Below are 71452 nucleotides of genomic sequence, written 5' to 3' on the forward strand. Positions count from 1 at the left end.
TTAATTCAAATTGAATATTCATCATTGGAAAGTTAATTCCTGTTTCACCTTAATTTTAGTTAACTAAACACCAGCGTTCTAAGTTAACCCTTACCCCATAAATTAACCCAATACCAGCGATTAGATTTAAATCCACGGTAGCATTCAAATGAGTAAAACTGACGAATCTAGACAACACATGCACCAGCGGATGTATTTAATCTAGTCAATAGTTGTTCCTACGATTTAATAAATTCAACAGCAGAAAATATTAATCATAGTTGCTTCACAAATTATATGATTCAAACAATTACAAATTTGAATTCTAATTTAACAATAGATTGTATAGCAAAATCCTAAGGTGATCAATCCTAAAATCTCATATACAATCATGACAATCAATCCAAAACAACTCTTGATACGCAATTTGGAATTAAACAATGAAAAATTCGAATCTCACAAATAAAATAACTCAAGGGTTCGTCTTCCACAACCAAGTACTAAAACTTAGCCAACAATATTCATGAAAAACTAAAGAAAAATTAAAAGAAGAGAAGAAAACTTGAGAGAAAACTCGAATCACCAAACCCTAGCCTCCAAGAAAATTGTAAAAGTCTGATAATTCCCTCTAAAAATCGGAATAAAAACCTAATAAAAGCTAGAGCCCAAAATAACAAAGTTTCCAAAATTACAAAATATTTTCCGAGCATACCAGCGCTCACTCGATCGGAAACATTTAACCGATCGAGAAAGTGAAAATATACTCAGCTACTGTCTTCAAAATACGGCAGCCGCTCGATCGGCAACATCCTGCAGATCGATCGAGCGTCTTTCTTCAAAATAACTCTAGCCTTTCCATTGCTCCATAATTCCATCCATCTATCTGCAACAATGCACAACCTAACCACAAAACCAGAAAACAACTCACGCAGACACGAAATATGCAATACAAACAAAATACATAATTAAAACACATAAACAAATGCAAAATGACAACAAAATGACATTAAAAAATATGACACAAACACAACTATCAGCAAGAAGAAGAGAGAGGGTCGATGTGAGCACTACGGAAGGAAGCACCCGTCTGACCAGTGTCGTCTTGCTACAGGAGATTGTTTTTGTAAGGCCCAGGATTATTTGATTTAATCCAAGATTATTTAATTTTAATCCGAGTATATTTAATTTGGAAATATTTAGAGTTTCGATTTAAATTCTAATATTCTTAAATTATTTAGGATTGAAATTGAATTAAAAAGAGGATCGAGGACTGAATTGCAATTTTTGAAGTACGAGGGATTAAATTGCAATTATTCTATAACTTATCCGATTTAATATATATATTTTCGGCATGATACGTGTATGAAATAGAATTTCTTCAGCAAAGTTTGAACAGAGAGCCGAGTTCCTTCGTTTTTGTTTTGATATTCGATTTTCAATTTGGCGTAACTTTTGCTCGGGTTATCCGATTTCGATTCCGTTAATTGTTCTGGAATCCTTAAAACGAGGGCTTCGATCTCGTGTAAGTTTCGTGATGTTTTTGAGATATTCCAAAATGAATATATGGGCAGAGATCAGTTTTTCATGTCTTATATTTGTTCTTCAACGATTATATGATTTGGTATCGAAACCGGACTGATGTGTTCGTGTTATTGTATCCAATCTTGATTCCAGCATGCAAATAAATTATTATAGTTGTTGAGATGAGGATTTGAATGATATTTCATCTGGTTATTGAGTTGAGATGCACGAATGAATGATATTGGAGTTAGAAATGATTTCGATATTTCGTCGGTTATCGATTTTCAATCGCTACGCCGTCGAATCGTGTTTTGAAGTCATTCTGATAGTCTATGTCTGAGCTGAAGTATTTATCTAGATGTTATGAATGTTATAGCATTTTTATTCTTTAGTTTCAGTTGAGTTTGGAAGGCCAACGACTCAAGACGTCGACTTTGAGCCGAAGAAGTTGCTTGAGGTTTGGAAGGCGATTGATTGACGATTTGTTGATGGTTTTGATTCGTTTCTGAAATGATTGAGTTGAATGAAGTTTGATATATATGTTTTGATTGTTATATTGCAGATTGAAGTGTTCAGAACAGAGATATTCGAAGGTATAATGACGGCATCGCGAGTAAGGGATTTGAAACTCAAGAACGACTATTCTTGAGTTGTCCCGCCAAAATCACATACTTGTTTATGTTTCGATTTGATTTTGATATTGTCTATCCATCTCAGGTAGTGGATCTTTGAGTTTGAGTCGATATGATTACGATATGATATGATATTGAATTGATTCTATGCCAAGGTCTGAGGCGGCCTTATTTTCGAGTCAAGAATGACTACGATAGATGGATATCCATGTCAAGATCGGTTACGAATCTTGATGGCAACGACGTTATATGAATCAATTCTTAATCGATATATGCGTTAATTACTCTATTGTTGAGTCGATTATGAATTGAGTTGATATGATTTATTTAACGCTTTATATATGTTGATTATACTGGGAATGACTTCTCACCGGAGTTTATCCGGTTGTTGCTTTGTTTTGTATGTGTGCATGGCAATAGAGGGGGCAGGAGCTAGTCAACGAAGACATTGATAGGTTGGGAAAGAGTTTAGCACGTGAGAACTCGGGTTTTAGTTGTAATAATATACCTTAGTTAGCATCAAAACTTGTTATGGAACTTTAGACTTGAAATACTGTAACGCCCCATTTTTATCTTAAATGAGTTTATTTGAGTTAATCGGAGATTGCAGATTTCACGAGCCGACTTGATTTTGATCAGGGTCCTTTTTGCAAAATTTGGATTTTTCAGGGACTAAAACACAAATATTGGATTTTATATATTATCTACTCTTGTGTTGACTTATCTACCACTTCTTCTTCCTCCTCCAAACCGTGAGCTCCATTGAAGATGCCCCTTTGAGCTTTTGAGCTTCCAGATTTCCTTCCGAGCTCGATCCGGCTGTTGGAATTTATTTCTGAAGGCAGATTATCGATCACTGCAGCGAAAGCTCCGTTATATCGTAAGTTCTTCTATGATCAGTTGCATTCTAGTTTTTGTATGTTGTTAGAATCGCTTGAGATTCAAGTATGTTGTTCTTGACGGAGTTCTGATCGTTTATTATCTGTCGGTTTTGAATTAGAGCGACATTCGGATTTGTTATGATTTTTGGAAGCCATTTTCAAAAACTTGGATTTTGAGATTGTTGGGTTTGCCTTGTTATTATTTTTTTGGGCATTGATATGAGAGTATATCGTTATTGAACTGCTGTCTGCATTTCCGGTTTGTTCAGTTTATAGCCGTTATGCCGTCGGTTTGAGTTCTGGGTTTTCGAATCGTTTTTTAATTGTTGAAACTTTGGCCTGTGAGTGATCGTTGGAGTTGATCATCTCTTGTCTTCGTATAGATTTGTGGAAGTTTGTCGAGCCCTGTGTTAGCAGCATTGGTCGTCGATTTTTGGACGAAAAACGGTAAAGAGATTTCCTTGAACCGTTGATTGTTGTTTAGGTTGTATAGTTGTTGATACAATCTTTTGTTGTAGCTTATCCGGAGTTGGATCTTCGGCACTGAAAAGGTAAAAGCAGTCATCGTTAGCAGGATAGCATACTCGGCACTGTTGGTTCTTGAGTTTTCCCTTGAAATCACATATTGCGTCTACACTTGTTCTAGCTTGAGGAACTTGTGTCTTGTTGATTGATTTTGCTTTTGATTATGTGGCTTATGTTTATGTTTCTGTTATGCATTCATCTTGAGCCTACTTTGATTTCAGCGGGCAGAACCGCCTTTTTCGTTTAGATGTTTGGGAACTATGATTGAGTGGCCTGGGTCGTAGTCGTTTCACCTGGTGCTAGCATACTCATTATAGTTTTTCAAAGTCTAGGAGAGTGGGATACGTGACACCACCTCGATTGGGAGAGTCGGTGAGTCGTTACGTGATCTCATCCTCGGGATCCCAAAAGCACAGCAGCAATCCCTCGTTTATCAGAATTGATATTCCATTTTAAAGACATGCATTTTACTACGTTGATATCGATAATGTGTTGTCTTGCTAGCATGTTGTTTATATATTACTTGTTATGTTGCTTTTACTGAGAATGTCATTCTCACCGGTTTATCCGGCTGTTGCTTTGTTTTGTATGTGTACTTGGCAGCAGGTGGGGCAGGAACAAATCAGAAGAGACATGGTTAGCTTCGAGGGAAAGATGTAGAAGTGAGACTCGATTTAGAAGTCGTGTCAGCATGTCTACCTAGTATATGTTAGAACATGTTTAGATATCGAACTTCGTTATTATGTTGTATTGATTATGCGAGCCTTGTTTAAACGTTGTCGTTGCATATTTTATAACTTTGAGCGGTTAAGCAGCCCTAGAACTTTATGTATTAATTGGAGAAAGTATGATTGTAATGCATGGCTTTGAATGGATTGTTTGGAGTTGAGTTTCAGCTAGTTTCTGCTGTTTTTGCTCTGTTTCTGTCATCGCTCAATCGGCAGGATTTTACTGATCGAGCGAGGGCAATTTTAGCCTTTCTCTGTTTTTGCATTTTGTTGGCCGCTCGATCGGCAAGATCTTGCCGATCGAGTGGCGCTGGTTTTACTCGGGCAGAGAACGAGAGATTTTTTGCTCGCTCGATCGGTAAGATCTTACCGATCGAGCGGAGCACTGTTTATTTTAAAAAAAAATTCTTTATCTTGCTTGGCTTTTAAATCTTGGATCTTGTATGCTTAATTGTTATTTAATCCGAGATTAGTTGTTTAAAATCGAGGTCTCACAAATACACATGTTGATCCTATGTGTAGCTTGTGGTTGAAGTCTTTGAAAGGTTTCGTTTGATGTAAGAAAGGCATGGATTTATGCTTAATGTTTGGTACTATTCTTATATGCATGTTCCTTATTTTATTCCATTATGTTTGTATGGATTTGAGATGATTTAGATGGGATGTGCATGCCTTGACAGCAAAATGAAATCTGCAGATTGTTCTGGGCAGAGAAGCCGCTCGATCGGTAGGAATTAACCGATCGAGCGAGGCCTTAAAAATGCGAAACAGAAAAGCTAAGTTTTTGGAGCCGATCGATCGGTTACTTTTAACCGATCGAGCGAGGGAAAGTTTTCTCAAACCCGAGAATTGGATTTTCTTGCCCGATCGATCGGTAGGATTTGACCGATCGATCGGGGTGCCCTTCTTAAAAAAAAAAATTTCTTTTGGTTTGAGGATTAAATTACCTGATTAATTGTTTATTAATCATTATATGCCTAAGATGAAAATAATAACCCGAGGTCCCCACAACAGGTGGTATCAGAGCTTAAGTTTCTCGGACTGAGAATAGATGAGTGGGGTAAATTGAGTCTTCTATTCTGATTTATTTATTCTTGAAGCATGTTGATTATCTGAACTGATTTACAGCTTTAAGAATTGCATGCTATCTGTTATTTTAATTGATTGAAAGCATGTTGGACTGAGACTGAATCAGATTTGATCTTTTGAGAAGGCATGATGGTGCTAATCAGAGGGAGACTGAAACAGACTTATAGTCTATGATGTATATTGATGAACTGTACACTAATCTGTTTGATTATCATATATGCCTCCCCGACCTGCACCGAGAATTAGACAGACATTGGCAGTAAATCAGCCTGAACAGACTAATGCTGCACAGATACCAGTAACAGCAATTGAACCTGGACAGAGTAATACTTCTATTGATGTGTTTGGTGATGCTAATCCGATGGAGAAACTTTTGAAACGGTTCCAGTCATTCAAACCACCGACATTGCAAGGGACTGAGAATTCTGTTGACTGTGAGAATTGGCTGAAAGATATAGAACAGTTATTTGAATCTCTTGATTATACTGATGAACGACGTGTGAAATTAATACTTCATCAACTTCATGGTCTTGCGAAGAGTTGGTGGATAGCAGCAAAGAAATCATTTGAACATCGAGGTACTGTTATTACTTGAGATGTTTTTAAAACTGCTTTCTATCAGAGAATCTTGCCTGTTTCTTATCGCAAGGACAAGGGAGCAGAATTTGCAAGTTTGCAACAGGGTCAGATGAATATTGAAGATTATGTTGCAAAGTTCATGAGTTTGATGAAGTTTGCTCCGTATGTTGCTGCCAGTGATGAAGCTCAAGCCGATCACTTTATCAATGGCTTGAATCCTGAAGTGTTTACTTTTGTGAATGTGGGAAGACCAAGTACTTTTGCCGATGCTTTGAATCGTGCAAAGGGAGCTGAAGCATGTATTTTGAAACAACGAGAAGCACAGTTTGTGTCGCAGTCAATGAAACAACAGTGAGAGCAGCCACAAATGCCACCACCACCACCTCGATTTGAAGCTGGAGGTAGTAGTAGTGGAAAGAAGAATTTCTTCAAGGGAAAGAGCAAACAGTTTAAGAGGTCTGGTAGTACTTCCTCGAGTTCCAGTGGGTCTAGACAGTTTAGAGGTGGACAGAAATCCGGTACTTATGATGTGTATTGTACTAAATGTGGAGGGCATCATATGAATGAACAGTGTAGAGGAGTGTTTGGTACTTGCCATATATGCCAACAACCGGGTCATTTTGCGAGAGTATACCCACAGAGAGGTTATGTAGGTGCACAGGGGGCGGGATCATCTCGATCCGTGACACAATCTGAAAGGAAAGCATACTCAGTGCATTCATTTCAACCTCAGCCATCAACACAGAGCCGTGTTGGAGGAAGTCAAGCTGGGAGTCAGCAGCAGAGGCAACAAGCTCGAGTGTTTGCATTGACTGAAGAGCAAGCACAAGCTGCACCAGATGATATGATTGCAGGTAACTGTTTTATTTTTAGTTATCCTGTCTATGTCTTATTTGATACTTGTGCATCACATACCTTTATTTTCGAGCAATTTGTTGTGTTACATGAATTACCTGTGGAACCATTAGCCACTGTAGTGTCTATTTCATCTCCTTTGGGAAGAGGTATTATATCAGTGAAATCTGTCAAAAATTGTACATTGCAGTTTGAAGGTCATGAGATTGAAATTGATTGTATTGTACTTGGGTTATCTGATTTTGATTGTATAATCGGTATCGATATGCTAACCAAGTACAGAGCCACAGTTGATTGCTTTCAGAAGATTGTGAGATTCATGTTGGAATACTGTTGTTCTCTGGATCGAAAAGAAAGTGATACCCGATGCAGCGGAAGTTTTAAAATTTTTATATGGAACGATTTCATATCATGAGTATCAAATTCATACGATTAAAATTAAAACATAAAATTTAAATCATATAAATTTTACCTTAAAATCTCGAAGCGAGATTATGGACACCAACATATTAATCTGCTCTTGTTGTATATCCCAGGAACTGATGAACGAACAATTCTTCAATCAGGTCCACGAACAGAAGTTTAATCCCTCTGATAGACTGCACTAGAAAGTCTATCAGAAGTTTCTACGATGAGATAGAACAGATATGATCTGTTAAATCAAACTGCAAATTCAGAAATTTGCAGACTGAATTTCGAACACTGTGAGGGAAGGGGGCGGCCGAATTCTAGAGAGGAGGCTCTCTAAGTTTCAAAATTTTGTGACCTGTTACGTGTAATTTCTGCACTGCAATAACTTATTTATAATGTGGGCTGCTAACAGCTTAGGGCCCATTAGTCATAAGTTCAAGCTTGACAAGCAAAGCCCGCATGTTCAGAAATTAATATAAAATTCATCGTGACTCAGATTGATAAACCAATTTCACCAATGTGCACAGAAACCATTTCTACATCTTTTAAAGTCAAGATAAATTTTCTGAATCCAAATTCAGTGATTTCCAAAAATGTCCATCACTATGTCATTTTAGGAAATCTTACTCCCTCTATTCTTAAATAAGAAGTCCCACTTCTTTATTCACTAAATTTAACTCTTTAAATTTAATTATCTCAACGGGGATTAGAAATCCATTACTTGTGTGACCCTCAATGGTTCAGGGATACAGCTAGCCGTGGGCTCACAACTCCTTGTGACTCGGAACAATAATTTCCGACTTACCCAACGAATCATGGTAAGAGCGCCTAGCAACATTGCCCCATGATTTCCTAGGTTCACTGATAGTGCCTGCAAGAACCAATAGATTTTGGTTAGCGTACAGTACGGTCCCTTCATCCATATATCCCGATCGAATTAACAACCATTGGTAAATCGAGAGTCGTTCGAGATTCGATAACTATGCAATTCATCTTGAAGATCAAATAGTGACATCGCATGTGCTACTAAAAAACCATTTCTTAAAGCACATCATGTACTCTGACCAGAGATTTGTCACACTAATATCTTTTCAGATCGCATAGGATATCCACGCTCGCAAGCATGTGGTGAATCCTTGACAACAAAGCATCGACTCCTATATGTATCGTAACTGCACCCAATCCGACACCTTATGACACCAATAAAGTCGGTAAACGAGTCAAAGTACAGTACTAGCATATAGAGTCTCAATGATGTTTCAAGTAGTAAGGACTAATGGTGTACAACCAAAACCGCGGACTATATCCACTCGATAAGTGATAACCACTTGGAAAGTTCGAATAGGGTAGTTCGATCATTCATCATATGAATATCCATTTGCATGCTTCGAACATCTCTATGTTCCATACCAATGAAACGTGGTACTCGGCATCGCAAATGCTAGTCTCAATCTCGAGCGATCCTTATCCTTATTTGTGGACGGCTCAATTGACTAGGAACTGTTTAAAATATATAGTGAACATAAGATGTGTTTTATGACAGTGATCTCTCTATATTCACTATCTCATCTTAATTTAGTATATTCAAGGTCTTTATCAAAATAACAATAGTATATCATTATATAATAATAAGATAAATTGAACGCCATTTAAAGAACGTATATTATATTAAACAAAGATTGTTTACAAAAAGAGACTCTCAAATCCCTTAGCCACAAGTTGGCTAGCGGGGCATCAACTCTTTCAATTCAGACCGGAGATGGCTTACGAGTGGAAATTTTTCGGTAAGGGTTCACGAGCTAGAATTCCTTTGATATCTGTTCTTGCTATGACTGATTTGTTGCAGAAAGGAGTAGAAGGATTTCTAATTTATGAAGTTGATACGATGAAATTTAGTCCGAAATTGGCCGATTTGCCAGTGGTTAATGAATTTACTGATGTTTTCCATGACGAGATTCCAGGATTGCCTCTGTTTCGAGAGGTAGACTTCAGTATTGAATTGATGCCAGGTACGCAACCGATATCAAAAGCACCTTACCGTATGGCACCGATTGAATTGAAAGAACTGAAAGACCAGCTTGAAGATTTATTATCCAAATGATACATTAGACCAAGTGTTTCCCCTTGGGGTGCTCCGGTATTATTTGTGAGGAAGAAAGACGGAACGATGAGATTATGTATTGACTATCGGCAATTGAACAAGGCAACGGTAAAGAATCAATATCATTTACCTCGTATAGATGATTTATTTGATCAATTGCAGGGTTCGTCAGTATATTCAAAGATTGATTTACGATCTGGTTATCACCGGCTGAGGGTAAGAGATGAGGATATCCCTAAGACTGCATTTCGAACCAGGTATGGCCATTACGAATTTATAGTCATGCCTTTTGGTTTAACGAATGCACCAGTAGTGTTTATGGGATTGATGAATAGAGTATTTCAAAAGTATTTAGATGACTTTGTGATCATATTTATTGATGATATTTTGATATACTCTAAGAATTTGTGTGATCATGCTGATCACTTGAGAACAGTTTTGAAGACGTTGAGAAAAGAGAAATTGTATGCTAAGTTATCCAAATGTGAGTTTTGGTTGAAACAGGTGGTATTTTTGGGTCATATTATATCAGGAGATGGTATTTCAGTTGATCCGAGTAAAGTTGAAGCTGTGATCAGTTGGCAGAGACCGACATCTGTACCAGAAATCAGAAGTTTTATGGGCTTGTCAGGATATTATCGTCGATTTATCTGAGACTTTTCGTCTATTGCAAAGCCTATTACACAGCTTACACAGAAGAATGCACCGTTTGTGTGGTCTGAAGCATGTGAAACTAGTTTTCTTGAACTGAAGAAGAGGTTGACTACAGCACCAGTCTTGACAATCTCTTCAGGTACTGGTGATTTTGTTGTTTATTGCGATGCTTCTCATCAAGGTTTGGGATGTGTTTTGATGCAGAAAGGACATGTTGTCGCTTATGCTTCTCGACAACTGAAACCTCATGAAGTCAGATATCCAATTCATGATCTTGAATTGGCAGCCATTGTCTTTGCACTGAAGATTTGGCGATATTATCTCTATGGCAAAAAGTTTGAAATCTTTTCTGATCACAAGAGTTTGAAGTATCTGTTTTCACAGTCTGAACTGAATATGAGACAACGAAGATGGCTTGATTTATTGAAAGATTTCTACTGTGAAATCAAATATTATCCAAGAAAGTCGAATGCAGCAGCTGATGCCTTAAGTAAGAAGGTATGTGCTTTATCCTTATCTACTATTGGTGTATCTAATTTGATTGAAGATTGCTGTATTTATGGATATATATTTGAGACAGATAGAAGACCGATGAGAATTTGTGCTATCAGTGCTGAGCCAGAACTGTTGATCCGAATTAAAGAAGCGCAGAAATCTGATTTGAATATTCAGAGATCAATTGAAATGATCAGATCAGGACATCAGTCTGAGTACAAGGTTAGTAATGATGAGGTGTTGTATATGAATAACCGAATTGTTGTTCCAGATGTTTTTGATTTGAAACAGCAGATACTGAAAGAAGCTCATAGTAGTAGATTCAGTATTCACCCTGGAGGCAGAAAAATGTACAATGATTTGAAAAATCATTACTGGTGGAAATAAATGAAGTCTGATGTGACTGAATTTGTATCAAAATGTTTGAACTGTCAACAGGTGAAGGCTGGGAGAAAGAAACCAGGTGGCTTATTACAAAGTTTATCTATTCCCAAATGGAAATGGGATCACATTTCCATGGAATTTGTGACGAAATTACCACGATCTTCTCGAGGTTGCGATGCTATTTGGGTGATCATTGACCGGTTGACAAAATCTGCATGTTTTATTCCCTACCAAATGACTTATCGTCATGATCAAATGGCAGATCTTTATATTCGAGAAGTGGTAAGATTGCATGGTGTGCCAAAGTCGATTGTATCTGATCGAGATCCTAGATTTACTTCGCATTTTTGGCATAGTTTACAGGAAGCTCTAGGTACGCGTTTACATCTGAGTACCGCTTATCATCCTCAAACTGACGGTCAATCTGAACGAACTATTCAGACTCTTGAGGATATGCTTAGAGCTGTAGTACTGGATTTTGGTACTACATGGCAAGATTCTATACCACTTGTGGAATTTTCTTATAACAATAGTTATCAAACGAGTATAGAGATCACCATTTGAAGCGTTATATGGGAAGAAATGTTGATTGCCATTATATTGGGATGATGTTTCTGAAGTGCCTGAGTTAGGGCCAGATATGATCAGACAGATGACTGAAAAGGTGAAGTTGATTCAGCAAAGAATGAGAACAGCGCAGCATAGACAGACCAGATATGCGAATATACGACGACGGCCGTTATCTTTTGATCAGGGGGATAGAGTGTTTTTGAAAATTTCACCGTTCAGGGGCACAGTAAGATTTGGCAAGCGAGGAAAGTTGTCTCCACGATTCATTGGGCCGTATGAGATACTCGAGAAGATAGGCAATCTTGCGTATCAACTCGCATTACCTATGTCTTTATCTGAAATACATGATGTATTTCATGTCTCGATGCTTCGCAAATATCAACCTGACGATTCTCATATTTTTCAACCTGATGAAGCTGAGTTAGATGAAACTCTTAGCTATTTTGAACAGCCGATTCAGATACTCGATAGAAAGGATAAGCAACTCCGAACAAAGACCATTCCATTGGTGAAGATTCAATGGAGTCGGCACGGAGTTGAAGAGGCGACATGGGAAGTTGAAGATGACATGAGACAGAGATTTCCTTATTTATTCCACTGATGTGAGTTCTTATTCAGTTTTCTATTATTCTTTATTCTTATGAGTATACAGACTGCATATCTATACTGTTTATGAATTCGAGGACGAACTCATGTCTTAGTGGGGGAGAAATGTAAGGCCCGGGATTATTTGATTTAATCCGAGATTATTTAATTTTAATCCGAGTATATTTAATTTGGGAATATTTAGAGTTTCGATTTAAATTCTAATATTCTTAAATTATTTAGGATTGAAATTGAATTAAAAAGAGGACCGAGGACTGAATTGCAATTTTTGAAGTACGAGGGATTAAATTGCAATTATTCTATAACTTATCCAATTTAATATATATATTTTCGGCATGATACGTGTATGAAACAGAATTTCTTCAGCAAAGTTTGAACAGAGAGCCGAGTTCCTTCGTTTTTGTTTTGATATTCGATTTTCAATTTGACGTAACTTTTGATCGGGTTATCCGATTTTGATTCCGTTAATTGTTCTGGAATCCTTACGACGAGGGCTTCGATCTCGTGTAAGTTTCGTGATGTTTTTGAGATATTCCAAAATGAATATATGGGCAGAGATCAGTTTTTCATGTCTTATATTTGTTCTTCAACGATTATATGATTTGGTATCGAAACCGGATTGATGTGTTCGTGTTAATTGTATCCAATCTTGATTCCAGCATGCAAATCAGTGTTTTCATAATCGGACCGGTGATCGAACCGGTTTACCTGGAAAAAACGGTCCAACCGGTCGGACCGTTTTAACCGGGCGGTCGAACCGGAAAACCGTTTATATAATTTAATATAATAAATAATATATTTTAAATTTTAAAAACTCAAAAATTATATAAATATACAAACAAATATATATTTAACATATTTTGAAAACTAAATAAACATTTAAATATATTCAAAATAACAATTATAATTATAAATTATTTAAATAATAAATTATTTAATTTTTAAAAAACAATAATTATTAAAATAATTTTTTAAATAAAGTAAAAATTCTAAATAATAATGTATATATATATATAAATAATAAATTTAAAGTTTTAAAAATAAAAAAAAATCTTAAATTTTAAAAAAATAAATAAAAAAAATTCGGAAAACCGGTTCAATCGGTTTTCCGGTTCTTGACCGGTCCAACCGGTTCTTGACTGGTTTTGACCGGTTGGACCGGTTTTCCGGTTTTTGGAGTTGGTCAGGACCGAAGAACCGACCGGTTACCGGTCGAACCGGCCGGTCCGGTCCGGTTCCAAAAACATTGATGCAAATCAATTATTATAGCTGTTGAGATGAGTATTTGAATGATATTTCAGCTGGTTATTGAGTTGAGATGCACGAATGAATGATATTGGAGTTAGAAATGATTTCGATATTTCGTCGGTTGCCGATTTTCAATCGCTACGCCGTCGAATCGTGTTTTGAAGTCATTTTGATAGTCTATGTCTGAGCTGAAGTCCTTATCTAGATGTTATGAATGTTATAGCATTTTTATTCTTCAGTTTCAGTTGAGTTTGGAAGGCCAACGACTCAAGACGTCGACTTTGAGCCGAAGAAGTTGCTTGAGGTTTGAAAGGCGATTGATTGACGATTTGTTGATAGTTTTGATTCGTTTCTGAAATGATTGAGTTATATGAAATTTGATATATATGTTCTGATTGTTATATTGCAGATTGAAGTGTTCAGAACAGAGATATTCGAAGGTATAATGATGACATCGCGAGTAAGGGATTTGAAACTCAAGAACGACTATTCTTGAGTTGTCCTGCCAAAATCACATACTTGTTTATGTTTCGATTTGATTTTGATGTTTTCGATCCATCTCAGGTAGTGGATCTTTGAGTTTGAGTCGATATGATTACGATATGATATGATATTGAATTGATTTTATGCCAAGGTCTGAGGCGGCCTTATTTTCGAGTCAAGAATGACTACGATAGATGGATATCCATGTTAAGATCGGTTACGAATCTTGATGGCAATGACGTTATATGAATCAATTCTTAATCGATATATGCGTTAATTACTCTATTGTTGAGTCGATTATGAATTGAGTTGATATGATTTATTTAACGCTTTATATATGTCGATTATACTGGGAATGACTTCTCATCGGAGTTTATCCGGTTGTTGCTTTGTTTTGTATGTGTGCATGGAAACAGAGGGGGCAGGAGCTAGTCAACGAAGACATTGACAGCTTGGAAAAGAGTTTAGCACGTGAGGACTCGGGTTTTAGTTGTAATAATGTACCTTAGTTAGCATCAAAACTTGTTATGGAACTTTAGACTTGAAATACACATGTTGATCCTATGTGTAGCTTGTGGTTGAAGTCTTTGAAAGGTTTCGTTTGATGTAAGAAAGGCATGGATTTATGCTTAATGTTTTGTACTATTCTTATATGCATGTTCCTTATTTTATTCCATTATGTTTGTATGGATTTGAGATGATTTAGATGGGATGTGCATGCCTTGACAGCAAAATGAAATCTGCAGATTGTTCTGGGCAGAGAGGCCGCTCGATCGGTAGGAATTAACCGATCGAGCGAGGCCTTAAAAATGCGAAACAGAAAAGCTAAGTTTTTGGAGCCGATCGATCGGTTACTTTTAACCGATCGAGCGAGGGCAAGTTTTCTCAAACCCGAGAATTGGATTTTCTTGCCCGATCGATCGGTAGGATTTGACCGATCGATCGGGGTGTCCTTAAAAAAAAATCTTTTGGTTTGAGGATTAAATTACCTGATTAATTGTTTATTAATCATTATATGCCTAAGATGAGAATAATAACCCGAGGTCCCCATAGTTTTCATTGAGGATAATTAGATCATATGAAGAAGGATTGTCCTAGCCGCATTGGTTCTCAGGCTACAGTGCAGTAGCGTCCACAGGCTTCATCCCTTGGTCTGTCCAATTTGCGTCCATATGTTCAAGGGCAAGTTTTGCACTCATCGGGAGCAGGCTCATGTGGATAGCAAGTGCATGATTTCAGGTACTTTTACTTTGTGTATCATGCCTACTTATGTGTTGATTGATACTGGTGTGTCGCCTTTTTTTATTTCAACTCGATTTGATAAGAGATATAAATTGCCTTATATACCCTTAGATGTTCTTTTCGATATTTCAATTATAATGGGTCACAAAGTTCTAGCTAAACGTTTAGAAGTAGAATGTACCTTGGAGTTTGAGGGACGGCAGTTCTATACTAATCTGATGGTTCAGGCGATGGATGACTTTGTTTGCATCATCGAGATTGACCTTTTATCCACATATCAGGCTACAGTGGATTGCTATCATAGGTTTATTCAGTTTCGCCCTGAGGATGGTGATGCATGGTATTTATATTGTGAGGGAGCGCGACCCTAATGCCGATTGTATCTGCTCTGAAAGTATGTCGTGCTTTAGAGTCTGGCGCAGAGGGTTACCTTATCTACGATATTGATGCATCCCTAGAGGGTTCGGATATTCAAGATATACCAGTGGTCTGAGATTTTCCCCATTTATTTCCTGATGAGATTCCGGGGTTACCTCTTGTTCTCGAGGTAGAATTTGGGATAGATATGTTACCAAGGAACACCGATTTTCAGAGCACCATATCGTCTGGCACAGTTAGAGATGAGGGAGTTGCAGCAGCAATTGCAAAATATTTTTAATAAAGGATATATATATCTAAGTATTTCGCCTTGGGGAGCTCCAGTCTTGTTTCTCAAGAAGAAAAACGATTTGATGTGTCTTTGCATTGATTACATGCAATTAAATCAAGTAACCATCAAAAATAAGTATCATTTACTGCACGTAGATGTTTGTTTGATTGGCTTCAAAGGACTTCCGTGTATTCAAACATTTATCTAAGATCTGTATATCATAAGTTGCGGGTTAGAGATGAGGATATCCCTAAGACAGCTTTTCATACGAGGTATGGTCACCATGAGTTTTTAGTTAAGCCTTTCGGTCTTACGAATGCGCCTGCTGTCTTTATGGATCTGATTAATAGAGGTTTCGAGACTTCTTGAATAAGTTTGTGGCGGTGTTCATCTATGATATTCTTGTGTATTCTCACGGTGTGGAGGAGCCTGGTTGTCAACTTCGTATAGTTTTGCAAACTCTGAGAGATGAACGTTTGTATGTGAAGCTCATCAAGTGTGATTTCTGGATTAACCGAGTTGTTTTCCTTGGTCATGTAATCTCTCACAATAAAGTGGCGGTTGACCCTAGCAAGACATAAGCAATATTAAATTGGTCACGTCCGAGAAAAGTTGCAGAGATCTGTAGTTTTTTGGGCTTAGCAGGATACTATCATCGTTTAATTGAGAATTTCTCTCATATAGCAAGAATATTGACCCACTTTGATGTTGTATTTATCTGTGCATAATACATGTTTTACCGTTTTTCATACATTATGTTGCATGCAGAGTACACGTAGCTTGAATCATTTTGAGATAAGCCATGATTTAGAGAGTCGCTCAACCATACTTCCTTAGTTATCTATCACCGAGAGACGCCGTGACGACGGAGATTGACTCTACGATGTTAGGGCGAATGTGTGGATGTACCCCGCGGAATTGACCCTAGATAATAATGCATACTCATAAGCGCTTAAACTAAGTAGATATTCAGAGATATCCAGTATCCTGACACTTGCATGCATTATTTTAGTCTGTATACTTGTTCTTATCATACTAAGTGTAGTCGCTCACGTTTTCTATTTTATTATTGAACATCCTATTCGACGAAACATTTCTAAAATTAGACGACGCAAATGGCTAGCGACAGGGTTGAGATCCAGAGCTTCGAGTTGTGAGTTTCCCTTAGCATTAGAAGTTTGATACACTGAATTTGATATGGTTGTATCTCTCTTTTATTTCTGTCTCTTGAGTTGTACAAATAATTTAAATTTTTACTGGTTTATTTTAATATTTTTTATTAATTTTTAATCAAGTTTAGTATGGGTCACTACAACACCTCAAGTCCTCAACAATGATTTATTCATTTTAAATTTATCTATGATTACACCTAATTGGTGCCCCATAAGATCGATCAAAATTCATTGATGAAAAAATTGAAAATATATATTTTTATCAACTCCTGAAAATATAGTTTGTACATTTATACAATCGTAACTAATTCAATTATCAACTTTTATATTTTTCTCTAGCATTTATTCACCCAAAATTTTGATATGGCATAACTTTTTTGAAAAGAAACTTTTCCGTTGAATTCAAGTTATTATGCTCTGATGTTTGATGTGACCCAAAATACGTTAGTCACACAAATATAAACACGAGATATTTCTATATACTATTTTGAAAATTTTAAGGCCTAACATGTCGAGCGCAGCATTCAGCCAAACAATTTAGAAAGAATATCTGGTTGTAGCTGCTTAAGAACAAAAGAAACCTGACCCAGTTGTCGGGTTAAATCTCCCACGACCCGATCCATATATAGCATGTACAGTGCATTTCTGCCCTCCAACAGCTCCAACGCTTTTCGGGCATGGAAAATGGATGCAACCCAATCTTCTAAAATCCCTATACCAACATCACGCTAAGTCATTTTGGGAATATATATCGTTTCAAACCATCTAACGGATGTTCCGTAGCAAATGATGCATTCATATGTTATTCCATGTATCCACATATATTGCGATTATAATTGATTCAAGAGATCACTTACTTAAATCAAATTCTTGACTGGTTGACCAGGAAATTAAGCGGTCCGAAATCAAAAACTCAATGAGCTGGATCCTGTCATCGCCATAATTTTTCAATAATGACACATGAGAAATTTCATTGGGAAATAGAAAACCATAAGTTGTCTACGTCATGAAAAATGGTAAGCTACAAAAACATCAAATTCAAATGCTCTACTTTTGCAGTATAGAAAGCCAGGAGAAAGAAGTGTAGAAATTGATTCTAAGAAATTACTGTTCGAGTTCCAAATGCAACTAAATCGTCCAAGTACCTTGGGGCCCTCTGAAATTTTTTTGCTTAAGATATGGTCTGTACTCTACAAAGTTACAAACTATTATACAACAATAAAACAAAAATGATGTGTACAAGTAATATTAAGTGACTATTATGTTGCATGCCACCTGAATATACAATTCCATCATTTGAAGCATGTGGTATACTAAAAGTTAAGCATTGGCTTATGCGTAGATGCAGCAGTTGCACCTCGTTATGCTTTGAGACTAGGCGTGTGCCTAGTGCACTTTAAATAACAATGTTTCTAATGGAACAACATGGTTTCTTGCTGCCAAAAAACAGCATGTACTAAATAGAGGAAAACAGATTCTGGTACTATAGCAGCCATACGAGTTACCTATGCGGATACTCGTAAATATAATGTGAATTCTAGCACTTACATTGTGTACATACAATTATGCATTTTGGGGAAGGCACGATCAAATGGATCCATGAAGAGTAAAGTTTCTGCAACTAGAGAAATTCTCTGAGAAACTGAAAGGATCACGAGCTGGCCAACATAAGGATTGGTTCCAAGCTTACGCAATAAATGCTGAATATAAAACTGGATATTATTGTGACAATGACGGGACTCTGAAAAGGAAAAGAAAAAACAATTTATAACTGAAAATTAAGTCGAACTAACTCGCTAATAAAGATACGAACACAAATTTGGGCTTTACTGCTTTCTTTTTAATTTCTTTTAGGAATACACAGCATCAAAGGCATGCTCAGAAGCCAAAGCCTAGTTCATTATGTTACTACCCGAGGTTGGCCAATGTTAAATAACTGCAGATTAAAGCATCCTGATTAATTAAAGTAGATCTTGAAATACTATTCCTACAAATCCTTCTAAATTTTCTGAGATTAAAGATGGATGGATGTCCCTATCATCCAAATCTTAATTCTTGAGTTTTGCTTCATCTATTTTGTCTAGAACAGGCCTTTAGACTTGAAGCTTTTGTTTAATACAACTAACTTGCTTGTCCCTTGTTCAAGATTCAGATGCTTTGACTGTCATAGCATCCACGGACATCATATAATATATTAGCTTGGCTAACTTCAGGCACATACAGCTGGATTCTTCTGAAGAAGAACGGTATCTCAAGTAGTTGTCAGCCCCTTGCCAATTAAGACAGAATGATCCATGTTGTTTCAAGCTCATCGAGTCTATAACTTGAACTAAGAAGCAGTAAAGCACATCTCTTGCCATAAAATACAGTAATTTTGGGCATAGACATGGTCTTGGAACTCTTTCTATCTAGTGAATCAAATAAGGCCGAAGTCACAAAACATAAGTAGTATGTACATCAGGAGTTTTGAGGAAAAAGTCTGCAGGCAAGTCATTCCAAGATATTTCATGGCGGAGTAAATATGTAAAAGTATCGTGTACCAGACATGTTGTGTGAAAGAGAATTGAGTAAAGTTCGAAACATCAATGGAAAATACATCCAACATATGGCCTACTTGTTTTTGAAACCCAAATCCACCAGTAAACTTAAAGAAAAAATAAAATCAAATCAAAAGGTTATCATTGACACAACTCAATCCAAGAAAGCAAAATATTTGCATAAATAATAACAATGAGACAACATAGCAACGAAGGCAAGAAAAACTTCAAACAGATACATGATCAGCCATTACCATCTCCTTGTGACCCATCGCACATCCTTCGTGTCAAACGCAGGATTAAGCTACTAACAATGCTTTCAACAGTCTCGTCAATATTTCCTTTTGATGATAGAGCTTTTAGTGTGGCTTCACAAAACCAGAAAATAACATTAGACAAATTACAGGTAATAACAAATATTTTTCAACCGTTCTATTGAAGAAAAATGATATTACAAGATCACATGCCATGAAAACTATTCTCACATAAGTTAGAAATGCCATTGAGCAAGCTGTTCCTCTCTAGGCAAGCAATGGCATCAGATTAACCTAGACAAATAGTTCTTTAGTCTTTCCACTGACATATTAATGGCTTGGTTTGAATTGGCAGTTAATGTTGGAATAGAGTGAAGACATTAAATTTAGATATTTTCCCAGAAATGCAGTATGAGTATCAAAAAAAGTGGTGAAAATTAATATACTTCAAATCACTGTGGTTTTGAACAGGGATAGTTTATACTAACTAGAAAATGAAAAGTTTGTGGATGTTCCAAAATGAAAATTGGATTATTCTTTCTTAGAAAACTGTACCATGGATTTCTACATTCCTGTTAACTATCACATTTTCAAGATTTGGAAGAAAATATGATGAACTTCTCTATGGTTTCTCAAGGATTGTTAATTTTATAAAACAAGAAGACATAAGTAAATAAAATGAAGTGGAATGTGATAATCTCCTCTAAAACTGATATGCGACCTTCTCATCCCTAGAAACTACCTAATGCACACAAAGAAACAGGTGTGACTATTGACCATGTCCACTTCACATCCTTGGCACATGGAATGCCCTTTTCTTTTGACAAATATAGGAAGGTCATTCACCAGCACTGGTGGTATTTGAAGTATAGCTTTGGCATGCTTAATAAAAAATTGTACCAAGAATAAAGTCAACAGCTTGGTGAGACCAGTTCTTAAAATTTCCCTCCTCTACCTGCAAAACATATGGAAGCCTGAATAAAAAGTCCGAAGTGATGAACTATGAGTAGTGAAATAATAAATTTTATCGACTTTAATTTGATGAAACCCTGGTGGGAAGATTGGATAAAGCAACACACTCTGGCCACTGAGGAATTCTCACAAAGCTCCACAAGAAAATCTACTGAAGCTTTCAGTAGCTCCATTTCATTTTCACTAAAAAAATCTGCCAAGGACGATAAGCAAGCAATAAGGCACAATAAACTCAAACTAAGAAACTAAATTTCACCAGTGTCAAAGAAGAAAAACATCAACCAACTTGCACTTGTGTTAAGATGATAACCATGTTTTCCTTTTAATTCTTCCACACGCACAGATGTCAAAGATATTTTACATGCATGGCGACATGATTTAAACATATTTCTGAGAGCCAACTTAAATCACAAAATTTATGGACGTGAAATGTTTGGCCTGTTTACTGATGCTGATACATGGATATTCAAGTATTGTTCATGCTGTATTTGGAAGCAACAGGATAACATAGTTCCAGTACTTGAATAAATTTACGATGAAGCTTCACCTGAGATGCATGATCTCTCTGATGAGCAATCATCTTTTTTCCTCTTCCGTTCACTCAATCTCACTGCAATTAGAACCCAAAACGAACAGTTTTTATAACTCTGTCAACAAACAGTGAGAAGAAATAAAATCACTACCTGGTTAAAAAACAAGAATAAAGACAAAACACTTCAAGGTTCTATTTGAAAGGTTGAAAATCGATGGATTTGATGTAATACATAAACAATAGGTGAGGAATAACCTTGTCTGAGAAATCTCCGCCGAAGTACATCACTGAATCTCTTCTGATCAGATCCAGCTCCATTTGTAGTATCCTTAGGACTAATATCCCCCAAATCATCAAAGAAATAGCACTTGCACATCATGTTTTCCGGAAAGACATCATGATGCATCCCATCTAATGTTCGAAATCAATTGAGTGTTAAGAAATTATTACAAATAAAATTTCAGAACTTCATCATAATATTATTTTCTGCCTTCAAATGTTTCAGCATTCGGTTTATGAAAATTCAAAATAGTAACACATAAGTACATTAAGAGACATCTGAGAAGTATACGTCATAAAACAACAACAAGACCGCTGCTCAATTTTCATAGTCGCAGATTATTCCTAGAGAGAGAGAGAGAAAAAAAAAACGCATAGAGAGCTAACCTTCAGCAAGTTTGAGATCTTCCTTGAGCCTCATAATTTCCACTTTCCTCTGTTTAGACTAAACTTTCCAAAAAAAAAAAGAGCGATCACTCGCACCACACATGAAAAGATAGATTCACGAAAAACAAAACGAAAATTGAGAATGGCAACCTTTCGTTTCCATTTGATTGCGTCTGATTCGGAGGCATTGCTGCAAGAAGTTTGAGACTGAACTTTATTAGCAGTAGGAACAGAAGAAGGATGGCGCCGGGAATTGAGAATGGCGATTGCCATAGCGAGCTTCATACGAGGATTCAAATCGCAGTTCGGGGGATTCTCCATCTTCCTGATTGAGAAGAGAGGTTCACAGCGCGGGAATGAATTTGAAGAAGTCGCGGCCAATATATTTATATGCGAACATGTGTTATGTTAAATGGGCCACATCAATGGCCCAAATAATTATTCATGGTGGCCCTTTGGGCTTCAAAGATTTTGTATCATTGGGCGACTTAAATTTTGAGAGGATGATTTTATAAATAAATGTTGAGTAATTTGATTTTATGAAAATTTAAGGCTAAACGAAAATAACCGTGTCACTTATGAAACAGTCTTACGTATTCATATTCATGAGTTTTTGTGTTTAGGAATTTAAATTGTCAAATCCATGTACATGATCCTCTCATGTGTAAATCTATTCGATCTATATACTAATTTTAAACATTTTAGCAAGTGATTGAAACATAAATTATTCAATCTCTTCTGATGAACGAATACCATGTTGTCATGTGTTCATTTTAAAGATGATAAAAACACAATGGATACTTGATCATGAAATATAAACTCGTGCATAAAAAAATGTCAATGGTGCAAAGTCGAATTATTATCCCGATTTACCGAAATATAAAAAGTCAAAAATAATAATTAAATCAAAAACTAATGAAATACAAAACAACTCGAGTGAACCAAAATCTCTCTCATATTCCAAGTCTTTCCCCACTAATGAACACACACTACTATGACCTGAATAAAAGTACACAGCCCATCCATCACCCATCACCTCATTCTCCATGGCTCAACACCAACTTGTCAAGAAGTGACATTGTTGACACGGATAGCATGGCATAATTCAGACCAAAAACCGCAGCAATGGAGGAGAAAAATGAGCACATTCGTTTTACGAGGTTACAAATTACTCCTGCAGAACGAGTGAGCACTAAAATAGGCTCTCACACGCAGCAATAGCAGGTGCCTGAGAATCCATTATCTTCGTACCAGTCTGGTCGGAGCTAACAACCTTTATTGTAGCTGCAAATATGGCTTTTTGAAAAAAATCATCACCAACTTTTGAAAGAATCTCTTTCAGCAATTCGAAGTCCAATCCTCCGGCTATAATTAGTTTCCCAATAATTTCACCAAAATTAGCCGGGGCTTTGGGTAAATCAATTGCGAGGTCATCCAGTAGCGCTGCATATGCAAGACATCCAGTAGCAATATCGGTCTCGTTGATAACCTTCTTTGCCAGCAAGTGTTCCAAGAATTTTGAGACGAGTTCAACACAAGGTTGGCTTTTCTCCAAACCTTGGGAGACGGCCTCTTTGACTACCTCAGAATGATATGAAGGTGACTGCAATTCCTCCACACATTGCAAGGCTTCATCCAAAAGTTTGATGCTAAAATATTCCTCTAGAATAGAGGTTATTTTCCTCTTAAGCTCACCTAGATTCAACTTTGTAACCGGGGCCAATGGCTTGTCAGTAACTGGAACAGTAGTTGCCTTTGGAACCTGAGCCTGGCCATATGTGGTAGGCACTTGAGATGCTGATTCCGTAGAATATCCACTGTAGTTGGCTGCCCGAGGAAGTGCACTACCGCTACCTTGCAAGAGGGCACTTGTTCTGCCACTCATTAAACCACCACTACCTTGATGTAGAAACCGCTGGTTAAGCGAAGGCGATTTACCTATCAGTGGCGGTTGAACACGACCAGCATTCTGAATGTTCGAACCATCACCTCTTGGCATAGATCGAGATCTCGGAACTTCCCAATTGTCATTATCCATGACAGGCATTCCAGGCATTTTCCTTGTTCCAGGCATGCCAGGCATCATACCACCTGAACCAGGCAGGTTCATGGGGAAGCCACTGGGACTGATATTCCCTTGAGCGCCAGAAGCAATCGCCCGACTATTTCTGATGCTAGCAGTAGCACCTGGTCGTAGCCCCAAATTCTTCTCAGCTTCTGTATGGATCTCCGTGATGGTTTTGGCTTTGACCTAACGAGTCAGAAAAGAAAACAGGATAACAACATTTCAGAGAAAAAAACACATGGAGAATAGTAAAAATAAGATAATGGGTTACCTCTTCCCGCCTTGGAACCCAATTATTAGCCCGCAGATCCAGCACATTACGAACCATAAACCTCATTCTTGCAGCCAATTGAGGATTTGTTGACAGTTCCTTCAAGCGATTGAAATACATGTCACTGATACGCTTCGATTTTGGGTTTTCATCAAGCTGTTTACCAATGGTGTTGAAGAACTGACATATGGCCTCAACATTCTCCTCTTCTGGACAACTCTTGGTATCAGATCCCAAGAGTTCCTGTGAAAAATCCCAAAGCTATCAGACCAAGTAGTTGATGATAAAATACAAATACATTGAAGCACAGAAGAAATAAAGAGGTAAAAGAGATGATATACAATAACATAGATAAATAGGTAAAAATTAATGGAAAATCATGGAAACATATATAAAGATATGAGGTGATGCATAGACACAGAAAAAACGGGGGTGGGGGGTTGTGGTTCACACACACACACACACACACAGAGAGAGAGAGAGAGAGAGAGAGAGAGAGAAAGAGGACCAGAACAATATGATGAACAATCTTCTCAGGGATCATCTTCTGCTTTAAAAGTTCACCAATTAGACGAATGTTTCCAAGGGTTCGAAGTTTGATTAACCTTTCTTTATCTCTTCGCTCTGACTCCTGTTCAGGAGCAGTCATTTGCTGGAGTTCTTCCCTTAATTTGTCAGCACCTTCAAATGCCTCCTGGCAGATATTCAAGAGAACTCGCTTAAATGTGATTTCTCTACCACCAGGCTCATCTGATGGAAATGGAGGAAGCTTTTCATTCAGATCCGAGCACAACAATGCATACATAGGGCAAAATGTGGGCTCCAGCACAGCCTTGTCAAATATCAAGGAGATAACTCCCTGCAGTAGAAAAAAGAATATAGGCTCAAAAGTGTGAAAATGAATAAAATTTGAGATAGGGATTAGAGCATTTGTACCAAGAAAACTAGAATATTTTTATAAAACCTACTTTCTATATTAAATTTGCAACATCGTGTACCTTCAAAATATCAGCTGTTGTAATCCCAGAATCAATCAATTGGCCCTTCAGAACATCGAACTTCTCAGGCGTCAACTTGTTCAGTATGCTGCAAGAAACTCATGACATTCAGCAGCCAGTTTTGAAGTACAAGGTGTCTTAAGAGTACTCTATATTTGAACTCCAGTGCAGAAAGATATCACCGGTGCAACTATCCAGTCACCAACAAATCACGAAATTTCTGCCACTTTCACCGTGTGAACATAATATAATGCCAGTGGCGGTTGCAGGAATTAGAAACCCCAAATACAATAATGACGAGTGATGCACACATGACAGTAAACATAACAGTAAATGTTAAGGACGTGAAGAACTAAAACCAGCACAAGCCTCCCAGATAAAAATAAAAAAGCTAATATAATACTCAAATATAGTCACTTTGTGTGAATCAAAATTTAGCGGAAGTGAACTGTAGTACCCCTTCACTGTTTTCAAAACACGGTCCTTTTCAGAAAGATTCCCTCTTTGAACAGACCAAGGTACCTCAGCCTTAATTAAAGTAGGTGTAACCTGTTACCCAACAACAACAACAAAATTAGCAGCAAAAACAACATGATGATAAGTCAATAACCACAAGCTATTATAAACAATGGCAAATCACCAAATATGCACAAGTTTGAAACTCTTATAAGGCTAGATAGCTATGGCAATCATAATATTAGGTTGCCGATTGGATTTTACACTCGCATGCTCCTTGAACCTTAACACACGTGAACTGTGAAAGAATAGCCTATCACGATTGAAATAGGTTCTCAAAACAGATATATAATGCAGGAAAAAACCAAAACAAAACAGAAATGGATTACCCCTTGGTTGGAAGAATTTTGCAATGTTCCAAACTGCGTACTCAGCTGCTCTTGCTTACTGTATTGGTTTACATCCTGTAGCCTAGGGTCAATCTGTCCAAATTCTCTGTCCCTTATTGCTTCCCGAGATCTCTCCTCTGTAAGCACAGGCAACTGTGCAGAACGATTACGCCAGTCACGATTGTCCGGCTTAGAATAGTTGCTCTGAACCAGATTTTGAGGCTACAAAAGGAAGGTACTTCCTGTTACATTGTTATTAAAATAAGACAAAACCCCAAAGACAAAATATTGAACAACTGATGGCCTAAATCAACTCTAACAAACTGTACACCGTTCTGGATGCATTAATGTCCAACCAATAGGGTAACAGAACGTATAGAGTCAACTAAGGTGAGAAATAAATTATCATGTTTATGGTAAGACATGAACTTACATTGTTTTCTCCACGACCCCAGCTTGGGTCTGTACCGAAAAATTCGGTTTCAACCTCTTGTTTGACTCTCAAAATATCTGCTGGGATGTCGACCACCTACGTGAAGGTAATCAAGTCATGGAAAATTGACTGTGTCAGCCAACAGCCAGGAAAGTATGAGAGAGAATTCAAAAGGTCGGATGACTTTAACGCAATGCACATGACAAGGGCGGACAATTTGAACTAGCTGGTTTCAAATCAGTAAAGTAGGTGATAACTCAAAAGTTAAAAAATATAATAAAATTACAGCGTAACCTCTATAAATTAATCGCATAAGGGCCATCTAAGTACTATTAACTAAAAATCGTCGATTAATGGATAATTGTCAATACATCATGTTGTCGAGTAAATTTACCATATAACAAAGCATCTGTAGACTGAGCTAAGAAATCATATATATTTCGCTAAATAAATCAAAAAACATGAACTAACCCACTAAAGGGTTATGAAACTATTAAAAAAATAGTGAGCAAACCAAAATATTTACATATAAAACAACAAATTAATAGATTTTTTTGTCAATAAAAGAACAAGGCACAAAAATCTAAAGACGCAAGAAAATATGACAAAAAATCACTAGAAAAGATAAGCAGATTACCTCCCTTAGCTGCAACAGCTGGTCTCTGGTGTAGCGGATACGCTCACGGCCTTCAAATTGAGACTCGCCGGTCTATCACCGATTAAAAAATTAGTGGTTGATAGCACAAAAGCAAGCAAAAAAACAGCTTTAAAAATGGATTACTGATTTAAATTAAAATCAGATTTCACTGGAATCATTCAAATCTTTGAATTTAGGCAGAGATTTGCTCAAAAAGTCATTTCACAAATATTAAAAGGCGATACGATACAAATTATAATCATCATAGATTACGAAACGCCAAACAAAAGGCTGGATATCTTGTCAATACAGTATTCATATTATCATGCAATCAGCAGTTCTTTTCCACAACTAAGGAATTCTATACAAACAATAAGTGTTTCCCAGCGCAGGTAGACCCCTAGCTGATCTAGAAATGTTCTTCTACAGTGCTTGAAGGAAAGCATGGTGTGATGCCAATTATATGCAGGTTCTTTATAGACATCCTGATGCTAACTGAATGCCCACCTAAATCCTACATAATTTGCTTTCCGTCCATATTTACAGCAACTGCACAACTTATGCGCGCTGCCAAGAATTAGGACGTCCACATCAACGGACTCAAATTAAGAACCCTGCCTTTATACTTGGATGCAATAAGATGAATGTACAGATCTTGATTTTGTCAAAAGGCAGTTTTAGGATCTTTGCTCAAATATCTATGCGACGCCAAACAAAAGGCTGGATATCTTGTCAATACAGTATTCATATTATCATGCAATCGGCAGTTCTTTTCCACAACTAAGGAATATATACAAACAATAAGTGTTTCCCAGCGCAGGTAGACCCCGAGCTGATCTAGAAATGTTCTTCTACAGTGCTTGAAGAAAAGTATGGTATGATGCCAATTATATGCAGGTTCTTTATAGACATCCTGATGCTAACTGGATGCCCACCTAAATCCTACATAATTTGCTTTCCGTCCATATTTACAGCAACTGCACAACTTATGTGCGCTGCCAAGAATTAGGACGTCCACATCAACGGACTCAAATTAAGAACCCCGCCTTTATACTGGGATGCAACAAGATGAATGTACAGATCTTGATTTTGTCAAAAGGCAGTTTCAGGATCTTTGCACAAATATCTATGAGTCAAAAAAAGAGAAAGGCTACACACAAACACTGGCCAATTACATACAGCATACTTCTTTCCCCGATAACACTTCTGGAAAAGTTCAGCTCAAACTATCAGAATTAGCATATATTCGAGATCATAATAGATCAACAACTTCATGACATATTTAGTTTTTAGTTACACTTAGATTCTATATATATACTTGTCCGAAATCACATGCATCGATGCACATTTTCGATACAAAACACACAACACAGAGCCAAAAATGACATGCATATAAAGACATAATACCAAGTGAATCGATTTATTCACCTTCAATAACCCGCTTCATGAATTTCACATAAGAATGACAAATAACTCATATTAGACTTCAAAATTGCTCTGCATATACATTGCACGAGTAATACAAAACATGATAAACAAATCAATACTCCCCCAGTCCAAACAATCCAGACAAGAGGACAAATAAATAATATTTTCAAAAAGAAACATCCATGACAAGTAGAAAACGTAGATCTAAAAAAGAATCGAACCAAAATCCAACCTTGGAAGAAGAGAGTGAAGATGCAGCGGTACCACCATGCGGACGCAGCAGCGGGAGATCAGAACTCGGTGCCGTCGATGAATCGAAGCGCGAGACAAATACTCTGCCGCGTGTGCCACCACCTGGTCTCAAGCTCAAAACAGTCTGATCAGCCTGCATAACTCGCAAATCGAAAATCTTCGCCGTCCAATCAACCACAAACTCAAAAATCGATCTATATATATAAAAATATATATAGAAAACTCTTCCTAATTATCCTGAATATAGACAAAATCAGAGATAAGGAAAAAAATTGGAGAGAAAAGGAGAGAAATTTATGTTTCCTCTCTCTACAAGAGGAGGAGACGAATTGCGAACGTGGGGAAGAAGAGTGTATTTATATGTAAGGCGAGCCGATAAAGAGAGAGAAGAACCCTTATTTATGGGGGTGAAGAGTGATCAAGCTAAAATTTGGGGGGGGTTGTGAGAACATATGTTTTTATAGGACAATCAATTCAATTATAAATAGGTTTGGACTTCTATTTGTGGGAACTTATGTTTCTATAAGGACACTACTTGGGCCTCAAATTGAATTATACAAAAACTTTGGTCTACAATGCTAATTTTATCTTCGATTAGGAAAATTTTGGCCCATGATAAGAGTTGCCATTTATATTAATGTCCCAATTCTTTCCACCGATTCATTGCCAATTGACATCATTATAATGCAGGTTATATTTTAATTTAAAATTAAATATACGTACTTTTTATAGTGAAATACCTGATAGGATTTGAAATTTTGATTTTTTTAAAAAAGAATAATGGTAATAACTTGGGGAAAAATAAAAGTGAACTTGGAATCCAATATTTAAATCTGCATTCCCAAATTTTTAATGAATTATAATTGCATGTTTGTGTAGCATTTTATCCTTTAGCCAAATTTTATCATAAATGTCGTAGATATCATAGATGTTCATATTTTGTTATTTTAATTAAATTTATTTGCCATTTTTTTCAAATAAATCCTATAATCCAAGCACATTAAGATGACTTAAATTTCAAGTCATCATTAAATTCAAGAAATTGATAGCTATTGGACATGCCATTGTTCTTCATATGTTGTATATAACGTCAAGAATTAAATGCCATTTAATTTGACCAAAGATACTTTTCTATGTTGTGAAATGGTTTTTTTTTTATACACTTGTTTTAGTCCAAACCAGTTTTAAAGTTTAAACTCATGTTCTTATCCCATGTGAAGAAACGAAGTACTCATCTATTGAGCCAAGTGCGAGAAAATCCTTCACAAGTAAAGCAATTGCTAGAAAATGGTACTGCTAGAATTACACTAACAGGGCATGTAGGAGTTAAGTGTGATTGGTGTACACACAATGAATAGATATAGGAAGTTTGAATCATACAAACATATGAACTTTTGGTGTCCATACACGAACGAGTCGATCATAAAACGAGCAAGTTGCAACTGCTGAACTCCTCCTTTTCCCATCAACAAATGAATCACCTCTTTGCCAATCTGCTCCATAAGCAAGAGAACCGTGCTTGTCACAAGTCTCAACCACTTGGGCTTGATCGTCTTTAATTTTCAAAATAGCAAATCCATTGTGCATACATGCCGCCAAAACCAGGCCAGAAATAGAAGGGTGGTGCTTGATTCTCCAGACTCCTCCGCCTAGGCCTATCGAAGAATCGCTTACCGGTTTCGATGTTGATCTGACATCCCATATCCTAAGTTGTTCATCATAACTACCGGTAAGCAAAATATTAGAGTCAGTAGGGCTTTTCGCGATACAACAAATACCCATTTTGTGAACTTTCGTGTTCCGGAAAACTAATTTTGAAGGGTCATTTCTTAAATCCCAACAGCTAAACGTGCAGTCATCTGAACCTGTGTACACCAACATTGGTTGGTGGACATCAAAAGAAGCGGCCCACAGTTCAAATTCATGAGCTTTCCATTCGTGTAAGATGTCAAATTCAGAGTCCTCTAGGGAGATTATAGAGACCGACCCATTCGAAAGGCCAACAACCATGGATGTTGCAGAGGGATTCCAGTCAACGCACAGACACATGGAAGAACTGATGTATTTGCCACACATTTCTTTCAAATGAATCCCTGTACCAAACAAGATATATCCGAATTAGGCATACGAACCTGAATAAAATGAAAGTACACTAATTTTTGCCTCAGTTTTTACTTCCTTCACAATAATAAACCTCGTCCATTTTTTTTAAGTGGGACAATTTTACAATGTTTAGATCTCAATAAAACGTGGGATCTTTGAAGCAAATAAGTGCTTTCTGATAATGAATCTGAACTTGCATTATGGTTGTAAATTTCTATGAGTCACTTCACATAATTACTCCCGTATACTAACATGGCGGTGTTGCCATGTCTAACTATAATCAGTGGCAGTGTGATGTCTTGGCATCCAAGCTAACAACTGACACTTCTTCAGAGTGCTTTGTGCATGTGACAATCGTGAACTAAAATAAAACTGAAATCTTGATCCTACCCACGAAAAAAACCCAAGTGGTGAAAACTGAAAATCAATAGATAGTTCAAAAGAATTGATACTTTAACAAGACAAAATAATTCAAATGTGAGTTCCACAAAATGCGAAACCACTTCCACCAGTTATACATCATGTAATCTTTCAACCAGTTACGAAACTTTATGCAACACAACAATGAAACTGTACAATCGGCATGCAAGTTGATAACGACAAATGTAGAAGAAATCATGTCAAGTAAATAAACTGAAGCAACTGTATACCGCGCATTTCCGAGCCATTTGAATCACAGTCATGCAAACCACATATCTTAAGCCAGCCATCAGCATCTGCTTGAGCAAGCAAAGGGGGCCCCAGACCTTCCCCGGCTCCTAGACTCCACTTCATATCAAAGATTCCTGAAGTTTCCAATCTCTGAATCAACTGAAGCTTCCCGGCATTGGCATTGGCATCGGCATCGGCATCAATGTCAAAAAGTGTTACAGAACCTGATCGACTAGGCTGATCGCCCTCTTGAAGAACATAAGTTGAAGCCGCAAGCACGTTGTAGAATGACTCGTGGGGACAGAACTCTACGGCATCTGCATTTCCATCTAAGAAGCAATGCCCGATTTCCATATATGTACCTAACACGTGTAGAAACAATTTGATAAACCCGAAAATATTGCATACTCTGATCATTCAGCCATTTTATTGAACATGCCATCAAAATAAACGGCATCGCAGGAAGCAATAAGCATCTATCACACAAACCTCAAACACAGTTTTGACCACAATTTCTTCCATCATGAACAACTTATGTCAGTTGGCGATGAGCAAACGGACAAAACCAAAATTAGCAAAACCGAACCAACCAAACTTTTTTTTTCCCACCAACAGATTTTTCTTATTAAAACAGACAAGCTGAAAAAATTAAATTGCCAAATGTTTTTCGAAAAAAATAGCCTTTTGCAATTTGTTTGACAAACGACAAGAACAAGTTTTTTCTCACAAATGAGTAATCAAAAAACAAAAAACAAAAAACAAAAAACAAACTTAATTAAATTAACTATTACTTGCTTCCTTCGATTGCACGACATGGAAAAACGAAGGTAAAAATGTTATTCTAAGTTGCCCGAAGCTGAAACTTGAGTGTGAGCCCGATACAAATAAATTTAATATTACTATATGAGGTTAGGAGTGTTCATCAGTCGGTTCGATTTAATTTGTTCAATTTTGGTTCGGTTTTACGGCTTTTTGTTTATGAACAATGTAATCCAAAGGGTTTTGTACTATAATGTACTGATTTATACTGTTCGGTTTGATCATTAATGATACAAACACGACAAAAAAAAACATAAATTTCATCCAACATGCAATTTAAATACCCAAACACAATGAAAAGTTATAGTCAAATAGTGAAGAAACAAAAAAATAACAAACAATACAAGAACAAACTCACAAACATCCAACCTCAGTCTCATTATATTTTCAAAAAAACAAAACAGTACATAGATTCTCAATCGACATATTCATGATGCTTGTAAGTTGTACTTTGTTTGGTGCCATCTTCAAAATTTTGAATGGAATACTTGAGCAACTTGAGCTTTGTTTGAACATTAGTATTTAGTATGCCAAAATGTTTTCATCAAAACTATGAATGCAATTAACAAAATATATATAAGAACAAATGAAAAATTCAGTAAAGAAAATGAATAGAATAAACAAAAAAAAACCTTGCTTTACTTCGAAGACACAAAATTGGGAGAAAATGGAGAATCAAACAAATAATCAAATTTGGTCATTAAATTTTTCTAGTTTCCCTTCTTTTTTCTTTTTTGTTTCTTCCAGCACTCTGTATTTCTCAAGAACAATTGCATGTGATATTTAATGTCAACTGTAAGGAATCTGCAAGAGCAGATAATATCTTTCCTTTCTTGGTTTTTTTAACCCTGTTGTGAAATTTTAGTTTCGCAAAAAAATTATTAATACTCTTTTAAACAAATTTTCACCATTAGAATGTAAACTAAATGTCACTACTCTTCCACAAATTCAGTAAAATCCGTTTCATTTCAAAAAGCTAGTAGTCAAGCGTCAAGGATATATACATAAAGTTTCTTGGTTTTTATTTTCTCCAATATTTCGCTCTAATACTACAATAATATAATACATGCTTTTGTTATGATCATTTTTTAATTATTCATCATCCTCTTATCAGACATCATTTGTTATAATCTCGAGTAGTGTCAAACAAATCGGATGGGAGAAATTTGCAACAATTATCTGCAAATTAAAGTTTAAATGTGTTCTTAGTCACATAAATTTTGTAAGTCACAGAAGCAAATTAATCTCATCTTGATCTAAATATCTAATAACGATTGCTAATCTAGACAATCATGACAATGAAAAATAATTATTTGCAAACATAAATCATAATAGAATAATATTAAGCAGTCATTAAGTGAAATTTGAAGTAACAAAGTACAAACCTATGGACAGTGCTGGAAATTGGTTTGTAATTTGGTATGGCAGTGAGGAGACGAGAAGCCAAACAGCAGTGGCGTGAGCGAGTTCGAGGAGGGGGAAAGATTGGCGGTCGGTGGGTTTTGTGTTGAAAGCTACGGCGGTCCACGGTCGGCGTATTTGGTGGGTTTTGTGTTGAAAGCTACGGCGGTCCACGGTCGGCGTATTTGGTGAGAGTGAGCTAGGCCAGCATGAAGTAACGCTGCGTGAGAAAATCATTACAAATGGAAAGACCTACTAACTCAGGACTAAACTGTAATATAACATAAATTACGGTCTGTTCTTATTTCGCCTTTTTTTATGTATATAATATATATATATATAAGAAACAAAATCAGACCGGAAAATCAAAAACTGAAAATTTATACCCAAAACCAAAAAACAGATCCAAATGAACTGAAATTTTAATTTCGATCAATTTTTCGGTAATATCCGAATAATGAACATCTCTATGTCAAACAACACTTTTTAGAAATAATTTATATATATATATATATATATATATATATATATAACTTTGGCTTCAAATGGATCGATATTTATGAAATATTTTTATAATAGATCAACAACTTCATGACATATTTAGTTTTTAGTTACACTTAGATTCTATATATATATACTTGTCCAAAACCACATGCATCGATGCACATTTTCGAAACAAAATACACAACACAGATCCAAAAATGACATGCAATAAAGACATAATACCAAGTGAATCGATTTATTCACCTTCCATAACCCGCTTCATGAATTTCACATAAGAATGACAAATAACTCATATTAGACTTCAAAATTGCTCTGCATATACATTGCACGAGTAATACAAAACATGATAAACAAATCAATACTCCCCCAGTCCAAACAATCCAGACAAGAGGACAAATAAATAATATTTTCAAAAAGAAACATCCATGACAAGTAGAAAACGTAGATCTAAAAAAGAATCGAACCAAAATCCAACCTTGGAAGAAGAGAGTGAAGATGCAGCGGTACCACCATGCGGACGCAGCAGCGGGAGATCAGAACTCGGTGCCGTCGATGAATCGAAGCGCGAGACAAATACTCTGCCGCGTGTGCCACCACCTGGTCTCAAGCTCAAAACAGTCTGATCAGCCTGCATAACTCGCAAATCGAAAATCGATCTATATAATATATATATATATATATATATATATATATATATATATATATATAGAAAACTCTTCCTAGTTATCCTGAATATAGACAAAATCGGAGATAAGGAAAAAAAATTGGAGAGAAAAGGAGAGAAATTTATGTTTCCTCTCTCTACAAGAGGAGGAGACGAATTGCGAACGTGGGGAAGAAGAGTGTATTTATACGTAAGGCGAGCCGATAAAGAGAGAGAAAAACCCTTATTTATGGGGTTGAAGAATGATCAAGCTAAAATTTGGGGGGGTTATGAGAACATATATTTTTATAGGACACTCAACTCAATTATAAATAGGTTTGGACTTCTATTTGTGGGAACTTATGTTTCTATACGGACACTACTTGGGCCTCAAATTGAATTATACAAAAACTTTGGTCTCAATTGCTAATTTTATCTTCAATTAGGAAAATTTTGGCCCATGATAAGAGTTGCCATTTATATTAATGTCCCAATTCTTTCCACCGATTCATTGCCAATTGACATCATTATAATGCAGGTTATATTTTAATTTAAAATTAAATATACGTACTTTTTATAGTGAAATAACTGATAGGATAATTGTGACAAATTGAATTTTTTAAAAAAACAATGGTAAATAAATGGGGGGAAAAAAGTAAAATTGAACTTGGAATCCAATATTTAAATCTGCATTCCCAAATTTTTAATGAATTATAATTGCATGTTTGTATTTTAGGTTTTTAGCTAATATATCTTGTAGCTTGAGTCACAAATAATGCTAATGGAGTGAATTTTTTTTTCTGAAATATTTGTACATAGAACTATTAACAAACGGAGATACAATAGATAAACTAATTTTAGTGTGTTTTGTGTAGCAATTTATCCTTTATCCAATTTTGGTTCGGTTTACCGGTTTTTTGTGTATGAACAATGTAATCTTAAGAGTTTTGTACTATAATGGACTGATTTATACTGTTCGGTTTGATCGATTTGATCATTTATGATACATAACACGATAAAAAAAACATAAATTTCATCCAATATGTAATTTAAATACCCAAACATAATGAAAAGTTATAGTCAAATAGTGAGAAAACAAAAAATAACAAACAATACAAGGACAAACTCACAAACATCCAATCTCAGTCTCATTGTATTTTCAAAAAAACAAAAACAAAACAGTACATAGATTCTCAATCGACATATTCATGATGCTTGTAAGTTGTACTTTGTTTGGTGCCATCTTCGAAATTTTGAATGGAATACTTGAGCAACTTGAGCTTAATTTGTTTGAACATTAGTATGCCAAAATGTTTTCATCAAAACAATGAATGCAATTAACAAAATATATATAAGAACAAATGAAAAAATTCAGTAAAGAAAATGAATAGAATAAACAAAAAAAAACTTGCTTTACTCCAAAGACACAAAATTGGGAGAAAATGGAGAATCAAACAAATAATCAAATTTGGTCATTTATTTTTTCTAGTTTCCCTTCTCTTTTGTTTCTTAAAGCACTCTGTATTTCTCAGGAACAATTGCATGTGAGATTTAATGTCAACTGTAAGGAATCTGCAAGAACAGATAATTTTTTTCCTTTATTGGGTTTTTTTACCCTGTTGTGAAATTTTAGTTTCGTAAAAAAAATTATTAATACTCTTTTAAACAAATTTTAACCATGAGAATGTAAACTAAATGTCACTACTGTTCCACAAATTCAGTAAAATTCGTTTTATTTCAAAAAGCTAATAGTCTAGCGTCAAGGATATATACATAAAGTTTCTTGGTTTTTATTTCCTCCAATATTTCGCTCTAATACTACAATAATATAATACATGTTTTTTTTATGCTCATTTTTTTAATTATTCATCATCCTCTTATCATACATCATTTACAATTATCTGCAAATTAAAGTTTAAATGTGTTCTTAGTCACATAAATTTTGTAAGTTACAGAAGCAAATTAATCTCATCTTGATCAAAATATCTAATACAACGATTGCTAATGTAGACAATCATGACAATGAAAAATAATTATTTGCAAACATAAACCATAATAGAATATTAATATTAAGCAGTCATTAAGTGAAATTTGAAGCAACAAACCTATGGACAGTGCTGGAAATTGGTTTGTCATCTAGTGTGGCAGTGAGGAGACGAGAAGCCGAACTGCAGTGGTGTGAGCGAGTTCGAGGAGGGGAAAAGCTTGGTGTTCGGTGGGTTTTGAGTTGAAAGATACGGCAGTCGGCGTATTTGGTGAGAGTGAGCTAGGCCAGCATGAAGTAACGCTGCGTGAGAAGATCATCATTTGGGAACATTAAAGCAGATTTAGTCTCGTTATACTTTAATGTGATCAAATGGTGAGTCATTCAATTTAATTCAATTTTGTTTTATTATTTGTTTTGTTGTATACAGTAATGAAATATTTTTTATTGTTAGGTAGGAAAAAACGTATGTCGTTTTTGTAGGACGAAAACCTGGTATCTATGGGACCTTGTCCGAAACATATGATCAAGTCATCAATTTTATTTGCGCTCTACATGAGTCATATTACAGTCGCGAGGAAGCCTTAAGAGCTTTTGAGGCATATAAGGAGAAACATCGGAGTGATTCTTTCCAAACTAACGGCGAAGCAAGTTCAAGCACTACTTCTAGCACAAGTTCACTGAGGAATTCTACTCAAACTGAAAGACTAGATAGATTGCAATTAGCATTGTTAGCTTTAGAAATTGAGAACCGTAATCATGCATTGTGTTGAGAAGGAAATCGAGAAGATAAATGTGATGGTTAGGAAGTTGAAGATTTTAGACGATTGAAAATTTGTATTGATTTGGTATTTGTACCAAGACTTTAGACTATCGTAAATGTGTAATGATTTGACAATTATTTCAAGTGTTTAGACGTTCGTAAATGTGTAGTGATTATGGAAGATTATTGGCTATATTTTGCGTTTGTCATTTCTACCTCTAGACCTTTGGATTTATTTATTTGATCATTCCACATATACGGACTATCAGGGAGCGCATAACACTGGGAAAATCAAGAGAGCCTGTGTCAGCAAAAGAATTGAATTCTCACTTCCCGAAAATAGATAAGGACAGAATGTAACTTCTCATTTCCAGAAAATAGAATTCTCATTTCCAGAAAATAGAAAAGGACAGAATTGAATTCTCATTTCTCAAGAGAGCCTGCCCTCGACTCCAGTGATATTTTAAGCAGGTGCTCCCATATTTCATATGGAATGCAACTTCAAAAAATTAAACTTGTTGATTATTTCAAAATCAAGACACAGAAAAGTCTACTCAAGATTCAACCCTCTGAATTCTAAGAACTCTCCAAATTCCAGAAAAGGAATTGGCATTCCAGAACATAAAGTAAATGTTATAACAGGAACTGGAAAATATTGAGCTACTATTTCATTGGGAAATTCCATAACACAAATGAAGTAAAAAAATGCCAGAACAGAAAGTAAAATTCATAACATAAACTGGAAAATGTTGAGCCACTTGTTCATTGGGAAATTCCATAACACAAATGAAGTAAAAAATGTCATACAATTCCAGAACATAAAGTAGGAATCCATAGCCAGAAAATGTAGAGCCACCAGGGCCAGAACACAATACATAATCTGTCTAAAGCATGACTTGATTCTTGATCCAATTCGAATGAAAAACAGGTTATTATTCAATCAAGCAAAAGCATCTCCCTCCGCTTCAACTTTGTTGCACGGCTTAGCTTCCGTAAGACCTTCAAAACCAACGAAACTCAACCAAAAGAACAATAGTCAAATCATAGTTAAGACAGCTATAACCAGCTGAACACAAATCAAGTCAAGGAAATAGAGTCATGACCAACTAAAACATACTATCAAAAACTATCACAAGCTGCCAGATTCTGAACTTTACTAATATCACAAGCTTTGTACCTCGTCAAACACAGCTAGAGATCACAAATCTGTAAGAATACTAGATCAATTAATGTCTACAAATTTTTTTAAAATATGCATCATAATATCCTATATCGTTTCTGCATAAACCAACATTGGAAAGGGGGGTATCGTTTGCTCCTCAACTTAAAATAATGTCAATTTTAGCATAATGGGAGCACTATAAACATATGTTATTCCCAAAGCTTATCCTGAAATAATACATCAATCCATTTCATGGATTTTGATAGGCAATCCAGTGATGTCTACAAATATAAATAAGTAGTATTTAAAAAAAGAACTATCATTGGAGGAAATCCATACTATCCAGTCACATTCTACAAACAAACAGTAAATTCTATAACTACCGCAAATAAAACTATCAAAAAATGCAAACGATCTATCTCAAGAAGCTAAGACAACACATCTGTTATATCGAGCTATCTACTGTTATCAGCATCATGACCCTGAAAAAATTAAAAAAAATGATCGTATACAATAAAAATGATCGTTCCAATAAAAATGTGACTCCTTATTTGCCTTGTTTATAAAATGATGAAGTAAGGCAGAGGCATCCCCTTCTCAACTTTCGTATGCTTTTTTATACGACCAAGGTGATCGTATACATCTTTTCGAATAAGCTCAAATTACGTGGCCCTTGTGCATCATTTTTCATATAAACTACAGCATTAGCCACAAAAATCCCAGCATTTACCATTGCTTCTAAAGTGGATTTTTGAGCATGAGAAATATTCCGTGATGATCTCAACAAATGTCTTTGATCAATCGCAACCATGTCATAAAAAAAAATATGTCATAAATCATAGTTTCTCCATTACTTTGTTTGCAAAAATTTCTAACTGAAGCTAAAATCAAATTAATGACGAGTCAACCAAACATTTCAATGTTAAATGCAAAGTGATCAATGAAGCAAAACCAATAATTAACATGCTAGGCATATCTAAAACAGTAGTCAAAATCTGAAACGGTGATGAGTAAATTGCTTCTAAATTTACAAAGGAGACCTCAGGTGAAGTTTAGCAGCCAAGGTGGTTCCAAAATAATTAAACGATTTCATTAGCTTGCCTTCACCAGAATTCAATTTGTTTGCTTCACATTGCTGAGTCTCCCTGTATCTATGTAAACCTATTGTTTTTTCAGGGAAAAAAAAACACGTACATGCATACCCCAATCAAAATCGAAGATAAAATGTTATCTGAATTCCAGATTCTATATCTTAATCTTAAATTGATAAAAACATGATATTGGCTTGTGATTTTACAATGTACTAACTTGTAACACTGAGTAATAGCCAACTCCAATCGTGGTAAGAAAGACACTAAATATTTAATCCTATGAAAATATCTAAACATTAATTTTAAGAACAACTATAAAACCACCGAGTCCAACAAAAAACCAAACATAAATTCTATTAAAAAAATCTAAACATAAATCACCAGAAAAAAACATCCAAATATAAATCTTAAGAACAAATTTCAATCGGGTATCTCTATATAAACCGACCCATTTCTATTTCTTTTGTGATCTTACATCTATCTCCGATGGCAACGACACAGTGGAGTGATGGGCGACGTCGATGGAGAGACAGAAAGCGGAAGTGGCGGATGGGGGCGACGGAGTGGCTGCGACGGGCGGCGGCGGCGGCTTCGGTAACAGAGTGATGGTGGCTCGATTGTTTGGGGATTTGAAGAATTTTTTGGATCTGTAGAAAAAAATGTATTGTTGGGATTGTGTTTTGCGCGGTAACAGAAAACACATTCAATTATTTGGCCGCTTGTTTTAACCATGGTTGGGTTGAATCTGTAAATATTTAAGAAAATTTGATTTTTTGTTTTTTTAAAATAGGCAGCCACGTGTCGCTCGATCATTGGCTCAGGGCACTACCCTGAACCCAGCATCGACTCACCCCATCATATCTTAGAATTCCTATTTTCATTTCAAATCTTAAAATTCCTTTGGACAAACATCATCATTCTATAAAAAGTTTCAAAATCTTACTATTTGATTCGTTTTTCTAATTATATTTTGGAGTCCAATCCATTATATGGAATGTGGATACCAGCCAGAAACATTAAAGTGAATCAGTAAAAACGGTCCATTTACAGCACAAGTACAACCAGATCCTCTGAAATCTGACGGACAAACACACAAATGTTTGGAGACACGATATTCTAGTGCTCTGAATATTGCAGGATTCTTCATCAAACTTAATTTCCAAATCCCACGACGGCAGACATCACCTAAAAACTAGTACCAAATGGCAAATTTCTACTCGAAGGGAAAACCAAAACCGTCTAGTTTTGTATCAGACAACTACTGATGGGCAAAGAACAACCATCAGGTAGCTTGATATTCATCATCTTCTGAAATACCAACTAAGAACTTGGGAAGAGAAGTAATATGCGGAAGATGGAGAAGGAAGTCGTTTAATGAGTCCTTTCTCGAAATGGAAGGCCCCTGATTAACATCAACGCCGTTGTTGAAATTCCCTTCAAAAGTAAGCTTACATTTAGAATCCTCGTGTACAGAGTTATTCATAAGCTCAGAGGAGATGTCTTTCCCATGATCAATATCTTCACGATGGCTCTCGCGAACTTGTGCATTGGAAGCTGTGACAGGATCTTGCAATAAACAGCAGAGAGAATTCACCTTTTTCATTAGCGATTTTTCATCCAACCCCATAGCATGTTGAGTGTCGCTCAGCAACATTTGGGAAATGTTTTCAAGCATGTCCTGGCATTCTGATGCCTTATTTGAAGGTAAATTTCCACAGGTCACTTGCTCTGAAATACAATTTCCAATGTGATTCACAAGATCACTCATAGACATAGAGGGGGGAAGTCCCTGCACCCTTGGTGGTTCCCAAATTTTGGGTACAACAGAAACTCTCTCACCAAATTTGATGTCCCGTTCATTTACTTGTGTATCCATCACTGGCAGTATTAAGATGATGATAAATAAGGAAAAAGGTAATGAATTCAAATTAAAACAAATCATGTAGTCAAGAGTATAATGACAGTTTGCACATATTTTGGAAAAGGAAGTAGTGAAATGGTTACATGAATATGGTACGATAGGAAATAATAGCTCAAGCAAAGCAATGTCCCATTTCGGAAAAAAAGGTAAACATTCATGGAGAACTATTCCCATGAAATACAGATTATGGTTAAGATCGAGTATTCGAGAGCAAAACAACTCCCATGAAATACAGGTTATGGTTAAGATCGAGTGTTCGAGAGCAAAACAAATTGACAATTTGGACCACAAAATATTTCAGAGGCTATGGTAATGTAATTTAACATGCGGTGGAGCTTAAATGGTGTTTTTATAGCGTGATCAGCATTTCTTTATTCATTATGTGCATACAAAAGTGAGTACCTCATTTCCTAGCTACCAAAATTTTAAAATGCCACAATATAGAACTTAAATGCTACTTTATCATTTATTTCTTCCAAATTTTATTTAAAATTTTAGAACCCAAAAACGTGTGAAAGGACACTTTCTTCAACTAAATCTGAAATTTATATAATTTTGCTTTGTTCACAAAAAGGAACGTAGAAGTGCCTGTGCATCCAATAAATAAAAAACATATTTCTCATTCATTTGATTCTCAGGTACACTGGTTGCGAATCAAACTTATGTGGCTCAGTACAAATAGTAGGTGCGGGCAACATAGTAAAGATAATTTGATCCAAAAAGAGTCATCTCCAGATTGTGGATACCATGGACACAAACATAAACAGTATACACGGATCATTTTATTCTTTTTTCACTTATTGAAGCCATAACCAAGAAACAAAGGTGTCCCTAAGATTTAAGCCCAGGAATTAAGCCTACGATTCAAGCCCATCATAACACATAATTAGAATATGAACAAACCTGAGATAGGTGATGGAGCTTCTTTAGAAACATGTTGAGCGACCAAAGGATTCTGCCCAAATTTGAAGGAAGCTAATGGTGCAGCATCTGCTGGTGCCACATCCTGGAACACAGAGGGTGATCTTTCAGCAACAGCTGGCGTGTCATTACATACTTCACTTTTACATTCTTCTGAGTTTTCGAAACCAGAAACTTGTGAATCAAAATATGGAGAGTCCATGACTATCTCAGGCTGTCGACTCAAAATACAAAGACGCACGTCACATTGGATAAGCTTTTCATAGTGCTTGTTTAACACACCCGGAGAGCACTGTAGATAATGCTGCCTATTCAAACAATAAAAAACAATGGCCAAAGGTTATTATAGTTCCAACTTCCAAGTCTACAAAACCATACTTTCCAATTCGCGTCAGTCAATAAAATATTTATTCCCACCATAGTAAGGTGACTCATACATATATCAAATTTGTTACGGAAAGGAGACAGTTCATTCATGTAGCACAAAAAATAACATCAATCTTGAAACAAAATTTAGAAGTATCTAGGAAAAATTGGAAGCCACGTGCAGTACTGAAACAAATTTTAGTACTGACTAGAAATGTTTTAGGGAAAGTGGTTAGAATTTAGTAGTTGATAGTGCAAGGAGCAGAGGAAATCGAAGTTTGCATGACAAAAGCCTCAATATGATCCTGAAAAGTGTATTAATCCCCCACAACCACCACGCGCACACATCCCCCCACCCCCCTACTGTCACCAAATTAAAAAAGAACTATTAATAGCTTATAGTTGTTCATAAGATCAATTTGCATGCATAAAACACAAAATACTCTGAGCTTGTTCCTTGAAACTTGAAGGAAAAAATGTCCTTTACGTATAGCCTATTTTCATTAAAGAGGTTTTGAGTGACTGTGCCCAATAACAGCAGCAACACAAGATGTTCCACGACATTCAATCAATAAAACGACAAAAATGCAACACACAAACTAATTTTGAAAGTCTTACCTGTGTTTCTCAGCCTGCCCATCTGTAAAGTCAGCACTTGCCTGCCAGAGTGTGTGTTTTCTGGGTTGTGGATTGGTTTCCCGGTAAAAGGTGGGCTGTCGAGCCAACTGGATCACACACACGAAATAATAGGCTGAGTAATAAAGCAAATGGAATCACCTGGTTTTACTTAAAATAATAATAAGAAATCTGTCTTTGGGTGGTTCAGAAAAAAATATTGATGGCATAAAGTGAGAGAAACTAGTTACCACAATTGTCAAAGCGCTGGGACCGTTCTCAGGACATTCAGCTTTCAGAGCGGTAATATCAGACCACTGTATCTCTATCTTACTCTTGAGACCGCCTTCAAGAACTTCCCAAACAAGTTTATGCTTTGCAAAATAACACTTTGCAACCAGATCACCTTCATATCTTGACTCATACTGCCAACAGATGTTTGGTCAGCAAAAAAATTAAAGAATTTACTCTTTAGAAGATGCCAAAGAACTCTACAAATAAAATTAAATTTTCTGGAGAACTTATTAGTTAGAGCAAGAGCGTGAATTGAACAGTTATATCTTGGTTCCGTAGCTTAGCTCTGTATGACCAGAAACAGTGCAAATAACTAGACCTTCAAAAAGTATTTATTTCATCAAGCAATTCCAAGAAACAAACACCTGCCTGGAATAAATACAATTAAAAAGATTTGGCTAAAGAGGGTAACCGGATTGTAAATTCTCTTCATTAAATCCAAAACAGTTTCATAAAAAATTGCTTCAACTTGATTGCCTAAGCTCTATTTATACGTAACATTTGCTTTAGCACTTGTCATTCATAATACTCCAGATTCTTACATGTAGAGAGCATGTGAATAAACGGGTATTATGGCACCCAATAGTCACCAACTTGACTGCCTCGATATTGATATCAAATTATTCTTCAAACTTAAAGCAAAATAGATGAGTTCTTTCTCAAACAAAAGAAATTTTGGTAAGAACATTGTATGCAAAAGTTCAGACTATTACCTCCCACGTGCCAATTCTCAATAACAAAGCTGGAAAATTTGAAGCCTTCAGCTTGTCATTCACGCACGAAGCAGCAATTCCCTTCACATCGGTTTTGGCAAGTGAGTGTGCATTTCCACCAGGCTCCAACAAAGTCGAAGCAGCAGTCCCTTTTGAGAGTCTCATTTGGATCAAGTCCACCAAAGATGGACTCTTTCTAAGCCTCAAACCTAAAGGACTCGGCTCATCGAGAGGGTTGTATTCCGATGGTGAAACCGGAAGCTCGTGATTTCTTGAGCTCCACTGTTAATTAAAAACAAATCAATGCCAGGGATTTCAAAAGCCGCAGAAATGGGAAAAGTTGCAAGGGAAATTCGGATAAAGTAAAACACCTACAATCGCACTAGAAAGTAAACAACTGCAACAATAATCAGTGCATCAATAAACAAATATGTATGTGTAACGATAGTTCATCTCATTACTTCTTTATATCGAAATTCGCCCATCTTTATAATCATACAAATCAAAGAAAACCGCGGTTGGGAAATTTGGTCTTTCCCCATGTTATTCAACTACAAATCAAAGAAAACCACGGTTGGGAAATTTCGTCTTTCCCCATGTTATTCAACGATTATTATTATAAAAGTGATGACAATAAAACAAAAAATGTAAATTAAATACATCATGAAACTATGCACACGTGATAGGATCCCGACTAACCACGGAGACAGAAAAACAAATCACAACAAAATAACCTAAACCCTAAACCCAGGATCGGCAATAAAATATGATAATTAAAAACTCCAGCAATCAGCTATAATTTAAAAACCTGGTTAGTTTGAGAAGCGGATGAGCGAGATCGTTTGGCAAGAGGCCCATACGCCTCCTCCGAATAATCTTCAAATCCCTCGACATGCGGCGATCCCATCAGCTGAACCATCAATCACAATACCAAGAAATCCAAGAATATTGGAATTCCCGAACCAAACTTGAAATGGAGAATCGGGAATTCCAACTTTATGCGGAGTATAATGAAAATTACCTCTCCAGATACCCAATTAAGAATTCTCCGCCTTCTCCTTGATAATTTTTGCGTGTTCTTGAGGAGAAAAAAGATCGAGAGGAGAAGGCAGAATGTATTACGGTGACATTCTATGCATTCGGTCAATATTTGATGGCATGGATTCATGTAACGGGGTTTCATTTTTTAAGACGATTATGCCCCTGCGGTATAGAGTAAATACTTTCAAGTCCCTTTAATTTGTCTCCGAAATAGTTTTTGCTTCAACGCGCTTGCACTCATTGTATTATTTTGTATATGTATGAATTTAATTCCCAAGTATAAAATTTTAAAACTTTTTGTTATTTATTTGATTGTGTAGATTATGAATTAAATATCTCATCGCATCGAATATTCAATATATAAATTTTGTAATTTATAGATTGCTCGTTTGTGTCATTTGTATAATGTATTGAATTTAATTTAATTTATTTAGGATTTATTTAACTAAATAATCTCCGTTTGACCATGATTTGGAAATATAACCTTCTCAATTTTTTTTTTTATTTTGTTTTTGCATTTCCTTTGTATTTGAAGGTCATTTTGCAAATTTTTTTTGAAAGAATGTCATAAATCAAAAAATTTGGTTGACCAAGGTCATTTTTCAAACTCTCCCATTTCATATTTGATATATAATAATAATAATAATAATAATAATAATATATAAAATATTAGTAATCTGAGAAAATTATTTTATTGGTATTCAAGTGGTCTTCCGGAAGAAATCAATATTCAAACAACTTAAAAATCTTGGATTCAAAATATTTATCAATGATTTCATTGTCCTTCTATTAATGGCATTAATTTCTGAAAATTTTCACAAACTTATTTATTTATTTATTATTATTATTATTATTAGTAGTAGTAGTAGTATTAGTCGATGATGATTGTCATTATTAGCAATGGACATTTTATATTTGCAATATATATATATATATATATATATATACTATGTCCAACTCCATGTCCACCATGTATAAGTCAATTCACCAATTGTGCTGGTCAACTCACCTATTGTACATGATGGGCACGGAATTGGGAATAATTGTTGGGCACCATAAAAGAACTCATATATATATATATATGAGTTCTTTTATGGTGCCCAACAATTATTCCCAATTCCGTGTCCATCATGTACAATAGGTGAGTATATATATATATATATATATATATATATATATATATATATATATATATATTAGCTCTTACACTAAATCACATTGTGTTACATTGATGTCCTATGATATATCTCATTTCTATATAAACTTCAGATGAGAGATTTGTGATAGAGTAGAACGTCTGGAATTTCATTATCAGTAGAATTTCAAACGTCCCCTATTCTCGCTTCCAAGATATCCAAGTATTTAAGTCTCGAATGGCTACAGGTTTGAGATCCTCATGCCAACACCATTTCAATCCTTGTCTGTGATCCCGATTTCCGACAGTATGAGACTCTGATTTTGAACATGTTCTCAGGAGCTCAGCCCTTCGTCATTCGTTATTTCCTGAAATATTAGCACCATGTATTAGTTTGTGAAACATATTAATCATTACTCAAAGTACATTACATGTAATGATAGTGTCATGTCATAATCACTAAGCACGAGTCTTGTTGCGTTCATGAAATGTAAGACACATCGTGTCAGAATGTCAATTGTATCAAAACATAGATCTCATCTTGCCATAATATGGTTGAAACCCTTAATTATAGTGTCAATCGCCGATATTTTTATTTTCATTTGTTGCAAATTCACACACCTATAAATATCATATTGGTTAGAAGTACTCCAAGTATAATATAGAATTATCCGATGAAAAAAGAGGAGTTGAACAGTTGAGTTTCATTCATCCTCTTGTTGTTCTCTTTGCCCGAGATTTGCACTACACTTATCCAAATTTTTCGAGCATCATCATCGATTTTTTTTTTTTTTTAATAATAATCATCATAGAAAAATGTCATAATAAATCACAAAACAATCACATGGTCACTGAATTTAAAAATTAAAAAAATAATATAATTGTCACAAATATGGAACTCAACAAAAATTCATTCAAATAAGTTATACAAAAAGTAAAAAATTTGTTTTTTTGGTCCATTATATTTGTATTTTTTTAAATTTCGATTCTTTATGTTGTCAGGTTTTATTTTTAGTCAATTATCTTTGTTGTTTTTGTTGGCAATCATAGTTCTTAGTTAGATGTGATGTTAATGAACACCAATACAATACGGATGTATGGAACCGATGTATCATGCCACATCAACATTCCTGGTGAGAAATAATAATAAAAAATCTTAATATGCAAGATAAAACTGAAAATTAAAAAAACAAGATATCAAAATCACAAGATCGAAATTACAAAAAAAAAATTTAAAAAAAACCTTCAGTCATGAATGCAAATGGTATAACTAAATATTTACAGATAAATCAGTTCTTAACGAAAAAAAAATTAGTAAGAAATATATTTGTACACAAAATTATTTTTACTATCTTTACTATTTAATAATACACTCATCCCTTAGAATAACTGTTTTGGTAATTTATGTGCTCAGACTAATTTGCCCCTCATACAAATATTACACTAACATTTATTTGACCCACAAAAATTTGACAAATCCGAGTATATATAATCAGAAATCAAAAAGAAAAAATTTAAATTCCCAAGATATTGATAAGGCCACTATCTTTTCTCAACCTCCACGCCCACGTTCTTCTCCAACTGAAAGGCACTATCAAGAGTGCTTATCTCTTTATTTTGAAAAATAATTCAAATTCTATTATCCCAGAAAAAAAAACTCTGTGCATCGTATGAATTTTTCTCTTCTCCTCTCAGTGGTTCGTACGTTCGATAATCTTTTTTTCATTCAGTTCAATTGATTCGATTGCTCTTCTTCATCATTTATGGAGGGTTCATCTCAAGGTAATGTCATATTTGCAAAATTTATTATTCGGGTGATTTTGCGATTGTTTTATTTGAGTAGCATCTTCATTATTTTTTTTTCTGCTCATATGTATTTTTTTTATTTAAAATTAAATCATGATCAGGGGAGTCGAGATCATCCACTTGAAATATTGCAAACACGAGACGGCGACAAAGACATTCTACAACAAATGAAGAGCATCAAGCGCATCTTGCACGTCGGTGTGCGATATATCAAAGACGTCGAATTCAGTTAACAAGTGCAACTACTGAAAATATGATCAATATCAATAGCTCAAACTCATTAATCAACTCAGGTAAAACCAATATTTTTTTCATTTATGATTATTACATTTCTCCTCCTTCGGTTTCACATACTCACATTCATCATCGTCAGAAGCAGCCCAAATATTGTCATCGACCCACAACACAACTACAAATTTTGAAGTTGGAAATACATAACCGTTTTTATAAGATAATTATTAATTAGTATAATTTGGTTTTATTAATTATGAATTTTTCTATTTCAGTATAATTTTTGGATATCAAGTTTAAGATATTTCACATCTTATATCACAAAAAATTTTCATATTAGATAAATCTAATTTTAAAAATAATTCTGTCAATCTGCTTCATTCTTCATTACATGTCATTTTGCAAATATTTGTGTATGAAATATTAGTGATTTTGTTAAAATGTATATATTTTAAAGATATTATTATTATCATTAAGATGCTAATCTAATATTCCAGGTGGTGATGCTCTCCATTCCATGGGACGAACTTCTACACTATGTCCAATAATTTACAATGCACATGATTCCATTTTTGAAACAGGTGGCCCAAGTGTAATCTCTATTCCATTTCCACGTGTGGAACAAGGTCATTTTAATTCTTTTCATAACCGTTTACATATATATAGATATATAAATATAATTCCTTTTCAAATATCTGATTATGCTCATGTCACCAAATGAATTATATCCTTCATATACTGATATACACGTACTTGGATCTTTCTTATTTTATAAATTTCAATCATAATTTAACATGCAAATAGTAATTAAGTTACAAAACAAAATATTATAAATTGACATATTCATATCGATTATCAAATACAAATATATAAATATGAAATTTATTTACTACCACGGGACATCGAAATCGCTTCATTTTCTGCCATTATTTTTGCAGAAACATTTTTTGGGGTTTTTAAATATGCATTAGGAAGTTTTATTATGGTATTATTATGTATCAATGTATATCATATGTTGCATATGAATAATGTTTTTTTTTATATTTTTAAGTACGTATCTTATACAAATGATTTTTTTTTAATTTTTAAGTACGTATCTTATATATACAAATTAAATAAATGGTGGAATGAATGAGAAATAACATTTATACAAAATAAATAAATGGTAGAATGAATGAGAAATAACATTTACCAATATGATTTTTTTTTAAAAAAACAAACAATAAATAATTAAAAAAAACACTAAAATATTATTAACAACAAAAAATGGCGTCGTAATGTGCCCAAAAATTATTACATGTAGAACATATCAACAAGTATTAAATTTCTATCTAACTCACGTCATGCTTTATGTATTCTTTCTATGATTACAAATTCAATCATGTTAATATCATATTAAAATATTGATCAATTGATATCAACCGTGAAAAATACTATTTTGTGCTTACAACCTATTTTTAATTAATTTCTAAAACAACTTAAATTTGCATGAATACAGGAATTGATATTATTGGTAGTGGGGCTAATAATACCATTCCTCGATGCTCACGTCCACGACGATTTCATAATCTAGCTAGAAATTTCAACTATCTCCAAGGGCAAAATCGAATCATATTGCCTAATCCAAGTACTTGCTCATACTGTCAAGCTTTTTTGTTTTATGGGGAATCATCTCAGTTATGCTGTAGAAATGAACGCATAAAATTGGATCCAATATCATCACCAATTGAGCTTCAAGAATTATTTTCTACAGAAAATGAAGAAAGCAGACACTTTAGGCAGTACATAAGGGCATACAATCGTGTTTTCTCATTTACGTCTATTGGAGTTAACCTAGATGAATCATTGGCAACAGCTGCAAGTGGGATTTACACATTCCGTGCTCAGGGTACAATATATCACTCAATTGGAAGTCTTCTACCACATGAAAATAGTAGGCCGAGATACATGCAAATGTGGATTGTAGATACCGATAATGAGATAGACAACAGGCTTCGAGAAAATCAAGAACTAAGAAGAGAATTGTTGATAAAGATACAAAGGATACTTGATCAATATAACCCCTTCGTGCAAGTCTTCCGACAAATTGGACAGCGTCAGGATATACATAACTGCAAACTAATCATTAGGCAGCAAAAATCAAATCAGCGTCAATATTGCCAACCAACAGCATCTCAAGTTGCAGCGGTTATCGTAGACAATGAATATCCGGAAAACTTAAGTGGCAGGGATATCATAGTCGAAGGTATTAATGGACGTCTTATGAACATTTAAGATATAGTAGGATATTATGATCCTTTACAGTATCCTCTTCTTCTACCAAATGGAACATATGGTTGAGATATAAATAGCCGCAATATTGATGGAACAATGCTAACATGTTTAGACTATTATTCCTACCGTTTACAGGTTAGCCTTTAAAAAAATAGAAATTTATTTCTCTAATTAACTATATAAGACTTTACATATGATATACATTAATAATCTCAAAATATGAACTATTTTTTGTATCAGATACGAGCAAATTGTTCAGCATTATTTCTTCAGGAAGGACGTCTACTACAACAATATGTGGTTGATAATTATGTGAAGATCGAAACACAGAGGTTGAGATGGATTCGTACAAATCAACATAATATTCTATCAGAACTTTACCAAGGACTACAAGATTGTCTAGATGGCGGAGAAAATAATGCAGGTATGATTGCTTTAAATTGTTGAGATTGTATGGTTTATGAAATGCTATAATAACAGTAATGCTCTGACACAACATCAAACGGTCCAATTTAATTTGGCATATAAGGTCCATATAATTTTATGGAGCCCACATGTCTAAAACAATTTTTAACCCTTCAATGTATTATTAGGGTACTAAACTAATGCTATCAATAACCCAATCAATACAGTATAATTTTTTTTTATATATTTACTTACCTAAATACATTATAATGTAGGAAATGTTGGTCGTAGAGTAGTGCTTCCCTCATCTTTCCCTGGTAGCCCACGTGATATGTATCAAAGATATCAAGATGCAATAAATTTGGTCCAAACATATGGAAAACCAGATTTATTTCTTACAATGACATGTAATCCAAATTGGATTGAAATAAAAGAGCAACTCCTACCAGGTCAATCACCTCAAGATCATCCAGATTTGATAACAAGGGTATTCAAGGCAAAATTTGAAGAATTCAAAAAAGATGTTGTGGAAAGAGGGGTTTTAGGAAAAGTTATTTCTTACTCATATGTTATCGAATACCAAAAGAGAGGATTGCCTCATGTTCATATGTTGCTCATATTTGAAACCATTGACAAGTTGCATAATCCTGATGATTTTGATTCAGTCGTACATGCTGAAATACCATCGCAAATAGATAAACCTAATTTGTATGAAGCAGTACTCCGCCACATGATACATGGACCATGTGGATTACTCAACCCTCATAGTCCATGTATGCGAGATGGTATTTGTAAGAAGAAATTTCCTAAACCCTTTACATCATACACAACTCAAGAAAATGATTCATATCCTATATATCGAAGACGTGAAGCTGCACCAGTGTTACTTAATGAAAATGGTCAGGTTATGGTTGACAATGGTTGGGTAGTACCATACAATCCGTATCGTCTACTGAAGTTTGATTGTCATATAAATGTTGAAGTGTGCGGTGGGATAAAATGTGTCAAATACATTTATAAATATATTCATAAAGGACCTGATAGAGTGGCACTAGAACTACGCAATGGAAATAACTGGGATGAAATTCAACAATTTGTGGATGGAAGATGGATTTGTGCACCTGAAGCATTATGAAGAATTTTTTTTTTTTGAATTTATTCGGATGTATCCTTCAGTTGTTAGGCTCCAAATACATTTACCAAATCAACAACTAATTAGATTCAGCTCACATCAGCATGTAAGTGATGTAATTGAAGATGATGATAACTCAAAGACTATGCTGACAGAATTTTTCACAATGAATTGTGATTCTTCATTCACTGAGAAATATTTGTATCGGAAATTTCCACAACATTACAGATGGGTACAATCTGAAAAGAAATGGGTTTCACGAAGGGGTCGAAACAAAGTTGTTGGAAGGATATATGTCGTCTCTCCATCTGAAGGTGAACGGTTCTATGAACGTATCCTCCTAAATCATGTCCGAGGACCTAGGAATTTTGAAGAACTCAAGACTGTAAATGGTGTCACGTACCCAACATTCAAAGAGGCAGCTGAATATCGAGGACTTCTTGAACATGATGATTATGTTCGTCATTGTATGCATGAAGCATATTCTATAAAAATGCCATCCTCACTAAGAAGGTTATTTGTGTCAATATTGGTTTTTTTGTCAACCGACACGAGTTAGAGAACTTTGGAATGAATTTCATCCATATATGTCTGAGGATTATGGTATATCAACTTCGTCGACCAATTACTTCATCACAAACAAATTGTTGCTCGAGTTACGAAGATTGTTACATCAACACAAAATGAAACTCGATGATTTTGATTTACCACCTATAAGTGTTGAGTTTTTGGATGAATCTCCACTCCCAAGGATAATTGAGGATGAGCTTGCTATTCAAATTTCAGATGAAGATTACAGATCCGTTGAAAATTTAAATTCTCAACAACGGAATGCGTTTGACACTATTGTTAAGAGCATCATGTGCAATCATCCAAAGCTATTTTTTATTGACGGTCCAGGTGGAACTGGAAAAACTTTCTTATATCACTCAATTTTAGCGTATTTAAGAAAGAAAGGTAAAATTTTAATAGCAGTTGCAACTTTTGGAATAGCCGCAACTTTGTTACCAGGTGGAAGGACTGCACATTCACGTCTCAAAATTCCACTTAATCCAACAGCCGAAACACTTTGCAACATTGAAAAACAAAAGGATCTGGCAGAGTTGATCAGACGTGCATCAGGTATAGTGTGGGATGAAGCTCCAATGGCTAATCGTTATGCTTTTGAATCTGTTAATAAAACTTTTCAAGATATTATGGAAAACATGTTGCCATTTGGTGGAAAAACTATGATTTTTGGTGGAGATTTTCGTCAAGTATTACCCGTTGTTAAAAGAGGATCAGCACGAGAACAAATTGCTGCAAGCATTTCAAAGTCTACATTTTGGAATTCTGTTAATGTACTACATCTTCATCAAAATATGAGATCGGCAGAAGACTTTGAGTTCTCGCAATTACTTCTACGCATTGGCGATGGTTTGCAACATACCACAAATGGAGATTTTATAAAATTACCAGATTCGATGGTCATACCATGGGAAGATGAGCATTCACTTTCTCACTTGATTGATGTTATTTTTCCAAATATGGTAGATCATACCAACTATGCAAACTACATGGTTAACAGAGCCATAATTACTCCAAAAAATGTAGATGTTGATAAAATAAATGAAATTCTCATTGCAAAATTTTCTGGGGAAGAAAGAGAATATTTATCTTGGGATATCGTTGAGGATGACAACAGCAACCTCTTTCAAGAAGAGTTCTTAAACTCTCTTAGTCCAAGTGGTCTACCACCACATAGAATTGTTTTAAAAGTAGGTTGTCCTATTATGCTCTTACGAAATGTGGCACCTGAACTTGGACTATGCAACGGAACAAGGTTGATATGTCGCAATCTGTATAGAAACTTTGTAGATGCTGAGATTATAGCGGGTCCTCACAAGGGAACAAGATATTTTCTCCATCGAATGCCTTTGAAAAGTGAACTTGATTCTGAATTGCTATTTGAGTTGACACGTAAACAATTGCCTATAAGATTGAGTTTTGCTCTCACAATAAACAAAGCACAGGGACAAACAATACCAAACATAGGTATATTTTTGCGTGATCATGTGTTCAGTCATGGCCAGCTTTATGTGGCACTTTCAAGAGGAGTTTCACAACAGTGTACAAAAATTTTGGTCAGAGATGGAAAATTGCCTCATAGATCCGGTGTTTACACCAAAAACGTCGTTTACAAAGATGTGTTACTTCGTAATAGTTGATGATTACAAAAATGTAAGATGTTATGCTTTATTTCCGAATGTGAGAATATCACTCATATATTTACTTATATATAACATTTTTTCACTATGCAGGTCATCAGTTGAACCATTCTACTGATTGTGTTGGCTATTATACCAATGGTACTCGAGATGTCAAACAAAATACTATCATAAAATATAATCTAAGTGTATTATACTCCAATTCTATTATAAGATATTTAATTTGTTATTTTTTTTATTGACAATACAATTTATATTAAGTCTGTGAAATTTGTAGCTTGCGAGGCTTCAAATCATTGGTATATGATGCAACTGTTGAGTTAGTGCGTATAACTTTGGCCGATGTAAGTTTTCTTATTAAATAGTACTATTTTTAATTTATTACTTACGATATTGTTGATTTTTTATATTGCAAAACTAATTGTTTTGGTTGAAGAATGAGATTTAAACGACTTCAAAGAACAAAAACATAATGTTATATTTAAAAATATATGTAGTTACAACAAAATATTTCTATTTTATTTTGGTTTTATTTATTTATTTATTATATTATTTTTCAATGTTGCAGAAAAACATTATCAAGAGGCACATGGATGAACATACATCATTTTGGTAAAAATATTAGTACATATGTTTCGTATTTGATTTATTTTAGCAATTATAATATTCTTTTCCGAAAATTCAATATCTGTAATTATTGAAATTTCATGATTAAATGTGTTGTGTTGTGGAAATTTTACCCTTTATATTTTCTCTAATTTAAGATTTTGAAATATTGTAAGGTATAACATGTCTTACATGAACAAATTTATTGGTGTACGTGGATCAAAGATAATTTAATTATTCAATTTTTATATCACATTAACTTCATTAAACAGCGCTGATGATGGTTTGTAAAACAAGGGCCCGGGCTATCAGGGTAGTGATGTGGGCCTGACGTGGTGACCGGACTAATGAAGGTAATATATGAGTTGTCCTTCCTTAATCAAGATGATCTGCACACCAAGGAAGGGAATAAAAAGTACGTTAGTGGGGCGCCGGAGGAGTTTTCGGCGGGGCCACTCCGATGCTTAAGTTAGACTTAAAAATAGAGTGGGCTTTTTAGAGAAATGAGTATAGTGCTTTGGAAGTTTAGATGAACATACATCTACAAATATCTGTGAGTAGATATTTATAGGCCTTGGAGTGAGAGTGTCACTCCGCAATTCCAGGGTAGTGGCCACGATATGGATCGTGGGTGCGGTAGTTGCCCACGTTTGCCTGTCACGTACGATGAACCCGGAAAGCTCGGGTTTATGATAATCGTGGGGATCATGCCTCTAAAACACGGGCCTTATCTAAGTCCTGCAGACCTGGTTTCCCGGGCTTCTGAGGCTCCTGGCCTGCCTTAATACGGCCGTGCCACTCCGGGGCATTCGTGGCCCTGCCCCCTGGCTTACCGAGGCATCACTACTCATCCTAAAAATAGTCGGGCTAGAGTCTTACTCGCTGTCCTGACTTACAGTCCCGCCACCCTTGATTTAATACAACCCTGTAATCCCTGACTCTTTATGTCCCTGCCCCCCGGGGCATCACTACTCATCCCAAAAATAGTCGGGCTAGAGTTTTACTCGCTGTCCTGACTTACAGTCCTGCCCCTGGCTATTCAAGGCCTTGCTACCACGGATTTCTTGGGGTATCTCCCATTAATGTCCAAAAGTTATAGGGCTGACGTTAACCCTAGAATTTGAAAAGAAGGGCAGGTGTCAGAGGACGTTACCTGTCCTTTCGACTGCCCGCGTCATCATTACGCTGCCCGGTTCAACTTCCCAAGGTCACCCTTACCCTTCGATCATCTTTTCATCTACGGCCAGAATTAAAGCTCTTCGCCTATAAATACTAGACCCCTTTCTTCACTTTTTCTTTACTTTCCCTATTCACGTATTCCTTCCCTGTTTCTAAGCTTCTCCGGCTCCGGCGACTCCGCGTAGCAAGCTTGCTTTCTTCTGTAAGTTTTCTGTCTATCTTACCTTAAAGTTTCCTTGTCCCTTGAACATGTCAAATTCCACATCTTCAACCTTCGGTGGCCACGTTCGTGGCTCCTCTGATATAGAATCCGAGGCCTTACGCCACGATTTTCCCCCTCCTGTTACCTCCCATGTCCAATCCACAGTAGCCCCCTCCTTATCTCGTCCGAAGAAGGCTAAAATCGGGCCTTCTAAGGACAAGGGTAAGGCTAAAATCTCTGACTCTGGGCCTCTCCTTCATTTGCCCAAACCAAACCCCGAAGGTCCCTGGTTCTCCCAGTTTACCAGTACCCTCCGCCCGGAATCCATAGAGGAACTTAGGCTTATGGGTAACATTCCTCCTGCGTACTCTATTCTTATTCCGGGGCCCTAGGCCGGGCTGACCGGCCACCCGAGGGGTTCTATACGTTCTTCAGGGAACAGCTCAGGAATGGGCTTCGTTTCCCTATTCATCCCTTTTATTACAAAATTGCTTCTTTTTACAAGGTTCCCTTGAATCAATTTCATTCCAATGCCTTCCGTATGATGGCTGCCACTTACGTTCTTTTTAAAGCGAACAACTTAGCCATCACCCCTCTGATCTTTCACTACTATTATGTCTGTCGTTTCACTGAGATGGCTTTCTCTTTGAATGCCCGGCAGAATGCCCGGTTTCTAGATGATACCCCTTCCTCTTGGAAGGGATGGAAAGAAAGATTCTTTTATATTCAACTCCCTGGTGCCCGAACCAGACCTACCCAATTCTTGACAGCCCTTCCTCTTCAGCCCGAGCTCCCTAAAAATTATAAATTGGAGGAGCCCTACCTCCGATCCCAAGAGCTAGTGGAAAACCAGAAGTTTTCTTCAGCCCCTCTCCTGGAGGAAAAAAGTTTGAATGACTACGGGCTGGGCGCCCGGGTAATGGATCCGGTTGACCGGATTATTGATGAATATGATGCCTCGGCCCCAGTCTCTGGTATGCTTTACTGTTACCATGTAGTTGCTTCTCTTACATGCTATTTCTAATGTACCGATTTCTATCATTTTTGCGCAGCATCCCGAGCCCCGCCTAAGAAGAAAAAATCTCGACTGATGAAGCAGGCCTTTGCTCAGAAACGGGCAGCCGAGAAGGCAGCTGCCCGGGAAAAAGAAGAAGCCAGGGCTACAGAGGCAGCTAGAAAGACCCGAGTCCTTCAACTAGCGGAGGAACGCAGGGCTCAACAAGCCCTAGGTCAGGAGGCTGCCACAGCCGTTGTCACCCCCGAGGTCTCCGCTCCTTCACCTTCTGCTGTTCCCTTGCCAGTTCCATCTGTGGAGGCAGGGGTGACGAATGATCAGGCTCCTTTTACTGCCGGTCCCTCCTCTCCTTTGACGCGGAAGAGGAAGGCCATAGAGGAACCAGACATGGTCATACTTAGTGACCCAGAAGAGGTGGCTCCTTTCTCTCCCTCTTTCCCCCCTTTGGCCCCCTTCTACCAGGCTGCCCAGGGATCTAGTCCTTTGGTGCGAGGGAAAATATATTCCAAGCCGGGGCCTCTGGCCGGGGAGTACGGATACTGAAGGACCTCTTGACTTCTGCGGAGCAGCTCCACCTCTACAACCAAAACCCGAACGTGAAGTATTTCGAGGGCACCAACCGGGTTATATCCGTAAGTTTACTTCTCCTGGCCTCAAAAGTGTTCTGTTTTCCATTTCTAATACCTTTGCTTTCAGGGACTGCATATGCTGGTGGACAGCTATGAAGACGCGACCAGATTTGGTCGGATTGAGACTGATCGGGCACACGTAGAGGCTGAGAAGTCTCGGGCTGCCACGGAGTTGATCAAGAAACTGGAACAGGACTTGATGATGGCATAACAAAGTCATGATCAAGCGGCGTCTAGCCTCCGTTCAGCCCTGGAGGCAGCCGAGCAAGGTCTGCACTCTGCTCAGCTAGACCGTGCCCGCTCTGAAGCTGATCTAGGGCAGGCTCGAGATGTTCTAGCCACCACTACGGCTGAGTTGAGGGCGGCTGAGAACCGAGCTGCAGAGGCTCAAGCTGAAGCGGCCAGTGCGAGGGATAAAGCGGAGAAAGCAGTGTCAGCTCTGGAAACTTGGCTGAAGTCAGAAGAAGAGCTCAAAGAAGCTTTCCTATCTTCTGCTGAGTTTCAAGAGGCAGTGGTGGACAGATTGTACACCTTTTTCCAGGTGGTATTTTACAAATGCCGAGATCAATTCGAGGAAGCTGGGCTATGGTCTTCTGACAAGAGAGATTTTCCCGACTTGGATAAGGCCATCGACTCCCTCCCCGCCACCCAAGGAGCTGAAAATGCGAAGGCTGCCCCGAGTCAGACAACTGCAGATGCCGGTCCCTCTAATAACCCCGCACTTTGAATTATTATTTGTAATTGGGCCGTAGGAGCCCCTCTTCTCGTAATCCGTTGTCAATGTAACTCATCTGTTCTTGTTATCCATTAATTAATGCCTTATATATAAATAAAAGAGTAGGTAATGCCAAGGGCTTATATATGCCTTGGGCATAAGATGGGTGTCGGGGCCTGGAACCTCCCGAGCTTATATAATGCCAAGGGCTTATATATGCATTGGGCTTATGATGGGTGCCGGGGCCTGGAACCTCCCGGGCTTATATAATGCCAAGGGCTTATATATGCCTTGGGCTTATGATGGGTGCCGGGGCCTGGAACCTCCCGGGCTTATATAATGCCAAGGGCTTATATATGCCTTGGGCTTATGATTGGTGCCGGGGCCTGGAACCTCCCGAGCTTATATAATGCCAAGGGCTTATATATGCCTTTGGCTTATGATGGGTGCCGGGGCCTGAAACCTCCCGGGCTTATATATGCCTTGGGCTTATGATGGGTGCCGGGGCCTGGAACCTCCCGGGCTTATATAATGCCAAGGGCTTATATATGCCTTGGGCTTATGATGGGTGTCGGGGCCTGGAACCTCTCGGGCTTATATAATGCCAAGGGCTTATATATGCCTTGGGCTTATGATGGGTGCCGGGTCCTGGAACCTCCCGGGCTTATATAATGCCAAGGGCTTATATATGCCTTGGGCTTATGATGGGTGCCGGGGCCTGGAACCTCCCGGGCTTATATAATGCCAAGGGCTTATATATGCCTTGGGCTTATGATGGGTGCCGGGGCCTGGAACCTCCCGGGCTTATATAATGCCAAAGGCTTATATATGCCTTGGGCTTATGATGGGTGCCGGGGCCTGAAACCTCCCGGGCTTATATAATGCGAAGGGCTTATATATGCCTTGGGCTTATGATGGGTGCCGGGGCCTGGAACCTCCCGGGCTTATATAATGCCAAGGGCTTATATATGCCTTGGGCTTATGATGGGTGCCGGGGCCTGGAACCTCCCGGGCTTATATAATGCCAAGGGCTTATATATGCCTTGGGCTTATGATGGGTGCCGGGGCCTGGAACCTCCCGGGCTTATATAATGCCAAGGGCTTATATATGCCTTGGGCTTATGATGGGTGCCGGGGCCTGGAACCTCCCGGGCTTATATAATGGAAATTCTTCTTTCATGATAAAACTCCTTCATTAATAAAACATTGAATACAAAACATTACACAAAATACTTCTTCAAATGTAAAGCATTCCATGGTCGCTTGAGGGGGCGTCCCTGGCCGTCTTGTAGGTACCAAGTATTAGCACCGACTTTTCTAATAAGCTTATATGGTCCCTCCCATCGGGCATCTAGCTTCCCTACTTCCCTTGCTGGATTAACTCTTTTCAACACAAATTCTCTTTCCTGGAATTCCCGAGGCCTGACCTTCTGATTATAGGCTCTCATCACCCGAGCTCTGTAGTCCTCCATTCTACGAGCCGCCTTCTCCCTTCGCTCTTCAATGAGATCCAACTCTTGTGCCCGGGCTCCTTCGTCTGTGTCCTCATATGCTTTAATCCGAGATGAAGGCTGTCCGATCTCTACTGGCAAAATAGCCTCCGAACCATATACCAGGCTAAAAGGTGATTCTTGTGTTGCAGTATGTGGAGTGGTGCGATAGGCCCATAACACACTCGGGATCTCTTCAACCTAATCTTTCCCCATTCCATGCAATTGCGCCTGTAAAGATCGAACAATAGTACGATTGGTTACCTTTGTTTGGCTGTTACTTTGAGGATAGGCGACCGAGGTGAAAACCTGCTTAATGCCCATCTCGGCACATCAGTCTGCCAATTTTTGCCCCTGAAATTGCCTGCCATTATCCGAGACCAGCTTTCTCGGTAGCCCAAATCGACATACTATGCTTTTCCATAAAAACTTCATCACCTCGGCCTCTGTTATTTTCGCCAAAGGCTCTGCCTCCACCCACTTGGAAAAATAATCAACAGCTACCAACAAGAACTTCTTCTATGCCCGGGCTAGTGGAAAAGGTCCCACTATGTCCAGACCCCATTATCAAAGGGGCAGGATGCCCATATCGGATTCAAGTTGCTTGCCGGGCTATGCTGTATATTGTCGAACCTCTGGCATCCTTAACAAGACCGGGCAAATCTTGGATGCGTCTGCTTGCAAAGTGGGCCACCAGTATCCTGACAGCATCACCCTTCGGACCAGACTCATAGACCCTCCATGGTTTCCACAACATCCCTCGTGCACTTCCTGCAAGACATATTCGGTTTCCCCTTCCCCCAAACATTTGAGCAAAGGGCCCTGGTAGGAACGCCTATACAGGCTTCCTCCCAAGATAGCAAACCTGACTGCCTGTCTTCGTATGATCCGGGCTCGTCCTTTGTCCTCCGGGAGAGTCCCCTGAGTTAGGTACTTGACAATCGGGGTCTTCCATGTGTTTTCTTGGAGGACCGGCTCCCGGGCTTCTATGGCAGCCACCGTTTCCCTTTGCATAAGGGATTCTTTACTATCACCTTCCCCAGTGACCGCTCTTTTAGCCAAGGCATTTGCTTCCATATTTTCTTTCCGGGGTATCTGCTCTATACTCCAAGTGTTGAAACTGGCCCCAAGCTCTTCAATCATCTTACAATATTTTATCAATTTCTCCTCTCGGGTACAGAAGGTTTTGTTTACTTGCTGAACAACCAACTGAGAGTCAAATAAATTATGATATGACTTACCCCGACTTCCCGAGCTCGTTGCATCCCAGCTATCACAGCCTCGTATTCAGCTTCGTTGTTGGAAGCCTGGAAGTCTAGCTTCACGGCTATCTCAATCTTCTCTTGGGCAGGTGAGATCAGGATGATCCCCACACCACTGCCTCCAACACCACTTGCTCCATCTACAAAAACCCTCCATACTTCCTCTTGGCCAAAAGTGGCCACCTCTGTCAAAAAATCAGATAAAGCCTGGGCTTTGATGGCCTTACGCGGCTGGTACTCAATATCATACTCGCCCAATTCCACCGACCATTTCACGAGCCTCCCCGAGGCATCTGGGTGAGTCATAATGCGCCCCAGGAGGCTATTAGTAAGAACAGTTACCGGGTGAGACAAGAAATAAGGTCTCAATTTCCGGGCTGTTATTACTAGAGCCAAGTCCATCTTCTCAATCTCCGTATATCTAACTTTCGCCCCCTTCAAAGCATGGCTGACGTAGTACACAGGCCTCTGATTTCCCTTTTCCTCTTTTATCAAGACAGTGCTGACCGCCTTTTCTGTAGTGGACAGATATATCCACAATCGTTCCCCTGGTTCCGGCTTAACCAAGATAGGCAAGCTAGCCAAATGCTCCTTCAACTCCTGAAAGGCCTGCTCGCATTGCTCAGTCCAGCCAAACCTCTGGGCGTTACGCAACACTTGGAAAAAATGATAGCTGCGATGAGCTGATCGAGCTATAAACCGAGCCAGGGCTGTAATCCGGCCGGTTAATCGCTGTACCTTATTAATAGATGTTGGTGAAGGCATTTCCCGCAACAGCTTCACTTTTTCAGGGTTGACTTCTATCCCACGTTCAGTGACCATGAACCCCAGAAACTTGCCACTTTTCACCCCAAACATACACTTGGCCGGGTTCAATTTGATCCCATATCGTCGAACTGTCGCAAAGGTTTCCTCCAAGTCGGGTAAAAAACTATCCCGGGTCCTGGACTTCACCAATATATCATCCACATATACCTCCACATTTCGACCCACCTGTTCCCGGAACACTCTGTCCATCATCCGCTGATACGTAGCTCCTGCATTTTTCAAACCAAATGGCATCACTACATAGCAGAAAGTACCTCCCGAGGTGACAAAGCTGACTTTGTCTTGATCTTCCAAGGCTAAAGGAATTTGATGATAGCCCTGATATGCATCCATGAAGCTCAGCAACTCACACCCGGATGTGGAGTCCACCAACTGGTCAATTCGGGGTAAAGGATAGCAATCCTTGGGACAGGCTTTATTTAAATCCCGGAAATCCACACACATTCTCCACTTCTCAGTAGCCTTTGGTACTAGCACTACATTGGACAACCAAGTAGGAAATTGTATTTCCTTGATGTGCCCGGCCCGCAGTAGCTCTTGAACCTGCTCCGCTATCACTTTATCCTTCTCGGCCCCAAAATGCCTCTTCTTTTGTAAGACAGGTCGGGAACCCGGGCTGATGTTTAGTTTGTGTTCTGCCACCTGAGATGAAACTCCCACCAAATCACCCTGAGCCCAGGCGAACACATCCTTATTCTGCATGAGGCAGCCTCTCAATGCTTCAATCAACCATGCATCTAAATCCCGAGCTATTTTAACAGACTTCCCTGTTTGCCCGAGCTCTATCTCTACCTCTTCATACTCGCTTTTAGATTCCTCCACAGAACAGACTTCTCTTCCCCCCAAGGCTCCTTCCTTTCCATTCTGTCTTGCCCTCTTGTAGTCTATCTTCACTGTCTCGGCATAGCATTTTCGAGAGGAAGGCTGATCTCCTCAGACTTCTCCGACCTTATCTCCCACTGGGAATTTGATCTTTTGATGGTAAGCTGAGGCTACGGCTTTGAAAGAGTTCATAGCGCCTACCCAAGATGACATTATAGGAAGAAGGTGCTTCCACTAATGTGAATCTTGTCATGACTGTCCTCTTCTCATCTCCTGATCCCAAGGTGATAGGCAGCAACATTTCCCCTTGGGGTTGGACAATGTGCCCGGCAAAACCATACAAGGCAGTTTTTACCGGGCTCAATGCATAACCCTGCAAATCCATCTGCTCGAATGCTTCTTGAAAAAGGACATTTACTGAGCTTCCCGAGTCAACAAACACCCTTCGAACATTATAATTGGCGATTCGAGCTTGTATAAGCAAGGCGCCATTATGTGGTAAGTTTACTCCCTCCAGGTCTTGGGGTCCAAATGTGATGATTGGCCCTGCACCCTGCCTTCCTTCCTCCACCCCTAAACTTTCCCTCCGACTCCAGGCCTTCCTAGCCCGGTTGGAATCTCCGTCCGTAGATCCTCCCGATATCATGTTAATGATACCTTTGGCTGGCCCGTCTCCAGATGTTTTGTTTTTTTTTGCATGATCCATTTCTTGTTTCCCTTTTTCCCGAGAGCTGGTGGCATCCCGGGGAGGAATCGATGTCTGTGACCCCCGAAACCAAGGCACGCTTCGGGGCTTTTTTGGGACCGGCCTACCATCTCTAACATAAGGCAGTTGGTGTCTTTGCTGCAGAGATCGGCACTCACTGGTGTCATGAGTGCACTCTTGATGAAGTGCACAGTACTTCCAGAGTTTCTCCTTAGAAACAGGGGCCTGCGTGTCCACCCTTTCTTCACACATATGAACAGCCTTATCTCGGGTCCCTCGGTACGGAGCATACCGGAACAATCGCCCCATGGGATCATGGTTCTCTCTACTTCTTCCTTGTTCCCGGCCTCCCTCCCGCCGGGCCACCTCCTTTTTCTGCCTCTGAGCTTCCTCCATGTTAATGTATTTTTCAGCCCGAGCCAGCAAATCTTTGAAGGTCCGGGGTGCTTTTTTCACTAGTGATTTGAAAAATTCCCCTTCCCGAAGACCTTGAGTGAAAGCCGTGATCTTGGTCTCCTGGGCACAAGTCGGGACCTCCAAAGCAATTTTGTTAAACCTTTTGATATAGGTTCGTAGAGACTCCTCTCCTGACTGCTTTGCTTCAAAAATACTTGCTTGAATTCTGCAAATGATTGAACGCTCTGGGGCTCCAACTTCTCAAACCATCTTTGGGCATAATCCACCAAAGTGGTTAGGAAGACTTTGCATTTGATTTTATCTCCATAGCAATGTAACATGGGTCTGTGCTCCCATCGTACTCCCGGATTTTTGCCGACTTGTAATTCAGTGGCAAGGGTTCCTCTATCACCTCCTGTGAAAAAAGGCAACCCGGAATTTTGATAGGGCAAGCCATTTTGGAACCCCCCTCCTCCAACTTCTGTACCTTTCTCCTGAGTTCATGCAACTCATCTGCCATGGACGGCTGTATTGAGTGCATCCAAGAGCTTTCTTCTTCTTCTCCTTCTCAAACCTGGGCAGTAGGGTTTGGATTACCCTGATTCCCTTCTTCCTCCACTGTTATGTCCTTTGATTGTGGCTGCTTTGCAGCTATCAACGACTTTCGTACCACATCTTGGACATATGATTCTAACTGCTCCAAGGGAATGGTAATATTCCATCCTGGCTGATGGTCTCTAGGTGATGTTTGATCATGAGAAGCCATATCTACGTCTATAGAACAAGCTTTTCCACAGACGGTGCCAATGATGATGGTTTGTAAAACCAGGGCCCGGGCTATCAGGGTAGTAATGTGGGCCTGACGTGGTGACCGGGCTAATGGAGGTAATATATTGAAAGAGTGGGTGCCCGGTGAGCCAACTTGTGGCTAAGGGCTTTGATGACTCTTTGGATAAACAATCTTTTGTTTAATATAATTTACACTTTTATTAAAGGCAATGACTTTATCTTTCTTCATATTGTTATATTGTGATATACTATTGTTGTTTTGATAAAGACCTTGAATATACTATAGTGTATGTAAGATGTGGTAGAACATGGGGATGTCTATCATGAAACACATCTTATAGTCACTGTATATTCTAAACTGTTCCTAGTCGATTGAGCCGTCCGATAATAAGGATAAGGATCGCTCGAGTTTGAGACTAGCATTTGCAATGCAGAGTACCACGTTTCATTGGTAAGGAACATAGAGATGTTCGAAGCATGCAAATGGATATTTATATGATGAATGATCGAACTACCCTATCCGGACTTTCCAAGTGGTTATCACTTATCGAGTGGATAAAGTCCGCGGTTTTGGTTGTACATCATTAGTCCTTATTACTTGAAACATCATTGAGACTCTATATGCTAGTACTGTGCTTTGACTCGTTTACCGACTCTATTGGGGTCATCAGGTGTCGGGATTGGGTACAGTTACAACACATATAGGAGTCGATGCTTTGTTGTCAAGGATTCACCACATACTTGCGAGTGTGGATATCCTATGCGATCTGAGGAGATATTAGTGTGACGAATCTCTGGCCAGAGTACATGATGTGTTTTAAGAAATGGTTTCTTAGTAACACATGCGATGTCACTATTTGATCTTCAAGATGTATTGCATAGTTATCGAATCTCGAACGACTCTCGATATACCAATGGTTGTTGATTCGATCGGGATATATGGATGAAGGGACCGTACTGTACGCTAAACAAAATCTATTGGTTCTTGTAGGCACTATCAGTGATACCTAGGGAATCATGGGGCGATGTTGCTAGACGCTCTTACCATGATTCGATGGGCAAGTCGGAAATTGTTGTTTCGAGTCACAAGGAGTTGTGAGCCCACGGCTAGCAGTATCCCTGAACCATTGAGGGTCACACAGTGTAATGGATTTTTAATCCCCGTTGAGATAGTTAAATTTAAAGAGTTAAATTTAATGAACAAAGAAGTTGGACTTCTTAATTATGAGTAGAGGAGTAAGATTTCCTAAAATGACATAGGGATGGCCATTTTTGGAAACCACTGAATTCGGATTCAGAAAAATTTATCTTGACTTTAAAAGGTGCAGAAATGGTTTCTGTGCACATTGGTGAAATCGGTTTATCAATCGGAGTCACGATGAATTTTATATTAATTTCTGAACATGCGGGCTTTGCTTGTCGGGCTTGAACTTATGACTAATGGGCCCTAAGCTGTTAGTGGCCTACATTATAAATAAGTTATTGCAGTACAGAAATTACACACAACAGGTCACAATTTTCGAAAACCTAAGTATTTTCTATCAATAGTGGCCGCCCCCCTCCCTCTCTACTCGGTAAAATCCAGCCTGTGATTTTGAATTACAGTCTGGTTTAACGGATCAAATTCGTTAATCTCTTCGTAGAAACTTCTGATAGATTTTCTAGTGCAATCTATCAGAGGGATTAAATATCCGTTCGTGGACCTGATTGAAGAACAGTTCATCCATCAGTTCTAGGGCTATACAACAAGAGCAGAGAAATCTGTTGGTGTCCAAAATCTCGATTCGAGATTAAAGGTAAAAATTTTATAATCGTTATTTAATTTTTACACAAACAATTTAATCGTAAGGTTGATACCCATTATGGAATCGTTCCATATAAAAATTTTTAAACTTTCGCTGCACCGGGTATCAATCCTGATTGATCTGATCGCCGCGTTCTCCAACAGTGGTATCAAAGCCAGGTTGCTCAGATCAAGCGATTAAATTAATCGATTGTACAAAAATTTTTAAGCCTCGGTTTTTGAAACAAAATAAATATTTAAAATAAAAATTTTTTTTCCGGGCAAAAACCCGGGCAGCAATTGGATCGCTGCCCGGGGCAGGGGCAGCGATCGTCGCTGCCCTGCGCAGCGCTGGGCACTGCCCAGGGCGGCGCACGGCGCTGCGCAGGGCAGCGATCGTCGCTGCTCGGCCCGACCCCATTAGGGCGCGGGCAGCCCGGGAATGTCCTGGGCAGCCCGCGGGAAAAATTATTTTTTAATTTTTAAATTAAATTTTAATATTTTAAAATTCTATTTTTGGTCCAATCGAAAATTGTTTTTGATTGGTCCACGAGGCGTCGGATCGAATTGTTCGAGTCCGAAAATTTTAAAATTGATTTTTGGATAAATTTGAATTTTTGGAAAATTTTAATATTTTATCCTTAAATTGAATTTTGAAATTAATTATTTTTGGTACAATTGATGATAAGATATGATCTTATGGGTATATTGAGTAAAATATGATTTTATGTATAAAATTGGATTTTATAGATAAAATATGATTTTATTTGATAAAAAGATAAAATATGATTTTGTATGTAAAATATGATTTTATGTATGAAATATGATTTTATCCTTTTAAATTTAAATTGCCATTGCATGTTATCCAATAAATTAATTTTGAATTAAATATTATTGGATAAGGATGATCGATTGCCATGACCAATTTTGTAGGTGTATGTTAGGAATTTACATTTGTTTTTATTGTTGTTGGTTTTATTAATGGGCCTGGTTTATGGCCCAATATGAATGTCATATGTAATAAAAGTGGGCTTGGTTTATGGCCCGCTCCCACCCCTTAAAATGTATCCCCTACTTGTCATTGTTATTTATTGTAAATACATTAGATTTAGTGGGAGATCAAGATTTGAAGATGGAGGTGGGCCCAGCAGACAATAAAGACAGAAGAAATGTAAATTGGAAGCAAATGTAATAGTATTGCATTGCATACTGCATATTACCTAGGATTGGACTAAGACTCGTGATTGGCAACCACGGGTCAATTAGAAATGGAATCCCTATATAATATGTGATATTATAGTTGTATGCATGTTTTAGACAAAATTGTGTGAATCCGACAAGCATACAAAACTTTAAAAATGATGAGACAAATTTTCATAATTAAAAATCCCTCATTTTAAATATGATTTAAAATTGATATCAAGATAAATAAAGGAAATTTAAATTTGTTTAAATGTTCCTACCTTCTATCAACGATCAATGTATGAGATGCTACCCGCGGATACAGTCCGGCTCATATTATTGGGGGGGCCCGTTCGTCGGAAAGCTGTACATTGGATCGACACATGTTGTAAGTTGGGTGGAACTCCCATGGGATCGGCTCATATTATTGGAGGATCCACATGGCGACCGTCCATCACAACTTAATATTGATGGGTCATCTTGACATGTCACAATAAACGGCGTCATATTATTGGGCCCTTATTGGACATGAGGTAAAAACGTGGAGGTTGCTTTGGAAGCAATTGGGCTCTACCTTTTGAAAATTATGGTTGGCTGATATTATTCGGGACCATAGTTTGTCAATTGGACTCGATGTTCTTACTAAGGAAAACAGTTTCCCGTTTTCACTAGAGGGTAGTGAAATCGTTAAAATAGTGGGAGTGAGATTCATAAAATAAATTTTGCCTATTTTATGTCTTAGTAAATTCATTAAACAATCATCGATTATTGTCTGTTTCAACTCAGTATTTCATTACAATGAATTCGTAATCCACATGTTCTCGAACAAAACAAACTTTCTGGCGCAACTATACGGAATGGTTCCATAAAGTCAAGATTGTCCTAAGTTCGGAAAAGATTTTCTAAGTGTTAGAAAAGGCTTCTCCGAAAACAGCCTCGACTAATATAACTGCCGAAAGGTTGGCCGAACTAGAGAAATGGTTGGACCATGATCTCAAGGCAAAATGTTACATGCAAAATTGGACAAGTCTAAACAAGTTTGCCATTACTGCAAGAAACCCGGTCATTGGAAACGTAACTGCAAGGAATACCTCGAGCAGTTGCGAACTGCAAAGGGTATGTTTTACATTGAAATAAATGTTTTTCTTAATACTACTTCTTGGGTATTGGATACCAGATGTCGATCTCATATTTGCAATGAGTTGCAAATGATGACAAGAAGTCGCAGGCTTAGAATGGGTGAGACCCAGCTGAGGCTCGGAAATGGTTCCAGAGTTGAAGCTAAAGCTGTGGGAGATATTTATTTAATTTTGCAGAACGGTTTTAAGTTACTTTTGAGAGATGTTTTATTTGTTCCGGATTTGATTAAAAACATTATTTCTGTTTCTATGCTTGATAGAGATGGTTATTCTTGCAATTTTGTGAATGAGATTCGCAATATTTACAAGAATGAATGTTTGATTGGAAATGGACAACTTGAAAATGATCTATATAACTTAAAACTAAAAGACGTTCCAATAAATTATGTTGATAAACCGGCAACAACAAACAAAAGGAAAATCGATAGTAAAAACCCGGCAAACCTTTGGCACGCTAGGCTAGGTCATATTTCCCCAAGGAGGATGAACAAGCTAGTGGGAGAGGGCATGTTTGATATGTCTGATATTAACTCTCTACCTACTTGTGAATCCTGCCTGAAAGGAAAAATGACTAAATCTCCTTTTAAGGGGAAACCTGAGCGTAGTCAAAATCTGTTGGATTTGATCCATACAGATGTTTGTGGTCCATTTAGAGTTGGTACTCAATATGGCCACACCTACTTCATTACCTTTACTGATGATTATTCTAGGTATGGGTATTTATATTTAATGAAATATAAGTCTGAAGCATTTGAAAAGTTCAAAGAATTCAAGGCTGAAGTAGAAAACAAGCTAGGTAAAAGTATTAAAGCACTTCGATCGGATCGAGGTGGAGAATACTTGAGTACCGAGTTTTTGGACTATCTGAAAGAGAATGAGATTCTCTCTCAGTGGACTCCTCCTATGACACCACAGCTTAATGGTGTATCGGAGCGTCGTAATCGAACTTTGTTGGACATGGTTCGGTCCATGATGAGCTTCACTGAGCTTCCACCTTCGTTTTGGGGCTATGCGCTTGAAACGGCGGTATTGTTGTTAAACAACGTCCACACTAAAGCAGTGGACAAAACATCATACGAGTTATGGAATGGCAAAACTCCTAAGTATTCGTACTTGAGGATTTGGGGATGTCCTGCTTACGTGAAGCGGACAGTGGGAGATAAGTTAGATAGTCGATCCAGCTTATGTTATTTTGTAGGGTATCCGAAGAATTCAATCGGATATTATTTCTATTATCCTGCTGAAACAAAGGTGTTTGTTTCAAGGAATGCCACCTTCTTGGAGAAGGAGTTCTTATTGGATAAGAAAGGCGAGATGATGGAACTCTAAGAAATTCGAGAAGAACCCGAAATACAAAATAACGATCCTACACCTCAGGAACCATTGATAGACACGCCTGTACCTAGAAGATCCGAGAGGACTTCTAGACCTCCTATTCGATATGGTCTTCTTCTTGAAGGGGATCAAGATGAACCCGATGTTGGATGTGATCCAAGAAACTTCAAGGAAGCAATTTCTGATGCGGATTCAAATTTATGGCTTGAAGCTATGCAGTCGGAAATAGATTCGATGCATACAAACCAAGTTTGGTCTTTAGTAGATCCTCCCGATGGAATTGTTCCAATAGGGTGTAAATGGATCTACAAGAGAAAGCTTGGGCCTGATGGTAAGGTATTGACCTACAAGGCGCGATTGGTGGCGAAAGATTATACTCAAAGACAAGGAGTTGACTATGATGAAACCTTTTCACCAGTTGCAATGTTCAAGTCCCTGTCAGCTAAATTGTAGGCTATTCTTGGATAGATAACTCCTACAATTTTTTCTGCACAAAGA

General features: G+C 37.3%; 6 protein-coding genes, 2 long non-coding RNA genes and 2 other non-coding genes across 13 annotated transcripts; 2 read left to right on the plus strand and 8 right to left on the minus strand.

Moving 5' to 3' along the window:
* Positions 1-17320: 17320 nt before the first annotated feature.
* On the minus strand, positions 17321-22093 carry LOC140884957 (protein MULTIPOLAR SPINDLE 1). The gene is made up of 10 exons (XM_073291867.1): positions 21916-22093; positions 21766-21823; positions 21355-21510; positions 21115-21177; positions 20675-20760; positions 20496-20550; positions 19596-19709; positions 18353-18545; positions 17662-17732; positions 17321-17516 (listed from the first exon to the last, which is right to left on the minus strand). Exons 1-10 carry the CDS (start codon positions 22084-22086, stop codon positions 17329-17331), a joined length of 1155 nt encoding a protein of 384 aa, XP_073147968.1. The 5' UTR covers positions 22087-22093; the 3' UTR covers positions 17321-17328.
* Positions 22094-22573: 480 nt separating this feature from the next.
* LOC140882965 (eukaryotic translation initiation factor-like) lies at positions 22574-29066 on the minus strand. 2 transcript variants are annotated; one of them, XM_073289237.1, is made up of 9 exons: positions 28675-29066; positions 27015-27086; positions 26378-26473; positions 25945-26166; positions 25557-25648; positions 25100-25187; positions 24616-24960; positions 24102-24344; positions 22574-24016 (listed from the first exon to the last, which is right to left on the minus strand). In XM_073289237.1, exons 1-9 carry the CDS (start codon positions 28831-28833, stop codon positions 22958-22960), a joined length of 2376 nt encoding a protein of 791 aa, XP_073145338.1. In that variant the 5' UTR covers positions 28834-29066; the 3' UTR covers positions 22574-22957. The 2 variants fall into 2 exon arrangements, with proteins under 2 accessions (XP_073145338.1, XP_073145337.1); XM_073289236.1 differs by having other exon boundaries at positions 24610-24960; positions 28675-29065.
* Positions 27472-27578, minus strand: LOC140885572 (small nucleolar RNA snoR103). Its single transcript, XR_012151016.1, has one exon. It is a non-coding gene; the product is annotated as a small nucleolar RNA snoR103 (small nucleolar RNA).
* On the minus strand, positions 27900-28006 carry LOC140885573 (small nucleolar RNA snoR103). Its single transcript, XR_012151017.1, has one exon. It is a non-coding gene; the product is annotated as a small nucleolar RNA snoR103 (small nucleolar RNA).
* Positions 29067-30014: 948 nt separating the features above from the next.
* On the minus strand, positions 30015-34846 carry LOC140882967 (uncharacterized). 3 transcript variants are annotated; one of them, XM_073289239.1, is made up of 4 exons: positions 34648-34846; positions 33653-33867; positions 31448-31810; positions 30015-30787 (listed from the first exon to the last, which is right to left on the minus strand). In XM_073289239.1, the coding sequence occupies exons 1-4, from the start codon at positions 34683-34685 to the stop codon at positions 30069-30071; spliced, it is 1335 nt and encodes a 444-aa protein (XP_073145340.1). In that variant the 5' UTR covers positions 34686-34846; the 3' UTR covers positions 30015-30068. The 3 variants fall into 3 exon arrangements, with proteins under 3 accessions (XP_073145340.1, XP_073145339.1, XP_073145341.1); XM_073289238.1 differs by having other exon boundaries at positions 33653-33888; XM_073289240.1 differs by lacking the exon at positions 33653-33867.
* A 5169-nt stretch (positions 34847-40015) lies between these two features.
* On the minus strand, positions 40016-45763 carry LOC140882032 (uncharacterized). The gene is made up of 6 exons (XM_073287759.1): positions 45454-45763; positions 44646-44927; positions 43890-44063; positions 43642-43748; positions 42640-42965; positions 40016-41693 (listed from the first exon to the last, which is right to left on the minus strand). Exons 1-6 carry the CDS (start codon positions 45562-45564, stop codon positions 41098-41100), a joined length of 1596 nt encoding a protein of 531 aa, XP_073143860.1. The 5' UTR covers positions 45565-45763; the 3' UTR covers positions 40016-41097.
* A 2709-nt stretch (positions 45764-48472) lies between these two features.
* LOC140885359 (uncharacterized) lies at positions 48473-49463 on the plus strand. Its single transcript, XR_012150888.1, has 3 exons — positions 48473-48603; positions 48729-48920; positions 49356-49463. It is a non-coding gene; the product is annotated as an uncharacterized lncRNA (long non-coding RNA).
* Positions 49464-51507: 2044 nt separating this feature from the next.
* Positions 51508-55475, plus strand: LOC140885360 (uncharacterized). The gene is made up of 4 exons (XR_012150889.1): positions 51508-51556; positions 54970-55017; positions 55154-55220; positions 55445-55475. It is a non-coding gene; the product is annotated as an uncharacterized lncRNA (long non-coding RNA).
* Positions 55476-60442: 4967 nt separating this feature from the next.
* Positions 60443-61036, minus strand: LOC140878180 (uncharacterized). The gene is made up of 2 exons (XM_073281791.1): positions 60977-61036; positions 60443-60913 (listed from the first exon to the last, which is right to left on the minus strand). Exons 1-2 carry the CDS (start codon positions 61034-61036, stop codon positions 60443-60445), a joined length of 531 nt encoding a protein of 176 aa, XP_073137892.1.
* A 288-nt stretch (positions 61037-61324) lies between these two features.
* Positions 61325-65492, minus strand: LOC140878181 (uncharacterized). The gene is made up of 5 exons (XM_073281792.1): positions 65301-65492; positions 65032-65141; positions 63826-64952; positions 61954-63695; positions 61325-61909 (listed from the first exon to the last, which is right to left on the minus strand). Exons 1-5 carry the CDS (start codon positions 65490-65492, stop codon positions 61325-61327), a joined length of 3756 nt encoding a protein of 1251 aa, XP_073137893.1.
* Positions 65493-71452: the final 5960 nt, after the last annotated feature.

The sequence above is a fragment of the Henckelia pumila genome, chromosome 2 (assembly GCF_033568475.1).
Source record: "Henckelia pumila isolate YLH828 chromosome 2, ASM3356847v2, whole genome shotgun sequence".
NCBI lineage: Eukaryota > Viridiplantae > Streptophyta > Magnoliopsida > Lamiales > Gesneriaceae > Henckelia > Henckelia pumila.

Coding starts and splice junctions, on each gene's coding strand:
- LOC140882967 (XM_073289238.1), bottom strand. CDS start 34,685: ATGGTGGTACCGCTGCATCTTCACTCTCTTCTTCCAAG. Junction 33,889..34,647: donor CTTCACTCTCTTCTTCCAAG/GTTGGATTTTGG, acceptor TTTCTCACGCAG/CGTTACTTCATGCTGGCCTA. Junction 31,811..33,652: donor ATTTCCAGCACTGTCCATAG/GTTTGTACTTTG, acceptor TACACGTGTTAG/GTACATATATGGAAATCGGG.
- LOC140882032 (XM_073287759.1), bottom strand. CDS start 45,564: ATGGTTCAGCTGATGGGATCGCCGCATGTCGAGGGATTTGAAGATTAT. Junction 43,749..43,889: donor CCAGCGCTTTGACAATTGTG/GTAACTAGTTTC, acceptor TGTGTGATCCAG/TTGGCTCGACAGCCCACCTT. Junction 41,694..42,639: donor AGCTCCATCACCTATCTCAG/GTTTGTTCATAT, acceptor TAATACTGCCAG/TGATGGATACACAAGTAAAT.
- LOC140882965 (XM_073289236.1), bottom strand. CDS start 28,833: ATGCAGGCTGATCAGACTGTTTTGAGCTTGAGACCAGGTGGTGGCACA. Junction 26,474..27,014: donor AGCTGTTGCAGCTAAGGGAG/GTAATCTGCTTA, acceptor ACCTTCACGTAG/GTGGTCGACATCCCAGCAGA. Junction 24,961..25,099: donor CAACAGCTGATATTTTGAAG/GTACACGATGTT, acceptor TTTCTACTGCAG/GGAGTTATCTCCTTGATATT.
- LOC140878180 (XM_073281791.1), bottom strand. CDS start 61,036: ATGGGCATTAAGCAGGTTTTCACCTCGGTCGCCTATCCTCAAAGTAAC. Junction 60,914..60,976: donor AAAGTAACAGCCAAACAAAG/GTAACCAATCGT, acceptor GGGAAAGATTAG/GTTGAAGAGATCCCGAGTGT.
- LOC140884957 (XM_073291867.1), bottom strand. CDS start 22,086: ATGGAGAATCCCCCGAACTGCGATTTGAATCCTCGTATGAAGCTCGCT. Junction 20,551..20,674: donor AGAATTCCTCAGTGGCCAGA/GTGTGTTGCTTT, acceptor TATGTTTTGCAG/GTAGAGGAGGGAAATTTTAA. Junction 19,710..20,495: donor AGCTGTTGACTTTATTCTTG/GTACAATTTTTT, acceptor GGTTTTGTGAAG/CCACACTAAAAGCTCTATCA.
- LOC140878181 (XM_073281792.1), bottom strand. CDS start 65,492: ATGGCTTCTCATGATCAAACATCACCTAGAGACCATCAGCCAGGATGG. Junction 65,142..65,300: donor ATCCAAACCCTACTGCCCAG/GTTTGAGAAGGA, acceptor CTTTTTTCACAG/GAGGTGATAGAGGAACCCTT. Junction 63,696..63,825: donor TTCCTATAATGTCATCTTGG/GTAGGCGCTATG, acceptor ATGCCGAGACAG/TGAAGATAGACTACAAGAGG.